This window comes from Ammodytes marinus (assembly GCF_949987685.1).
Source record: "Ammodytes marinus genome assembly, chromosome: 18".
NCBI lineage: Eukaryota > Metazoa > Chordata > Actinopteri > Uranoscopiformes > Ammodytidae > Ammodytes > Ammodytes marinus.
This window is the reverse complement of record NC_137222.1, coordinates 15,391,637-15,445,946: the sequence shown is the minus strand read 5'-3', so window position 1 is coordinate 15,445,946 and position 54,310 is coordinate 15,391,637. Positions and strand designations below refer to the sequence as shown.

Here is a 54,310-nt window from a genome sequence, read left to right as displayed (position 1 = left end):
CAGACAAAAGTGGACAGTGCCCCGCAGAAACCTTCAGGTTAGAGATCTGGTTCTGCTCAGTGACAAGCAGGCCGCTCGCAACAACTGGCCTATGGCCAGAGTCAATGCCACGTTCCCTGGGAAAGATGGGCATGTATGGAAGGTCGAAGTGAAAACAACTGACCAAGGCAATTTTAAAACCTTTCTCCGGCCAACTGCAGAGATTGTTCTGCTCCTTCCTAAAGACTGATCTAAAGATAATGTACAAGTTCTAAGTGACCTCACATAGGTCAGACGGGGAGTGTGTTGTCTTTCCAGGCATTCATTTAATTTTCTTGCATTTATTTCTGAAATAATTGTATGTAAAACGGGATGTGGATAATTACTTTACAGTTGAAATTAGCTAAGGTATAAATTCATATTATTTTGACGGTTTAGGTTTGTGATGATGTCACTTCCGGTTTAGTCACTTCCTGTGATGTCATTTCCTGTTAAAATCTTACCTGTGTAGAAGGAATGGCAGACATGTGCATCGTCTGAATGTAATCTGCTAGCATCCACTTGAAAGCATCAAAGAGGCAATGCCGTAAGTTTGTTTACTCAATAGAGGACATGTTTAAGATAATATATCACAGTGGATTTAGTTAAAAATGATGTTTGATGTGTTGTTTTAGAACGTTTTTGGATAGCAATTGTGTACTAGCTAAAAACAATGCAATTGTCAATCAGAATGTCTACATACAGTGTAAGACAGTTTATATTATTATTTACAACTATGTACAACATGCTGTTTAGTCAAAATGTACACTCAGTATTTTTGTATCCTTTTATTTACAGTTTTCACCGTCTGTTAATGAGGAATTGTGACAGTAAATGGTCAACTTTACTACGACTCTGTCTTCATTGGCTACGGTTTAACTCGGTGTTAAGTCAGAGTTACAACACACTGCACGAGAACACTACACTCCTTATTGAGGGGCACACTTCTTTTTTGGAGCCGCTTTTGCACAGTTGTCTCATTATGATCAAACATACCAAATTGATAAAGGAATGAATACGTAGATCCACAGCATATATATACAGGCAAACATTCGACCCAGTGTAGGCAAGGCAAGGCAAGGCAAGTTTATTTATATAGCACAATTCAGACACAAGGCCACTCAAAGTGCTTTACAGGGGCAAGATTAGAATACATAAAACACATTATAAAACATTTAAAAGCGATTAAAAGAAGCAAATAAAAAATAAAAAAAATAAAAACATGAAAACTGGATTTAATAAAAGAAGCAAATAGAATGAAAATTGCAGGTTAAAATGGAAACAAAAAAGTCTTCAGACTCGATTTAAAAGAACTGAGAGTTGCAGCACACCTCAAGTTCTCTGGGAGTTTGTTCCAGATTGTTGGTGCAGTGTACCAGAATTGAAATTGCACATGTACATGTCATTGAACATACTGTAGGACACCAACATCTACAGTACACACAATGCCACAGTATTGCATCTGAACCTGTGAATTAACATCTCACCATCAGGTAACCCCCCACACACCCCAATCTCTTCTGACAACACCCCCTGGCCAGTTTAGACCACACCCTTTCTGTGATGACCAATCAAGGTCATGACTCAGTCTTTTCAGGGCTTTTTTTTACTTCAGTGTTAGAACACCTTAAAGCAGCACTTTGGTCTCAAACCTTCTGCATTGGCAGTCATAACAGAAGCAACATGCGACACTTCTCTGGTAAGTTACATCTCAAACTATGCTGTATGAGCATGCATGTGCAATGTGACACAGAACGTGTTAGTGTTAAAAGAGGGAGACATGAGACTGTAATGATTTGTTCATTTTGTACTGTAGGAAGATTATCGCTAATATAAGGACAGGAAGTAGTAAAGAGTTGTTTAATTTTTTTAATTTCTTTCCGACTCACATTTCCTACAGCGCATGAGGAATTGTGCGGTTAAATTGTCATTTAATATTTATATCCGGATGTGCAAAACTATCCTGACCTTTTTTATGTATGCATGCTTTATGACAATATATATTTTTCCTGATTTTAATACTCAAATCAATTGCACACTGCAATAAACCAGTCAAAAGTTGCATTAATAGGTCTGACTTAGCAGAACTTTTAATATGTGTCTTTGTACTTTCTCCACAGACCCTAAATCCAATCTGGCCATGCCCCTGTCCACTCCATCTGCTGACTCATACCAGCAGGGCTGCATCAGGATGACCCTGGAGAATGCTGATCTCTGGAAGTCCTTCCACGGCATTGGGACGGAGATGATAATAACAAAGCAGGGAAGGTAACAATATGCACACCATATGGGACTAAACTTAAATGGAAGTTTCTATATGCTATGGTTCCAGAGCAGGGACTTTGGCTTCACATCACAGGGTCCTGAATCCACCATGATGCAAAAACACATTTGAACCATTCACTGACTTATGACTGTGTTTATTCCATCTAGGAGAATGTTTCCACACTGCAGCATCAGCCTATCTGGGCTCCAGCCTTTTGCCAATTATGTCATCATGGTCGATATGGTTCCTGTGGAAAGCTTCAAATACAAGGTAAATGCATATGCAACCCACACACACAATCCTCTGGCTTCAGACACAACAAATGTTATCATTTTCCGTTTTTTCGATTTCCGTTGTTTTCCAAATTTTTGTAGTGTTTGCTTACAAAATGTGGGGGATTAAAAAAGCAACCGACTGCAGTATTTAAAAGGCAGCAGTCTGCAGCCAGACACTTTGGCCTGCCCACTCTGGGCCGTTCGCCCCCTGCATATCAAAGCCTTTCATTGCTTCCTGTTTGTGCACTCTCGGCTGGAGGCCCAATCAATCAGCATTCATTCAGGCAGCCAGCCATACAGTCAACAGCATTTACATCAACTGCTGCTGTGGCCCATTTGGTCACAGATATCGCTTTTTAGCACACACTTGAAAAACAATGCAATTCTTGATAAAAGGGGAAAGTACTGCAGTACAGCATGGGGAGGGTTTAGGGTGGTGTGGTGGGGGAGAACTTCCAATGATTTTCTTTTTTTTTTGCTAAAGTTACAAGCTTAATTTGACCAAAAATATACAAAATGACATAAAATGAAAGTCAGCACTGCAACAAATCCTGTCATAAAAGGTGTTTTGATGCACTAAAGCTATCTTACATTGCATCAGTAATTATAAATTACAAGTTCACACAAGTACATGTCCTAACTCTCACTTGGTAACATTGCATTTCTCTGTAGTGGAAAAAGGAGCAGTGGGAGGTGGCGGGTAAGGCAGAGCCCCAGCCCCCACGCCGGACATTCATGCACCCAGACTCCCCTGCCCCAGGAAGTCACTGGATGAAGCAGTCGTTGACGTTTCTCAAGATGAAGCTCACCAACAACACCTTGGACCAGCACGGCCATGTAAGGACACTTATCTGCTTAGCAATGCTTCAACTGTAAACCGTTACTTGTGTTTGTGTTTTGCTCACTTTTTCTTTTTTCACCCATCAGATCATCCTACACTCCATGCATCGTTACTATCCCAGGTTTCACGTCACCCAGGCAGACAGTCCTTACACAGTCCGCTGGGGCCCATTTCAGACTTTCTCCTTCCCAGAGACCACCTTCACTGCAGTGACAGCTTACCAAAACCCACAGGTATAACATTGTGTACAGCAGTTTAACACAACATTAACCCAATGCAGAAGTGATGATACATGTCATCATCCTCTTTACTTGCCTTCTCAAAGATCACCAAATTGAAGATTGACCACAACCCATTCGCCAAGGGATTTAGGGAAGGAGGCACCCACTCACACAGTAAAAGGTAGGAGTTACATGTTTAACAGGGATAGAATCGGCTGTAGGGAAGCTAAAGTTAATATGAATGAAAGTAATATATTCAAGTTTTCATATTACTTATATACTCTATGTTGTTGTTAAACTGCATCTTAAAGTTGTATATGGATGTATGTTTTCATAGATGTCGTCCAAGTAAACGCCCTCCTGCAAAAAGAGCCACACTGGACAGAAGTGCTCTTTGCGACAGTCCTCCAGGTAATAATTAGTGTTTATTCATACAGTTTGAATAACACTATTTCATGCCAACTACAAAAATCCTGGTGGTATGAAAGAGTGTCCCTTTAAATCAGTGTGCCAGTGCTTTACCAATTCAATGAGATCATAATAAACATTGTATTTCCCTCTCAGGCCTGCAGAGGATGCCCTCCACCTCAGAAAGCAACCAGGCCTCCACACAGCAGTCAGTGAAGGAGGGAGGTGGTGACCTTTCGGGCTGGGCTCTGGAGCAGGACCAATCTGACAGTCTACACGCTGAGCCCCTGGAGCTGCAAGAGTACGACTACAGCTGTGAAGAACAGATGGTGCCTGCGTCCGTGCCAAACCAGACCTACAGGTACGGTTTTAAGATACACAGGATGAGATATCACATCCAGTGAGAAAGGACATACACATTTAAACATTTACGTTAAAGGTGAACTATGCAGTTTCAAGGGAAGGAGATGTGTTTACCATTTCCAGAGCCTGCAGTTAATGTACAAAACATATTTACTGTAAAATATATTCTTAGTATTGATTAATTATTTTGAGGCACCTGGAACCAAACGTAATACTGGAACGTGTTTGTAAACAAAACTGTGGGCCCTGCTGTTGTGAACAACAGCGAAAATGTAATTTTCAGGTAGCTTTCTAACTTTAAACAATGTTCCAGGGATCCAATTTCCCTGTGCAGAAAGCTTGTTTATTCAGTTATGAGAATATAACCTAGAAAAATGTCTCTTCTCTGACTCACACCAATGTCACATAGTGCACCTTTACCATCAATATTATGCTGCACGAAAAATAAACCCCAGGACGTCTCTTTCCTTTCTCCAGATCTGTGGAGTACGGCAGATATCCGTTGCCTTCTAGTGACAGAGAGGCAGTGCAGGCCCCCGCTCACCCTGCACCCCATGCACCCGCCACAGCTGAACACAACAACGTCCAACAACACGGCTACTACCACCATCCTCCCCACCACAGCCATGCAGCAGACTGGAGCCAGTACCCGCTCTTCTCCTACTCCTGCTGGTGAACTTTGACCCTTTGCAATGCTGATATCATTGAGAAGACAACGGATACATCCATTTAAACCTTCTAAACTGCCTTTTCCGGTAGTTTGTGTTTAAAGTTTATAATTGTGTATAAAGGCTTGACTATATTCAAAAGCCGGAATTAATTGATTTTGACAGTTTTTCTGGACAAATATTGCATTCATCTGAAGTGGAGATTCATGTTTCCCTGTCAATTATATTCCCAATCACACACTGGTTGCTAGTTCAGTTTGAGCTTGCATGCTGTGTTAAAGTAGAAACAGTGTATATACAGTGTATAGATATAAAGATTGTGCTGCATTCAGTCAGCTGGGAAATAAGTGTGAAATTGAGTCTGCTACCGCATATTTGCCCTAACAGACCTTTAATAAGACTGTAAAGGAATCATATTGGGGTATCAAAGGTTTTAGGAAAAGTCTCTGCTTTTGATTGTATGCTCATATATGAGAAAATGACAAGAGAATTTGATGCTTAACAAAATGTACTTTTGTTCAATGGCAAACTGTGAAAAGTCCATACCTGATATTTAGATGTTAAGGAATGTTTTAACACAATACATTTTATTCATTTTGATCATAATAAAAGCTATAGTGTGTACATTTTTAATTTCATTTTTAATTTTCATTTAACTTTTATTTATCCTCGAGAGACCAATTGAGGGGTGACCCTCATTTTCAATGGTGTCGAGTTCAAACAAACTCCAAGGAAAAACAACAATGCATACACAACATTCAATGCAAATACATCAAACACACAACAACAGGTGAAGAGAAGAAAAAAAAACAAAAAAAAAAACAATTGAAACATTTACATAGTGGTGAAGAGTGGCAGCAATTAAAATGAAATTAAATGGGTGAAAGTACAATATAGCCTAATTAAAACAGTTACAGGTAGAGTTTGGCAGATTTAAGATAGTTTGTTTAAATTGATTAAAGGATATGAAGGTATTTAGTTTAATTTGTTGCTGTAAGTTGTTCCAGGAGTCGGGGGCACTGAAGCTAAAAGCTGTCTTTCCCAGCTCAGACCGGGCTTGTGGGACATAAAGCATGAGCATGTCAGTGGAGCGGGTCTGATAAAGCCCATCTGAAATTTGCAACATTTCTGTTAAATAACGAGGAAGCTTCCCGGTCAAGGCTTTGTAAATAAAAATATGCCAATGTGCATCACGTCTCTCTTTAAGGGAGTACCACCCAACCTTTTCATATAAAAGACAATGGTGTGTGTCATAAGCATCTCCTGTGATGAACCTTAAAGCAGAGTGAAAAACAGAGTCTAGGAGTTTAAGACATGAATGAGATGCATGCCGGTAAACCACATCACCGTAATCAAGGACAGACATATCCGTCATAATCATATTTATATATTCATATAAATGAATGTCGGTTATCTTCAAGCCATTGCCAAATGAGTTGACACAAAGCTGATTAAGCCTATCAGCTCCACAAAACTCTCTGTATTAGTCAGCATGGCATCGTTTACAAACTGGTCTCACCTCCCCCTCCCCCTCTCTCTAGCTAACATACTAGTGTTAAGCAGGGGCAATGTTAACCATGTGCAGACAGCATAACGACCAATTAACAGAGTTCGGGTACGGGGGAGGTACAGAATGTTATTCTTTTTAAATAATGATTATTAACGAAAATATGGACAGATAATGGGGATACATAACAAGCTATATGATCACCAGAGTTATAACCCATCCGAATGGGAACATTTGAGTGCAACATTTCATTCTAAACCAATATTTAGCCTATTAAGATTTTGAAAACACTGTCATCTCAATTTCAGAAAAAAAAGTTAGTAAGGTTTTCTTCTACCTCTACCTGGTGGAGGTAGAAGAAAACTCAAGGGATCCCCAAAGCTCTCAGGATTCATCCTCTTGGGATAATGAATGTCTGTGAAAAATGTAATGTCAATCGCTCAACTGGTTGTTGTGATATTTCAGTCCGGACCAAAGTAGTGGACTAACCGATCAATTGGACATTGGCAGACGGGCTGCTAGTGTGGCTAAACAAAATGGATAATCAGTTCATATTGACCTACCAAGGTTCAATCATAGTACAAGTTATAACAACACATAAACATACAGGTCTTTACTGTCCAACACATATGAATCCCAACTAAGTTAAACAAACTGTTCAGTGAACACTCCGAGGGATCACAACTTGTCTGCTCTAGTTGTACACGTTTCTGTACTAGGCTTCATCTAACAGAGTTGATCCATTTGACATACAAGAACACTGGGCATGTCTTCATCAGCTGTATTTTAATCTCTTGAGCACAAGCATCACACAACAACAGCATCTTAAGAGCCAGAACGAAGGCGCAATGAGAGACCATCCTAGAGCTTTGATTCCTGACCTGATAAAGGGATGACAGACAGCTCGTGTGGAATTACCATCATGGTCTGGCATAGTTTCCCCGAGCAGAAGGCAGGAAAGTCTGTGCTGTAAATGTTTTACGAGAGAGAGAGAGAGAGCGAGAGAGAGAGAGAGAGAGAGAGGGGGAACCTACTGTATATCTGGGACATGTATGAAGCTTCATAGAGCACATACTGCAAGGGAATTTTATAGATTAACTGATGGACAAAATACAGAAGCACATACATGGTACCTAGCCTGGAGCAGATATCCAGCTTCAGTCACAGTCATTCCGAAGGACACTTCATTACCATCAGACGTGTTGTCTTTACGGGAGTTTCAAAGTGTGACATTCTGAATACAGGACGCTCCTGGAGCCTTTGGGGTCGTCCTAAGGTAGCCTGGGTCACCCATATAGCTCATCCTGGATTCCTCTCACCTCGCCATAAAATTAATTATGGGCCGCAGATGGGGTCAATTAGTGTGCTCGAGTTATAATTCCAGCACAGAAAAAAAGGGCGTTTGAGCATGATAATGGCTTTTACCAGCGTAAACCATAATGTTCCTGAATTCTGTAGACAAAAAGTATTTAAGACAGAGGTCATTTTGAAAGTATTACAGTTTTTTTCGATCGCTAAACCACAGTGGGCACAACTATAGCTCAATGTGCAAAACTCTAACTACAGTCTGCACTACCAACAGTCATTGGAGCTGAACAGTTCACTTCACCTGCAAAACAGGTTCAGTGCAGCAAACACTATGAACCAGCCTCATTGAGATAACACACACTGTCACTCAGAACCTGCTCAGAGTATAAACACTAGCATCAAACCCCAATACACAAATTACAAACTTTTAATCTTTACAGTTTGAATAATATGAGTTATTTCACACAAATTACATAATATTTTCTTTGATGAAAGGGCAAAATTCTTTCACATGAAATTGTTTATTTTATAACATACCATTTTTTTTAGGAAAACAAAAAGAAATGAAAATCAGAAGTTTGCTTCAATAGATACACATTTTGTATACTTTATTGAAAACATTTCCAAATGTAGTATTTATTTGTGTTAATATTCTATAATTGTAATACAGAAATCAATTCCTGTAATGTTGTCATTTACTGTAAGGATGCAACTCTAAGCTGTTTGTTTGCTGGAAAATTTGTATTACAGATGCAACTTTAGATTTTTGCAGATTGGGTTGCACTCTCAACCCTGCCTCTCTCAATGAGAGACCATGATTCACAACAGGGTCTATCAGTGTTGCCCTTACTGTATTTCATCAGACATTACAGCTCTATGTCTTCTAGGTCTTCCTCCACACATCCACACTCTCACTGCCACTCTTCTACCTCCAACAACCTGTCTTCCTGGGTCCATTTCCAAAAAAATATTTTTTTTTGAGCTTTCCCTTTATACTGTGTATATGTTCACTAACTAGTCTAAACAAGACATCTTAGTTTTTCAGTTGAAATTGCAATCCGCAATGTTTGAAAGGGATTCATTCTGTTTGGAATGTGTGGTTTATAGTTGTGGCAGCAGTGTGTTAGCATTTGAAAAAAGTGCTGGAAATCCACAGTGTTGTGCAGGCTGTGGTTAAGCCATGAGATAGGTGTGTAGAGTTTTGAAAGTTGTGTATAAGCAATGAAAAACGAGCTAAAACGAGCTACAGTTTGGTCCGAATGAACCGCTGCTCTGCATACTGTTGTTAGAGTTTTGCACTTGTCGTTCCAGTTGTGCCCACTGTGGTTTAGCAATCGTAAAAAACTGTAAGAAGAAAATGCTGGTTTAAGTTGAAAATGACTTTGAATTGATCAAATTGTGTTTTAAATTTAAATTTCGGACTAGTTGTTGGAACGATCTGTTGGGCAAGGTTAGCATCAATGGGAACAAAAGGCTTATAAAATGACAGACTGACATGACTGACTGGCAGTTCCTGGCCTAAGGTAAGGGGATGCCATGCTATTCCAAGCCTGACAGTACCAATTACCATCATGACTACACCGGAAGCTGTAAAACACATTTACATACATTGGTTAAAAGACCAAATGATTAAAACATGGAGATGTTTTGGCGTTATAGTCACCGAAAGCACAATATATATATATATATATATATATATATATATATATATGAGAACTTATGTATATACTTTTTTTTACTTTTATCTTCATCGTTTTAAGCAATAGAGATTTGACTTTGCATTCTCCTCTATGGGTCAAAAACCAGCTGCCATCACAGCTAGTTTAAGGGCGATAATGGAGTATATAGGAAGGGCTTCATCGACCACGCCCCACATCCTTTTACACACACACAAACTGCCCTCAGGAGAGGTCAGTCACATCTAAGTTTGATTCATTATGGTCATTCTCACTGCAGCTACAGCCTATAACAGTCAAGAGGAATACATTGATTGGCTCTAATGGCAGTTTAACATGGTACTACACACACACACAGCCGTAGAGTGGACTAAATACACAGTGTTCCTCGTCATTTACTAGTTGTAAAAAGCATTTTAGAATAGCCACATACTGAAATTAAGGAACCAAAATCATCATCATGAGTTAGCTATCTGAATCTTTTCACTTTTAGTTGGACCTTTTACTGGAATCCTCTGCTACATAATGATCATTTTCTCAATCCCTTTTTTTTATGTTGTAAGTATTATTACAGCCTAAACTCATTCATCAGCATTATTAGCAAGGCACCGTGAGCATTAGCTGGGATTTAAACATGTTTAACACGTCTATTGCTTTGACTTCCCATTCCATTACCAGTCATTTATTAATTCCTTGACAATCATAAAACTTTTTGCATGAATATGTTGGCAGTCTAAAGTTGTTATAAATGTATTATAGATGCATGTATGCCCATGGCTACTACACATGGGAATAGTTGCATTATCTAGCATATGCATATCATTCTATACGCTGTAGTAGAGGGTCACTGTAATGATTGGAATCCTCTTATGCAAAGCTAATGCCCTAATACCAATAAGCACCCAAGTATACTATAATATTAGCTTTGCACGATAAGCATCTGATATGCATTGTAGTATGGTTATACTTGCGTTATTTGTACTTGGTATGAAAAGTGCTGAACAAACGTTCCCATAACATGCGCATCTGAAACATTGCCCTTGAAAAGTTTTCCATAATTTATCTCTGGGTCAAGCTGGCTTTCTTTTATTAGCGCTTCATTAAAATTCATTAATTGCTTCCTTTCTCCAGGGCACAGCCAGAATCAAAACTGGAACCGTCAAATTAGAGCGAGAGCTGCCGTCCTGTGCTCTAGATACACAACCTGTGACGCCACATCCACACCATCTGTTTGTGTTTTAAAAAAACAACACTCATACAAAACAAGCGACTTAAAGAAGTAGACGTAATTTTATTTACTTGTTCTGTACATAAAGGGTCAATACCAGCACAGGTGTTAACCATGGGAAATATTAACACATGTAGATGGTATAAGAAAAATAAAAGGCACAATTTTCAATCCTTAAGTAAAAGACGGGCTTTCCTAGAATATGAGAAGAGAGCACAGTAATACTGTTAATGCCATTACAAAACTCAGAAGCATGAAAAAGCAAGTTCACCTCAAGAAAGGAAAGAATCAGGGTATATTGCTTAAATTAGTAGATGTCATTAATTCTGATGAGGAAAAACCCACGCTGGCTTGTTTGCACAGACCAGGAGGAATTCAAAGAGAAACCATTATTTAATTTAAGGACATAAATGACATTAAGCAGCATTTGGCCGGGTAGAACCACCAACCCAGCCACGAGGTCATGCACGGAGGCAACCAGCAGGCATGTTTCCCTTTTGTAAATGTCACTGTGGGTACTCTTGGATGCTTGATTTAATAGCACACAACAAATAATATAATAATAAATTTGCCAAAAACAAAATTGGGATACAACTATAAGCTGCACTGTATTAATCTGAGCAAACAGCTGAGTAAAGATTTGAACAGAAAGCAGGAGGAGAGACGGGGGGGGATAGTTCATTTTTACAGCATACAACTAGGGGTTGGTACTGTTTGCACAACGATTAAATTCGCAACTGCTACTGGTCCAATAGCATCGGTTGCAGCACAATATGAACAAAGACACTTGCCAATACTCCGATAGAGTCGGTTTGCATAAAAAGAGGCATACATTGAGCGCAGACCAATAAAGCTGGTTGAAATCCTAATGACAGGAGAAACATCACATTAAAAACATAAGGGTTATCAAGGGGACTCCATGCGCTAAAGATGCACTTATCTTACCCTCTTAAAAAAAAGGCATTGATGGGATCTCATTGGCTTGTCGAGACATTTCCAGCTACAGACCCATGCCCAGGATGTTCTCCACTAGAGGAGAACCTTCAGTCGTCATGCCCACACAGCCTTTTAACTAGCGTTGTAGTCAGATGCTTGGGGGAAGTGCTGGCCAGGGCCACAGCAGTTTCTATTTGACATGTGAAACCTGTTAAAAGCTTTGCACTCCTATGCAGAAAATTGAATTTAGTTTTTCAGGTGCTTGGTGCAGTTCGCACTAAAAACCTGCTGATCTCTAAGCAATATCCTTTTAATTCAAAATAATGCGAAGGACAGTCAAGAGGGGTACCAAGTGGTCATGCAGTTCACCCCTCTTCCACATATTTTCTCTCCATGTCATAAATGAAAAGACAAAACAAAAAAAGCGATCGTTGATCATGTGGCACAAATAAAGAGAAAGATGAATCACATACGGCCGTTGTCAACAAAAGATAAATAAGTCTTTTCAGCCCGACTTGTGTCAGGTTAAGGAATGAATGGGATGTATGTAACATTACAAGGTAGATTCTCCACCTACCCATCTTTTCTGCTTCCTCACACATCACATTAGGGGTGGGAATCTCTTGGCACCTCACGATTCGATTCCGAGGTCAACGATTCGATTCAAAATCGATTCTCAATGCATCTCGATGCAATTTTCTTTTACGTACATACCTATGTGTGATTTTCAAAAATATATTTATATACACATCTGAGTTTGCTACTCAGAGTTTGCTAATCACTTCCTACTTTTGTGATGATCATTAAATACAATCAACAGATGAATTACCTTCTCTAATATTGTATTAGAGAAAAAGCTTTTCCTGTCACACAAATAAAAATAAAAATTATAAATCGATTATTAACTTTTATGAATCGATTCGGAATCGTTCGAGAGAGAATCGCGATTAATCGGAAAATCGATTATTTTTCCCACCCCTACATCACATGCACATCAAGAACCTGTCAACCTGAAAAACTCATGGCCAATAGGGATGTGTACATGTGTGATGGTTAAGGTACAACAGTGACTTGATTGTTTGGAGAAATAACTCATTTGACTGGCTGGTTAGCTCCTCATTGCCTCAGTGCTCTCCCAACTCCATAGGGATATTGCTTTTCCCTACTTCGAACAAATATCCTCACATCAAAAAAACAAACACACATACCAACATGTTCTAAAGTCCCAAAGACTTCAAACATAACAAATATTCAAATAATAAAAAATACTTTTTTTTCTGATGTATTGTGGTAAATATCTATTGCGAACACACACACACACTTATACATACACACACACACACACACAATCTGATGCCCAGTGATCTGGAAATGAAAAGGACACTAATGCAAAAAAACAACAAAAAAAAAAACACTGCTCAGCCTAAAACCAAGACACGGGAAAGGGGTCTGGGAGAGGTGGGGTCAGGTTTTTAGTTCGGATCCAATGTCCAAAGCTGTAAACAGTCAGAAAGCCTTGCAACGGTTGGCAACAACAAGAGGGATCGCTATCATTGTACAGCCCCAAGCAGGCAAGCACGTAACCGTGGTGACGCTGGTGGGAAAGATGGAGACAGCCAGCAGCACATTCAGGTACAGGTGGATACTGGCGAGAGGGACCAGTCCAACTCTAAGGTCAGTCGCTCTCATCTGGGTTGAGCGGGTCTATGATTTTAACGTGGGTGAATGGGAAGAGACCCCTCCGCCCGTTCACCTCTCCCTCCCACTGGCCGCTGATGTTCATCCGCGTAACCTTGACGATGTCACCAACCTGTGTACAGAAGAACGGGAGGCTGAGTTATAGTTTGCAGTAAGCAGTGCACACACTGCAGATACAAGGCTTTAGGCTTTAAGTAGGAAGATCAGTGTGACCCGCTTTTTAATTAAGCATAAAAAACAGTTTCACTTCAGTCATGTAGTAACAATATATTCTGCAAAAAAAGAAAAAAAGGCATAATTTATTTTCAGATTAATCTTTTGGCCACACTAGGGGGCCATCTTGAACTGAATTGCCTTTAGGTTTATTAAGTGCATGCATACACTTTTTGTTTGAGTGACCATGAAGTGAATGCAACTTAACCAGCCCGGGTTTCAAAGTTTAACCTTTGTAACAACTCACTCAAATCCTGGAATGGATGTTTTGCGTGGATTAGAAAGCAATAACTAAACAAGTCAGTTCCACATTTTTCCATCAGTCAAGTATCATAATTTCTACCTAAAGATTTAACGCTGAGCTCCTGTGTGCGGTTGCATGCACTAAACCATTTGCTATGACATAATGAATATTAGAACAATCATAATATACCAGTTTGTATTCATTTTCACACAATGCACCTGGAGATATAATAAAAAAAAAGTGTAAGGGGTTAATTCATTGGAATATTAATTTTAACTGCTGCATCAGGCTGTTTTGTAACGATACACACACACACACACACTGAGCCCAGAAAAATATAGCAGCTTAGTGTCAACTTTTTTTCATAGCCTAAGGGAAAACAAAACATATTTGGCACAAGCCAATGTTTATTTTAAAACCTGCTTCAAACTACACTAGTCATGTGCATGTGAGATTAGATAATTGATTTATAATAAACTACGTAAAAGAAAAATCCAATTGTGGGCTCGCAGTATTTGCATAGCACTGTGGTTTAACCAGACGACAGAGGAGCACAGAGCTGTGATGGGTTTGTGACAGTGAATGTGACCCTAATCTTTTAAAGCGATATGTTCTTTATCAGGATTAGAAGGGAAAAGCGTTCATCAAAACAGTGATTGAAACGGGAATGTGAGGGCAGGGCACACTATTCACAGCTTTAACTTCAGAATGAGGCTTCAAGGACATCTAGTCCTGGACATTATCTGCAGCAATAATCCTTTACGCCGCCCCGGAATGACAAGAATGTTACTTAGTCATGAAGAACTGCCACGGAACACGTGTGTGAAAGAACAGTAAGAAACTGGGATCCACTTAGATTGTTATCACAGTCAATTAGAAGGTCACAAAAGGTGAGAAGAATAATACCTACCCCTCACACGTTTTGACTTTTACATAAAGTATTCAATATTTAACTTTTGAACTCTAGCAAATTCTCTCTAAGGGTTAACAGGCATGGTTATGAATGCAGACTTCCATTAGACTCCATATCTACATGTATGTTGAATATTTCCAAGTATTTCTAAGTATTTTCTCACTACAAAAACAAACAAAAACATTTGTGCAACATGGGGGAGGGGGTCGTCTGACAGCCACTTAAAAGTCAACTTTTAAGAGAGCAGTATAGAACAAACAGACGAGCCTAAATATCAATAACCTCATTCTGCGCGTTGTCGTCTGCCTGCCTGTCTCGGAAGTGAATAAATAATGACTCATAGCTTCTGCTTCTTGAACCCCAGAGGCCTTGAAATAGCCACAGAACAAAACAAATGGGTATTTTTGCTGTAAGCCAAGGTCTATGCTGAGCCAAAGACTGAGACAAATAGAAGAGACATGATGAGACGAGGTAAGGTATGTGTTTTCACTGCAAGCCAAGTTTGAGAGTCCAAAAGACCACAGGAAACACCAGGGTTTCAGCTACTTTCTTTCTAGGTACTGGCTTCTAGGGTTTATAGTAGTTGCCTTCTTAGCTCATAGTAGTTATGACATTGACTAATTCATATTTCCCCATGCTTAGACACTATGTATTCAGGCCCAGTTTATCGCTCCCTTTAACAGGAGCACACACACATACTTCTCCAATAATCAAACACTTCAATTTCATTATTACGGCCAGCTTTGCTTCTGCTTGAAAGGACTGCCAAAAAAAACCTAACCTGCCATAGGCTTGTGTAGAGAGACAACGCCTCTCTAACTATTGTAACTTTTTAGTTGGGCCCAGTGAAAACTAAGTCACACTTGAACTGTGTAAGGTTCATGCTTGCCTCTGCCACAACATACTGTAATACCTGTCATGAAATAAAAACAGATAGCTCAAACTAATGAAACCACAATGTGATGCTCTGCTTTCACTTGTTCTTGTTTTGTGCCAGTTGATGGACAAGTATCAGTCTGAAAGAGTAGCACAAAATGAAACAGTCCACTCCAGTTTTCACATAAACGCTTTGCCTGGCCATTTGTGCACACAGCCTCTTTCTCTTAGGCCCTCTCTCTGCTTCCCTTTGTGGAGCTGGTGAAATGAACATTTAGTTTAATAGAAGTTTCCAGCTCTAGTCAGTGCAGCTGTTGACAAAAGATGGGCAGCGGAGGAGGCCGACACATAAGCTAGTGTCAGTGTCACTGAATGAGGTATTGGCCATTTATTCCCTATAAGTTGATTGTTCAGTTGTCAATCGCATATTGAGAGAGCAAAGACGACAGGACAAATGTTGTTAGAGGGAGCTGTCTGATCTGCAAACCGTTGGCTAATTGACTACATGTACAACATCATTTCTATTTTATAGGGAACTATGTTTGTCACTGTACCCCGCTGAAGTGGCTTGATTTACTCCCTATATCCACTGATGCACACTGTCACTCATGGTAGACTAGCACAGATAGGCAAAGCTACCTATCATATCCATCTCTATCCTGGGAGCGTGAACACAGCTCCGTCTACTATAAGAGTGGAGCATTCTAAAGCGCCGGTATATAAGTGGTTCACATGCATTACATCACATGTTTCAACATGAAAAGCAGATTTGTATCAGCCAGCGTGCACTGCTTAGAAATGCAACCTTGCTGCTGACAGAGCTGCTGTCTCTTTAACAGGTAGATGGCTAGCAGGAGGATTGATCCAGAGCTACAGAGAACTGGTAGAAACTGTGGCTCCAATCGCACACTGGTAGAAATTAAGTCACAATACCGAAGTAAGACTCACCACAGAGTTCACATCCACTTTCAGTCAATGGCATCTTGCATTTCATTCATCACTCCCAAGATAAAACAAACAAACTTTGGTGTCTGTTTTACAAACAACATCGATCTTCAAGAGCTGTTACCTCGCCCCAACATGGCTTCTTGTGCAATCAGAAGCCAGAGAATCATCATCTAAGGGTGTAATAGCAACAATAAATGTGGCTATCATTCATTCCTTTGTTTTCAATGAATAATTGCAAATGCTAACATATATAGACCACACAGCCAGAGCATAGTCTTATGTTGGTGAAGAGTCACACACGTATCATTACAACTCTTTGACAGTTTCACACATTAAAAATAGCTAAACTGATGCGCTGACTCCGCCGGCAACACTGGTGTTTCCCCAATTCTCATTACTAGCTACTAACTTCTGCAATTTCAAAGCACAAAACTGTCAATAACAAGATAAGGTACATTGCTAGAAATAAACAGCTTACGTGTGAAAAGGACAATTTATACAACTGTATACATTGATTTTGAAACATTCTTTCCAAGTTTGAGACATTCAAAAGAAAATTATTTTTATGAGGAAATAAAAATTAAATTATGTTTCGCTGTGATCACTTGTGGTTGGTCATCTGTCTCCATGCAAAAGCATATCGCTCATACTGTGAACATATGTTCAATCTTAAAGCTTCCCCTAGAAGAGATCCCAGTCAGGAAGCTATGATTGAAAGAGCAAAAAAAGCTAAATCCTCTGAATTGTCATTTACAGTACATGACGTTCCTGTCTAAATGAAGTATAATTACACAGCATAATTCTAAAAAGTGTTTCACTTCTAAATCTTAATAATTATTAGGTATCAAAGTATACATAATTCATTTGAGACAAATGCAGTTTGAAACAGTTTTAGTACTGTGATAGAAATGTTGATTCAATAACTTTATCTAGGCAGTGTAGCATTAAAGAGCAGCTTAACTTCCCCAGATAATATAGTTGTCACAGGGGTTTTTCCAAGACTCTGTGGCATCACTGTTGGGTGTGAGCACAGAGGTGAAAGAGGTGAAAGAGGCTTGAAACGTAAACCAGAGAGGGCAGCAAAACACTGCTTTTCAGCCTGGTGCCAAGACACTCTTCAAGCTGAAAAAGGCAAGTACAAGTTGTTCCCCTGGCACTTACTTGGCAGGGAGACTTACAGCATGATGTTGCATTACAAATCAAAGGTAACGATGTGACAGACAAGAAGCTAGATTCTTCACATGATCTGTATTCTGAAAATGTTTTACGTTTTTGGTTCGTAATGTTAACTAACTTAATTTGAACCTCAAGTAATTTACTACAAATGCCTACATTTCCACCCAATTTATGAGGACCAAATACTTAATATGCGCCAAATTCAAGAAAGCATCCTTTGAAAAACAGCAGGTGAGGTCAATGGGTTTCTCTACTGTAGAAAAACAGGGAGGAAATGGGGAATATAAAGAACAAAATACATGTATAGATGAAATTATGGGAGATCAGGTCAAATCTAATTTTACAATACCTCAAGAGCGAGAGCGGTTTTATCATAGGCGCATGGCACTCGTTTCTGGATGGCCTTTGCCATGACGGGGCCGTTCTGCATGGACGGAAGAGGGGTGATGACAGCGCCGGTCGTTCCCGGGGGCAACGACGGAGGCGTCTGGGGCTGGGCATAGGGCTCGGGGATGCCATAGCTGTTGGAGTTGCGGGAGCCATGCGTAGGCTGGCCAGGGTGAGGTGAAGGCCGTACCAGTTTCTCTACATAGGGCACGGGGATCATACCGACACGTCCATCTTTGCTCTTGGCGCTCCACCACTGCTCCTCTGGCTTCTCCAGGATGATGAGGATCTCCCCCTTCTTGAAGGGAAGGTCCTCTGCATCACTGCCGGTGAAGTCGTACAGAGTCCGCACATACTCCAGGTTCTCGTCCGAGCCGACCATGGGCTGGATGGGACCACCCACTGTGCTGGGGTACCTTGAGATGTAAAAGGAAGGAGACACAAAATGGTTAATACCAAGAAAAGGAGACAAACATCAAGCTGATAATGGACACTCAGAATTGCCTGGATTAATGAAGCGGGCAGCATATAGGCTAAATAAAGCCTGATGTAAGGTAGAAGGGCCAATTTTACAGTTACAAAATTGGGATTTACATGTGCATCTCCGAGGAACACGTGCACAGCAATATTTACTAATGTTGAGTAGCCTACACAAGAAGTTGGAAGAAAAGCTTAAAAAAAATCTTCTTAATTTTCAGCAGTAAATCATTTAAAGTTGGTTATGAATATAAAAATATATAAATAAATAAAAAACATAAACATCAGGACATTATACAGGCTTACTAAGAACAGGAAACGGTTTGCTTCATGGCATATCTGCAGGGTAAAGCAGTCTGACTGAAAGTGGGTTAGTTTTGATAAAAATAGACAACCTAGTTAACCCAGATACGCCAGTTCCAACTTGACATAGACCCATGGTATTTTTGTACAGCCTATATAATCGCAGTAGTTAGAATGGGAGAGGGTAATGGGTGACCTTCCTACCTAGGGGCTGGCTCTATCAGCGTGGTCGTATCCAGGTAGTGGATTTTGTAGAATTCCAGGAGAGCAGGGAGATGGTCAAATTCTTGGTCGCCTATCTTAAACCTCTTGGTGGGCAACGAGTTGATGATATAGTGAGACACTTTGGAGTTTTCAGATACTGACAGCACGTAGTCGCCGGGGCAGGTCGACGAGTCTCGAACGAGAAACATGCCATGTCTCTGTCCTTGTAACCTATTCTGTGCCTCTTGTCGTGACACGGGTCCAGTATACCACACGGACCGATCGGCTGAATCAAAGCGAGCATTTGACATTGCTGTTCAAAAATAAGTTAGTTTCAGTCTACAAATAAAAAATTACAGAGCAGGAGAGACAATAAGTTAAAACGTGTAGGCTATGTGTGGTTGGAATTGGCCAACCACAGCAAATTGGGGGATTTAGAAGATGCAGGGCAGGGCATCCGTCGCCCGGTAAGGTTTTCCGAGTGATTTCTACACAAACGCTGTAAACTCCGGATTTAAAAGGGGGGAAAACAACCTGACGTTTTCAGTCAGGCTGCAACTGGCTCGATCCAACTTTGGAGCATAATGTGGATCCTGTGTTCAGCAGTGAATGGCCGAGACGTTGTTTGAGCGGCCAAAATAGAAATAAATAAAAATAAAAACTTGCGACAAACACAGACAGAGACCGAAGCAACTGATCAATGAAGCTTCTCCTTTTTTGTTCCGCCTTTCGAGAACAGCATACACCAGGCTTCTTCACTTCAAATAATGTATCTCCTCCAGTCAGTGAAGAGAACGGAAAAGGTGGCCTCAGTTTTTGCGTCTGTTAAATCCTCATGCTAAAGGGTTGCCAGCAGCCGCAGGTCGGAAACAAAATGATTAGTTTGTATCTTCTCGATCTTACGATAAGGCACACGTCATGGAAATGCGTTTTTGAATCCTCACTCTGGAGTCGGAGCAGACTTTTGAGGCAGCACAGCTGAAAAATGGCGGCCTGCAACACGTCTTCAGACAAAAAAATATTTCACAGCAGCGGCTTGTATCTGGCGCGTGCATCTCAGGAAGCTGGTACGTTGGACTGGGCCTCTCGCGTGCATTACCCGACCGTCCACGAGGGAACCCGGCTCAACGAATCTTTAGTTTATACTTTCCCTTATTTCTGCTCGTCCCCCCCTCACCCGAGCCACCAGAAGTGCGAGTACGAGCCCGAAAAATGGCGACGGGAGGGCAGGTCCCGCTTTCAAACCGCACGTCACTGACGCCTGGAGGGGGAGGTGGGTGGAGGAACGGGGTGGGCGGGTGACGAGCCACGGACAGCCCTCCTCCCCCTATAGTAGAGAGCGAGGTGTCAATCATGTTTCCATGACACAGCTGCAGAACATTTGTGTGACAAACGATACAGCACAACAGTGATGTCGTCACCACAGGACAAACAACAAGCAAACTATGCCTAAATTACAGGCCCTTTTAGAACATACCCATTGATAGGCCTAAGTGTTTATCATAATGCTGAATATATTTTCATTGTAAATGCTGTGCAAAAGTCCAAACTATGCTGTCAACTAAATATAGTGGAGTACAACAATTGCATTTCAAATACAGGATAGTATATAGCCCTAGTAGTAGGCTATACTTCTGTATAACTAGTATCCAATATAAGTATGCCAAAACTGTAGGCCTACTTCAGTACAACTTTTCCATCACAGTACAAAATAAAGGCCATTTGAAAAGTTTTGTTCATAAATCCAAGATACCTGGGGCCACAGACCTCAAGAGTTGTTCCTTTCAGAATAAAAAGAGTTTAATTTCACTAGTATTGCTGTATAATGATCGGATACATTGATTTTATTTTCATAAATTATGACAGTCATATCTGACAACTCAAATGGATTCCCTGAGGACGCAGGCTGTCCTATTTAAACAAGTACATGTTCCAATGTGCATCTGCTGTATTTATGACAGAATGTAGGCTACTATGTAGCCTAATTGTCTGTAGAGCTTACTGTGGCTTCAAGAGTATCTCATATGTTTGAACTGTCAAGTACAGTAGGCCTTAATTTATTCAGTCACCAGTTATTTCATGCCAGATGATGCCACCATTGAAATGTTTTACATATTTCCCTATTTTCGTTTCCTGTCATTCTCCAACTTCCCCCTCCATTCAACCTAGTATCTGGCACGGAACTGTGACACATCAATTAGGAGCTTTCCAACCTACCCAACCCACGACACATACTGAAAGGGAGAAAGTGAATTTAAATGCATGGGGCAGTGTCTCAAAGTGAGCCTAAATAAAGAGTCATACAAACTAAAGAATGTTATAAAACGCTGACTGCGCATGACAAGCCGTCTTATGTGGCGGGACAACGTCTGCTCATAGATGAAAGTAAATATGTATATAAAGATGTAGCTTTGTTTCTTTGGTCAGTGAGGTTTCATTGGCGGTGCCTCATGAGGCTGCAGCTGGCACAGAGCAGCTCTCATCACTGCAGCACTGTCTGAATGTTAATAGATTTGCACCCACTGGGTCTTAATGGTGAATGCCTGCCAATTCCCACATTTCTACGAATATGCAGAGACGCGAATACAATTGGAAACAGGACATCTTCCTCCATAGACATAACAAATGCTTTTAACATATACTATTGAACTTCATTTTCCCAAAACGTTTTTATAATTAGCTTAAACTCTGTTTAAGCCATATACTTTATTTGGATTGCTTTATCTTAAGGTAATTCCAGCAAATCAGTGAGGGATTTTTTTGGAGATCATAATTTAGACAAAACTAATTCATAATTTATAGTTTGTCACTATATCCTAAATACACAAATTCAAGGTTGAAATCAAGTTAAAAAATAAAACAACATTCCATTTGCACGTCATTTTTGTATGATTTTGGAAGTGAGGCTAAGATAAGTTATTTCATACCTGTGACTAACCTGCTTGTCTAAACATTTAGCTTTGATTGCATGGAAGCTCATTGAATAGTTTCTTCAAGAACACCACCATCTAGTGGGTGCATGCAAGAGACAAGCCTGATTTCTATTTATCCATACCAACAAACATTATACACTGTTTAGTGGAACAGTTTCCAGCTCAACTGTAGCCTTGAGCAAATCTCTCTGAGCATGAATGCATCTTCACATGTCTATGCTGTGGGACCATCGATAGTAAATAATAGTGTGGGACATATCTTGTTCACTCCTCGTCCTCTGATTCAGACACTTATGAGGGCAAATTCAGTGCCACTCAGACACAGGATTGAATTGCTAACCATCAGCCCACCATGCTATTACTGCTGTATCAATATCATGCCTAATGGGCTGGACTATGGTTAGATGGTTAGATGTGGTAGAAAGCACATGATTGCTCAGGAATTTCACTGACACATTTTTCTGCATATAACCATTCTCTTGGTTGCAATGCTACGGTTTTGGTGTACTTTATGTACAATGAATCTAGCTACGAATTAAGCCAAAGACGAATATTAGAAAATGTGAGGAAGTTGAGTTCTGAACTTAGTTGCTGAGTTGTCATTTATGCTTGCTGGGTCAGCCATCCTGGTAATCTATTGGTAAGACTAATAAACTCAGAGTTATTGCATGAGATGTTGCTGACAAAGTGTTGATGTCATTTCAGAGTTTGCTCTGTGTAGAGATGAATATAGGAGAGCTGGTTAATTCAGAAACTTCCGAATCTCAGTCATTCCATTTGCCTCTGGTAAATGGACATGAGTGAAGTTGTATGCTAACAACAATTAACCCTATTACAATATAATAATTTAATTATGAATGGACATTTCTGAGAGGTGGCGTTTCAGGTTAATTCAGGGAATTGTCTGCCACGCCTGTCTGCATGCAGTTCTTAACCTGCCCTACATTGTTGCACAACTAGAGGTTTTGATTTATGTTATGAAATCATTACCTATAATAACATGTTACAAATCATTGAATGCTAATGGGACTGTATATATACAGTATAGTATATACACAGTGTATATACATATATTTATATACATACATGATATACACACAAACATACACACACACACACACACACAGTGAATTTGACAATGTGACAGATATTATTCAGACACTTTTTGTGTTGTGAATGTAAATTTAAACTGATACAATTGCGATGTTTGTCCATCATTCAAAACTGAAATCTCTCAAGACTGTAAGTATTCAGAAAATTATTTACTTTGTCGCCCCTTTGGCAGCAATTAATGTTCTGAGTCTTCACAAGCTTTTCACACCTGGATTTAGAATGTTCCATTATTCCTGGGAGATCCTAAAGCATTGTCAGATTAGATGAACTGCTATCTTGAGGTCTGTCCAAATATTTTCCATGTGGTTTAAGTGTTTCGGGTTTGTCTGGGCCAGTCAGAGACTTGTCCCAAGAGCCATTCACTCGAGTGTGATCTTGGCTGAATGCTCTGGGATGTTGTTGTGCTGAAAGGTGAAATTTCTCCCCAGTCTGAGGTCACGTGCACTCTGGAGCTGGATTTCTTCAAGGACCTCTTTGTATTTGACTGCATTCATTCTACCCACAATTCTGACCAGTTTCCCTGTCCCTACCACAGAGAATTATCCCCAAAGCATGATGTTGCCACCACCATGCACCAGAGATAGGTGTTTGGTAGAAATGCTTGGAGTTCATGCCATTAAAGTCCTATAAATGCCATCTGGCAAACTTGGGCTCTCATATACCTTTTGCTCAACAGTGGCTTTCATCTGGCCACTCTAAAGGCCTGATTGACGGAGTGCTGTTGAGATGGTCCATCACTGCAGAAGACTTTCGAAGCTCTTTGAATGACCGCTGGGTCAATTCATCCATTTCACAGTTATTGAGGCCACTGTCCTCTTCGGAACACTCAGAGCTTCAAAAATAGTGGTATACCCTTGCCCTGGCCTGATCTATGCCTTGCCAACATTTTATCACAGAGTACTACAGAGAGCTTCATGGCTAAGTATTTGATGGACTCGATTGAGTTCTAGACCTGACATATGGTGAAATATTGTACATTATTAACTAATTCAAACTCATTACTTGTATTGGTGTATCCACATGAAACCAGTACCTACCAACATAATTATTTCAGGCAGGGTAACCTTTTTTGATTGTTTGTGTCCTTATCATACACTAAACAGAAAAGTGTGAAAATGTTTGGCTTGCCAGAAGTAACAATATTCTGTGAGAAGAACCATTATGGGAGGAAGAAAACATGAGGACAGGCCTCTTTTGTGTTAAGATAATTTAATAAACGTTTGTATTATTGTGCTTAGTTATACTGTATTGTAGGTGTGTGCCTGCTTACACTTAGCCAGTTATAGCATGGCAATGTTCCATACAATTAAACACAAGCCAATAGAAAAAGTGTCTGAGAAATAAGCCTATAGTAGTGTGTTCTGTCTCATTAAATGCATGTGTTTTATAGCGGTTTAACTTTGGTTGTTTGCACTGAGATTTGAATACGTAGCTGTTTTAACAATGAAAGGTATTTGTTATATATACTTATATCATATAAAACAATTCTGCCATCATTTTGGCAGAATTGCAAGACATGTTCAGTGAATACTAAACTTAAACTCACAAAACTAACTAATTAGTCCAAATGCCCGACAATGCACTGTATGGTAAAAGATAAATACATATATTTACCACTCCCTGTACAAAGCTAGATTTAACACAATCTTTAGGTGTGCAAAATTAAAAGCTTTTAAGTCTCTAGACCGTCACATTGTTTTATTTTCTTTCACATTCCCAACCCTTCATGGGTACATTAATGAACCCATTATAGTCATTGAATATGACTTTCCAGATCAGCTGTGAAAGGCCAGAGTCCTGATATGGATGGAACTGACACTGTGGTAGTTTGTTCGTTTCACTGCAGTGTTCTTTTGAGGCGGTCTCTCTGCACAGCGCGGCTCCTCTTCTGTCTCTCTGCAATAGTGGTGCTAAGGCTTTGTTTGAGGGCTGGGAGGGTTATCCCTGCCTGAGAGGGTCCAGACCTGAGCAAGAAAGCATATTTAGATTTAACTAAATATAAGTACATTAAGTAGCATTGTGAAAAGCCTCTGTATTGCTTACAAGAAGTAGTAAATGCAGTATTGTGGAAGTCCGAGATACATGTTGAATAGTGGGGGGGGGGGGGGGAAGGAAAAGACGGATTTACTTACGATATTTCCGGGAATGTTTGATTACCAAGTTTTGGAAATATATTTTCTTCTGAAGATTTGCTGAGAAATACAAAAAAAAGAGAACCATGTATAACAACTGTGCTAGTTTTCCAAGGAATGCTGTTTCTTGCTGTTAATAAGATAACAAATATAAAATTTCCAAACACTTTACCGGGTACCATCTTCAAGGTAGATCTTTATCAGAGTGTAGTTTTCCGGGGTGATTTTCTTGCTCAAAACAATATCTCTCAGCAATGCCTTCCCGCGTATAATCTAAAATCAAACAGAGTTGTCATTAAGTCATGAAATATTTCTACAAACATATTAATGAAGAAATTGTTTTTTAACACAATGTATTCAGACTAATACTGTCTGGTGGACACTTACTTCCTGAGACTGTAGACTGTTAGCATTGTAGAGCTGGCGAATGATGACCTCACACTCCTGTAGTGTGGGAGCGCGCGGTGGATGGGAGGGACTGCTGTGAATTCGGAGAGGCTGTAATGAGGTGATGAGGCCCCCCGTCACCTCTTGGTCATGGTCCTCCTGCACAGCAGATCCCAGAAATTCGCTGTCCTCTCCAATGCTTCTCACCACAGGTAAATGAAATAATATCATATTTAAAAGTAACATATATACTGAAAAGCTATTTTGGTTTAACACTTAGTAGCTGAACCTAGGAAATCATTGGAATTAATTGGCCTCTTTTGTTAGACAAGATCAGCTGTACAATATGTCTACTCTTTATGGACCCTGTTTAGTTTATGGACCTTCAATGTAATCCTGATCAACCGACAAAAAGAGTTTCACTAAAGGGCCACTTGTCGATTGTGTCTAAATGTGTGGCATAAATCGCAGTACAAAACATCAGGGTTTTTCCTGCATAGAGAAAGTTTTGGCGCGCGCCAAAGCGGATTTATCCAGCACCAAAGGAAAATCAGGAGCGCCAAAATGATAAAGATTGAGAATAAATATAGCTATTTAAAACCTCTCCAAATTCAGCCCAATTTAAGTCATCCTTCTTGAGGGGCTGGGCAATAACTTGAATTTCATTTTCGATTACTATTACGGCTTCCCTCAATCATGAAAACAAAATAATGCATGCAGGCTTTTGAATGCAGCGAACCCTTTCAGCCGTGAGCCCTGCTCGGCCCCTCCCTCACCTGATAGTGTAGCTATCGGCTGGTCCAGAGAGTAGATGGGAGATGCCGGGTGTTTTGAAAAACTTGTAGATGACGAGAATAAAGGTAAAACTAATTGTGTTGTCTGAAAACACTTCAGACTCACAACAAACTAAAATAATGTGCAAGATATGTCACGCGCGGACACGCGAGTCACGTGACATACGCGACCGCGAGAGAGAGAGAGACCATATGTCCATGAGAGAGACAGAGAGAGAGAGAAAAAAAGGCATATACGACCTGATCTGCACCTCTAAACATCCCGACCAATTAGTTTATTCACTTTAAGTCGAATCATAGTGGTCTATGACCATGCAATCAATGAATAAAAACACAGGAAGTTTTAAGCTCCTTGACTCCTGCCACCACAACTGTCAACACTACAATGCAACTGCCTGTCAATCCACCCTGCTCCTTGACATAAATAAATCATGCCCTTACATTTAATGCTATCAAAAGACGTGCCCTATCAACAACATTTACAACTGGTTATTTTTATTTTGACATATTTAATTTATTGAATTATTAAAAATATGTTTAACTTATTTAGCCTATTTATTCTCCCTGTTTTCAGTTCAATTAGGCCTTTGTTTAAAGTCCAAAGTCATGGTATTATTAGAAAAAAACCTTGTTAAAAGTAAAATAAACGCATAATGTTCTTAAATCAATGATTAACTGTCTTTAATAATCGTGATAACACAATGTGATTACTCAAAATAATCATGATTATGATTTTTTCATAATCGAGCAGCCCTACCTTCTTGCAATTACCATGGTTTAGATCAATTAGAAACAATTAAAGTATTAAATAGGTAGGCCTAGTCATTATTAGTATTTTGACTTCATATCTACAAGTTGTTTATTGTGATTTCATAAGGATCAGTGAGCTCCATGGTAACGCAGTGATTGACAGGCTGACTGAAATGCTCTTTATCTGGACAGAAACTGCCCTCTCCCAACCCCACACCCTCTTAAAATACCCAAACCGTTTGCTTTTACTGTTGCACAGTTGCGACCCCAAAAAAAGTTGGTCGCGTACTGACCCCCCAAAGTCCCATTCTGAGCCAGGAAAAACCCTGAACATAATGTATACTTTGCAGTTGGAGGAGTCAGCAATTCTGGATAATTTTTGTTATCAAAATTACTTTTCAAAATGAATGATCATCTCCTCATGATCCGCTAGCTGTCCTTACTGTGTGTGCTGAATAAAATCCAGTGTTAACACACAGCCTAGGCTATGTAAGTAAACTGGTATGAAATCAAAGGGTGTGTAAACAAACTGGGGCAACCATAGCTAGCAAAATACTGGTTTTATGAGCCTAGGCTGTGTATTGACACTGGATTTTTTTCAGTGCACACACACAGTACGAACAGGTACTATGAGATATCCACTGATTTCGACAAAAAGTGATTTCTACATCAATCGTTCTCTAGAATCGCTGACTCGACCTTTAAACAAGACCGCAACTTTTAAATTTCACATTCTTAATAGTAATCCATATTACGGCTATTTTTTTTTTAGGTAAGCATATATATGTGAAAATAATTCTGCTGGCCCCCTCTGCAAACGGTACAACGCTTACTTCCGTTACGGTGACGTCTCTCCGAAACACCTTAAAGTGACTGTGCTGATCTCCATCTCCATAATGTAACTCACTCACTATAGATAAGTATCTCATACAACTCCACTTCAAAATAAGTGAAATATCCCTTTAATGGCGGAATTGCAGTTGAGTGACAAAAATGTCTGAGCTTATCTGACTGTCCAAGCTGCGCACATATGAACAATGTCGCTACCTCCTTAATAAGAATCACACTACACAGCACTTAGTTGGACAGGTAAAGTACTGAAAAAGAACTAGATGCATTTCAACGCAAATTCACCTTAGTTCTTGGTCCTGTGAAGGCCGTGTGTCCTGCAGTTGCTCCTCCAGGTAAAGTCCCATAGAGGCTTCACTTCCCTGAGTGGGTGGTCTAATGCCTCGTCGACTCTGTGTCAGTGCTTGAAGAGAAGATGAACCAAGACAATAGACGAAGATAGTTAGATATTGTTTACTGCTGAGCCCTAAATATTGTTGTAACACACATGTTGCCAGCTGCAGCACAACAACCAATGTAGCTTCCATTTAATAACTGGTTGTTGTTGTGTGTGTATATAATTATTTATACATCAGAGAATATCAATAAACAATACAGAATAACATACCGTAATATAAGATTCTATTCACTTTTGCCACTACTTTAAACTATCATAACACTGCCATAATATTGGCTGTCCTGAGCAAAACAAATACAACAGAAAAATCTCAATTACGTCTTACCTTTTTTACTTGACTTGGGAGGCTCCATTATTTTTCTTGACTTGGGAATGGGATGCTCCATTATCAGCTTATACTGCAAATCTGCAACATCCATATTAAGAGAAGTTTAGTGTGTGACATACTTTAGGGAGGCACATGAGCGGAACAATCTTGTAACACGGTCCCTGGCTGACTGCTGTGGCGGCACGAAGACAGATGTCTGGGGAGTCTCCTGGTGGGTGGTGAGACGCAGTAACATGGAACACCATGTGGCCTGTTCACTAGAGAGAGACACCAGATCTCCCTCCACCTCCCACTGAGCAGAGAACGTCAAAACCCTGGAGTTGCTATGCGACCACCTTGTCTAGATTGAATGACTGTTTTCAGCACCTTATCAGGAGACAGTCAGGTCTTTGTCATTGCCTTAAAGGAAAGGACATTTACATAAAGGAAAGGGTTATGGACACCATGACAAGTTATTGAGTTCACCCCTTTGGAAATGGAAAATAGCAATATATGGATTCGATGGGTCAACCCTTCTGGGCCATGGTGGGTCACTTGTACATAGGCCTACAGCAGACAATTCCCTTATGAAGGCCATTGCAATTTCCTATTGTGGACAATAAAGTGCTCTTTCTTTTCTAGCAACAAGTGAAACTGAATATTGATCATCATAAAGCATTGTTTGCTGTTTTGCTTCTCAACTCCCTGCAAAGAAGATAAGCTAAAATCAGAACACATTATTGAAACACGTAAATAACTCACTTAATTAATTTGGCTTTTTGTTGCTCTCGTGACTTATATGTTGTGTTCTCATTGATTATACATATTTTATGTGTATTGCTTTTCTTCACCTGTCTTTGTAAGCAGGTTTTCACTACATCTTTGAAAAGTGCTATATAGGCCTACGAATCGCTTACTCTTCCGTTATGGTATAGCCTAATTTCACTTCACCAGATATTAAATCATTGATGATTAACCACAATTATTAGGTTGCTTATTATTCTCGTTAACTCCTAAAAAGATAGTTTAAATATTCTAGGGAGAAAGAATATTAATTTGTTCAACATTTTTCCACCTCACACCGGTTTTCTTCACCTTTATTCTCGCGCCTGAGATACTCTATCTCTGCATGGAGCCTCTCAAGGGTGTCCTTTTGTTGGCTCTGAAGGAATAGGATATTCCTCTGCATTGAGGCGAGGCGGATGTCCGTGTCTCTGTGACAGGACACCTCTGGCGCTCTCTCCGCTCCCCCTGCCACTGATGGGGCCACAGGCAGCGGCGGCAGTTGGTTGTTTTGACCCGGTGGTAGACGCCGTGGAGGGCCAGGCTTCCCGAGGCGCCCAACTCGGCTCCACTGCGGTAAATGTCGCACCGGTGGAAGGTTATTACTCGACATGTCTCTGGTTCTTTCGGATAATGTTAACGAACCATGACAGCCCTGTTTGCTAGCAAAACAGCAACGACTTGTTTACGTGCGAACTAGATTAGCTAAAACCAGTACCTGAAGGTGCTTTCTCTTACCATTATATCCCAATGTAGACAAGTACACTACATTGTTATCCGACAACAGTAAACTAACAAGTTTGCTAAAGTCTGTTGCTTGAAAACGGCTTAAGTGGCCTGAATTTTGGTTAATTGTGCACTCATTTGACACGCTCTCCTCATACACAAGGTTACCGTGACAACAGGTTGCTCTCCTAATTTTTCCCAGAGTGAAAGCTCTCAGGCTGGTCCCTCCTCTCTGATGTTCATTGGCCGTAGTAGGTGTTAAAAATGAACCATCTGATTTGTCGAGCTTGTTGGGGGCGGTACCTAGTCTTAGAACTCGTGCCTGGCAGGCTAAACTCAAGGCACAATGATTGGCATTGATTGGGATGCCTGCAATGTAGAATGTGGCTTTACTAAATAACTAAAAACATTTATAATTCAGTCAAAAAGGACCAGGTGGGAATTTAGGAAACTAGTGCCTCTATGGAATGTGAGGAAAGTAAAAAAAAATCTAAAACACACCCTCATGTTTCGGAAAAGGACCAGCTGTTATATGTTGTATGTTAAAGGTGCAGTGTGTAATATGACATCATCAAGTAAGTTCTAGAAAATTCTAGAAAGTTCTAGAATGCAACGCTCCCTAGGTAACCCCACCCCTTTCAAATAATAACAGAAGCTACAGTGGCCTTCAAGGACAATAACAATTCAAAATTTTAAACAATGCACCTGATGACATTCCAACTATGACACTTCCAAAATGGCGGTGACAAGGCCTTGGTCCAAAGTATGGAGAAATATGGACATATATGAGACCCTTTCTAAGGAAAATAATAATAATTAAAAAAAAATAATTCAGCTATTATGCCCTAAATTAAACGTACTTATGGATATTATAATTATTTTCTACAAAATCTAGGAAATAAGGAAATAAAACCCAAAATTCTACACACTGCAGGTTTGAGCAGCCTATGTGAGTGACCTGTGATTAATTGACTTAACCATGCCACACACTGCTATGTTTATTTAAATAGACTTAAGGTTAAGTTCCTGATATCCAGTTTAATTGGTCTTAGCAGCAGGTGCAATGTAATCAGGACAGACAGTGGCTCTACCAGTGGCTTGGCAACTCCCCTATACAATATTCAAAATCCAAACATTGTTCGGTGTAAAGCCCTAAAGGAGCTCTCTAAAATAATTTTCTGATCAAATAAAAGTTTTTCTAAATGCCCAGATGAAGTGACAGCAAGGGAAACTCATATCACCGTCAGACAAATTGCCTTTCCTTTCACTTTATTCATGTTGCAACTCTCAAAACAGTAAAGGTTACAGCACACAATGGGACACTGAGATAGTGTGTCTGTCATAGAGATGACAACATTAAAATGCATTTGCAACAATAAAAGACAATGTGGAACATCAGCAGAAGGCCTTTTCTTTGGAAATGTATAGGTGGTATTGTTCTCTCTCTACACCTGCAGCTTAATATTCACAATAACAATAACTTAATTTACAATATTTACAGGTTATACAGAATAAGTGAGAGGAGAAAACAAAATGGAAACATTCAGATATGCTTTGCAAAACAAATAAAAGGAATAATACAAATTATTGACAGATGTATGATAGTGCACCCCGCAGAATCCTTATTTAATCTTTCTTAAATTTGACCTGGAGATGGTAGTGAGTCAGTATCTCTCTAAAGGACAGACAGAGTGGATACATGCTCTGTCCCCGCACTTCCTACACCATACTCTCATCTATTTCAACTGCTGCATCACTGATCTTTATGGAGCTTTTGACTCTAACCCAAGATAATCATAAAGATGGCCAATAGCAACAGTCGTAGGGAACAATAATAAGTGGCACATGCAACAGATTTTAAAACCTATATCCTGTGAGTTAACGCCACTACATGCTGACCGAACAGAGCAGCACATGTAAGAGGCCAAGAGCATGTGGACGAGTTGATATTAGAATGTACACTCAGAAACATCACAAGCAGAATGCTCTCGGCAGAGCAGATTCTTCCAAAGAAGGTTTTTTTGACAAAATACAAAAGGCCACACAGCAAATACACATCATGTATATTTAGACAAATATTCACTTAAAAAAAAACTTCCTCCGTTCTTCTGTTCTGCTGACATGCTACTACATTGGCTTCAAAATCTCATCTTAAAATCAACTTCAGCCCTGCCATACATATCCAACCATTCGTCCACACCTTATTATAAAATGTGCACTTAGTCACCGTCTTTATTGACTTAAAAAAGGCATAGGAAAATACCCCAAGGGGAAAGTAGTACTGGGCCTGGCAGAGGGTAACACCGGTTGAACCCTTGGTTAAAGTGGATTTTTCAGCTTAAATTTGTTAAAGTGGGATCCTACCCAGAGTCAACTACATCCATGCAAGTCAACTGAAGTCCAAATAAAATCAATTACTTCTAGTCACAGAGCATTGTCATTATCTCTGTATGGTGCGAATCCCACCCTCAATTAATACATCAAACACCATTAATTCACACATACATGCATGCACACAAGCTTCTTGAATTAAACCTCTCCCATCGTCCTACAATTTAGAGCAGTCAAGGTTTTCAGTTGGGATGTATGGCTAAGGTCAATATAAACAATACAAATCATTTTCAGGTAAACACACATTTTCAACCAGAACTCCAAATCAACAGCACACTTTTCAAAATCAAACACAATCAGCACACACTGAGAACACAACACAATCGATGCAAATCAATTTTTCAGTGTAAAGTGATTTTACTTTTTTCCGTTTTTAAAGAAATCCTCCTAAGGTTTCGTAGCTTATACCATCTCTTTGTCAACATTCTCACATCTAACATATATTAACTTTTGACAGTAATTATTATACAACTAAAACTGCAATAAAAGTGTAGAAGTAGAAATCTCTAATTGACCAAATCTGTGTAGGTATCAACAAAAACTGGTTATGTTCCACTCAAGATCGTTCTATACAGTACTTCAACAGTGCAAAAACTTTCTGACGTTAGCCCCAGGAAAATTCAAATTTGTGTTATAGCACATGACTAATATTTACGCTGTTTCTCGCCTGTCAGCCCTACATTAAAATCTGATTATACTTGCTTAACTCTTACATGACTGATTGAGAACATATAAGCAGACAGAATATCACATTGAATGAAGACATTACCAGAAACAATAGCATCTAAGCTTCTGTACACATGTAGAAGACATCCCAGTTTATCGCAGCATCTTTAATATGATTGTGAACAGGGATGCTAACAGACCAATTTCAGTCCATCTTGAATTAAAAGCTATATTTTGCATGTAGTAGCGGGCGGGTAAGTGTTGTTTTCTGGACCCCTTTCCTCTTTTATATTATCCGATACCAATTAAAAAAAAAAAAATCCATCCAACATCATTGTTTCAATGATGAAGCATGGTCTTTGTTTGATGTGTCAAACACAGGAATTTTAAAACCAGCAAAGTTACATACAGTAATTATAGAATAAAACCTAACACAAAAACAAAATATCTTTTTTCTAAAGTATTTTTGGCAACACTTTTGTAATATAGTGTTTGACCGCACTTCTGGCCACGTGCTGTAGCGGTGCCATTTGTACTTCCCTTCAGCAAGTGAGTAACAATAAGATATTTAAAAAAAATAGGAAAGCAAACAAGAGGTATAAGACAAACACACATTGGATGAGAATGATACTTGGCCATTCTTGGTCTTCATCAGCACACGTCCTTGGGTGTAAAGCAGATGCTGCACTCTACCTCCAGCTACTGATCTAAGTGAAAGATAAGTTGTAGCATGAATATTTGTCCATCTTAAAAAGCGATCTGTTTATGTTCAGATAAGTACTATATGCGCGTATGTGAGTACTTGGCAATAATTGCTCCTGCATGTGTTACGCCTAGTGAGAGAAATCTTCTTCATGGCAAAACAACACCAATGTCCTCTCACACCGATGAGAGCGCAGACATTCTTTCATAGCACAAGTACTTCATGTCCAACACTGTTACATGTTCAGTGTCGGGGAAGTCACTGCCAATGTGCAAAACTTGAGATGAATGGTGTGTCATTTAGAGAGCACAGACCCCACAGGTTCAGTTAAAACTGACGCCAATGTGGTTCTCTTGTGAAAACGAAAGCATTTCTAAGTGATGTGGTTGCAGATTTGGTTCATTGGTAATGTGCATGGTGCAAATGACTGACATCACATCCAGCCTCTGAGGATCAGCGCATGACTCTCAAACACAGAGTCCCGACTGCAAAGCTGTGAGGCGGCGTTCAATGCATTCTCTACCTGCAGACACAAAGAGAAGAGTAAATAAATGTCATAAACATTCATCAAACATACCTGTATAGATGGAACATTATTAATGAGGTGGAGTCCACGATTCTGGAGAATGCTTTGTCAAAATCAGTGAATACCTCCTCACGATCTGCTTTTTAAAAAAAATCCAGTGTTAATACACAGCTTAGGCTTTGTAAACAGGCATGTTGCTATCAATCGGGGGCCCCCTTTGCTTACATATCAGTTTACAGGGCCTAGGATGTGTATGAACACTGGCATTTATTTAAGCGCACACAAAGTACGTACAGGAAGCGGAACATGAGGAGATATTCACTCATTTTGACAAAAGTGTTTTTGACAACAAGTATTCTCAAAAATCGCCGACTCTTCCTTTAAGGAGGATTTTTAGCTGCACAACACAATATGGTGGGTGCTGGCGCTTAGTCTTTTGTGAGTTGAGCTCACAGACATACTTACATTTGCTAACACTGAGAAGGTCGTCCTGTTCAGTGAGCAGCAGAGACAGGCCCTCCATCAGCAGGAGAGCTTTGTTGTAGCGCAGGACTGATGCTTCCCCTTGGTGGAACATCTCGTCCAGTGCAGCAGCCTGAACCTGACGTGACACGTTTGTTTTTTAGCCCTGATTCACATGTCAAAATAATGCAGCTGGGACAATCGATAAAGCCTCAGTTCATTGAAAAAGTAACACTGTCATCTACCACCTTCCCTGTCTTATTTTTCCTCTGGCTTACCATCTGCACGGTGTGGCTGAACAGCAGACGCTCAGCTGTGATGGAAGAGATTTGGTCCATTAGACGATGCTTCCTGGAGAAGAAGCGCTCCAGACGGGAGCTGAGTGAGCGACAGGATGCCACACTGGATTTGTACAGCTCGTTCAGCCTCCTCACTACTGTATATGGACAGAATAAAAATAAATAAAATGAAAATGCCACCAAGACAAATCATTGTAAATTCTTGTACAATCAAAATTATTTTGGAATTTAATTGTTTATAAAATATTAGACATCTTCATATGACCATCCACATTACAAACTGTAATGGTCCATACCTTGTTTGACTGTAGTGGATGGGTAGAGTTTGCCCTGTTTAACTTGCTCCATGGCTGTGTGTAAGGCAGTGGACAAGAGTTCTGCAGTCTTAAGGTAGAGAACCAGCTGTTCTGCATGACTGAAGAGAGAAACACACACACACACACACCATTTGTATACAATATGTATATGCATCCTCAGTTGGCTTTCCAAAACACCACAGCCAAGAAGGCCCAGCTTATCATCCTTATTTTTCTTAACAACCCGCTACTCCCTGAGTCATTGACAGCTCACAGCCCTAGTTGATAAGGCCTTACCTCCACTCTCGGCTCAGTGAGCTTATCTGATCCGCTACCAGGCTCGTCTGCTGATGGAGGGAGGGATCACAAAGTTCTGCCTGCTCCTCCATCGCCGCCGCCCCGCGGGCTCCAGCCACCTCCACCAGGCAGCGGGCAAAATCCAACGTGAAACGAAGGCTTTGCACTGTGTCCGTGTGCTCCTGCTGCACTCAGACAGATGACAGTAAATAAATACATTATTGAGTTAGGAATATTAAACAGAGGGCACAGGAATGATTGCTGTAATTGCAATGTAAACTTTGTAATTGCTGTACACAATAAAATACATAAGATCTACGGGATGAACACTTTTCACTACTTTCCATGGCTGTGCATTACATCTGCGTCTTACCTCCATCAGTGTTTCCTCCGGTAGTTCAGGAGCCTCGAAGGTGACCAGACCGCCCATAGGATCAGTGAAACTGTAGCGAGGGTTCGAGGGAGCATCAAAGCCGTCCAGATAGGTGCCTGTCTGGGGGAAGCGGCAGAAAGAGCCTGCAGGGCTGACTGAAGTGAAGGAGCCTGTAGGGGTAAAAAAGAGAAAGCAAAACTTTTATTTAACACATTGTATGTATTCAATATGTAATATAAATTAACATTTTAATACAAACATTAACTTTCATCGAATGCCATTTACTTTTATGCATACTTACCTAAATGACATTTATTTAAGTTCCAACATCATGGAAAATGAAAGTAATGATGAATGTGATACCAATGCTGTTGTGGACGTGGATTTAGCTGTGTGAGCATGTGTGTGTGCTGCTACCTGAGTATTTTCTCTGTCTGGAGGTGTGAGGCGGCGTGCTGCCACTGGGAGGAGAGCCAACGGTGAACACAACCTGTGCTGGGCTGATGGAGCCAGGTGCAAGGCCTCCCCCTCCACCGGGGGGCACTAGAGGGAAAACAATAGCAAATTACAGAATTAAAAAGATTGAATTTTAATAGCAATACATCACATTCTATTGCCGTGAATTACCGACAAATCAATAGCTGGAATTAAAGTTATTGAAAATCCTGAGGAAAGCCTGTCATATTTTAGAAAGAGATATGTAAAACTTAATGGCAGTTGACAAATGTGCCTACCTGTTATGTCTATGGCTTTTTCAGAGGCCAGGTTCTCTGCGCTTCCTCTGTCACCCACAATTCCGGCTGGTCCAAATGCAGCCATCAGCAGCATGTCAGACAGACGCCCCGCACTGTGAGACCTGCACCAAAGAGACAGGAAACAGAGACACAGGGCAGGGGACATGGAAGGAAAAACATATGAATTAGGCAAATGCATTTTTACTAGCTGCCTATTTCCTTCACTTATTTACTTGTGGTTTCCCTGCAAGCTGTATTTAACCCTTGTGTCCATTAGGGTTTATCAGATCAGTCTTAACCTTTTTCTTCATACATACAATTAATAAATTAAAGGGGTTGTCCAAATACTGCACAAGTCCAGTTTCTACAGTGTGCTGTATTTTATTTATTGTATCACAAGCTTCATGTAAAAAAATAAACATGTTATGTGTGATACAAGGTGCAAAGAATAAAATAAATAAACAATTGAAACAAGCACTGTGAAGGAAGAATATGGGGACATAGTTTGCAATTCCTCCTGAATATACAGCATTAGCATAATTATATAAATGTATCAAAAAATAAAACAATAGCAAAAACAATGATCTAACCTTCCAAAGGTGGTGGTGTCTTCATTCAGTCTGTGCATGCAGTGGACAGGCTGTGTAGGTGCTTGCTGTGATAGGTCTCTGAGCTCTGTGGGGGCAGTCCTGCTGCCAGGGGAGCCAATGACCAGACCCTGCTGTGTCAAGAAGGTCATCAGGTTGGGAGAGCTGGGAGGCTTTGGGAATTCAAATGGAGGAATGGCCTGAGAGAGGAGAGAGGCAACAGGGCTTATTGTTTGAACTGCTTGGTAGTCTTTTCTTGTTCTGTGTAGCTCAAGTGCTTTGAAAACACACACACACACACACACAGCAGAACTCACTCTGGAAGGGGAGCCCAGGATGGTGGGGAGGGGGCTACGCTGCATCAGCTCACTGAGTCTGGGTGAAGAGTGCAGGGGGCGGACAGCCATCAGGCCTGCCGAGGGCGCCGCCACCGGGTCTGAGTGCTGCTTCCTGATCTTTTGCCTGGCACCACCAGCCACGCACTCGGACAGACAGGGGGCGCTGTGGAGCCGCGTGCCCAGCCCTGTCCTCTGTGGTGGGGGTTGTTGCTGGGAAGTGGGCCGGGGTTCAATGTGCTGAGGAGCTGTGGAACAGAAGACGGTCGGAATATTTCTGCTTTTAGACAGCAGGTCGCATTGCAAAAAATGTAATGTCAGACAGGACAATAATACAAAGATTTCCACATAGAGAGAGAGACAGAGAGAGAGAGAGAGAGAGAGAGGAGAGATAGGCAAGTCCTTTCACACTCCCCCGCAGCCCTGCTGGCATGGCCAGACAGTTTTAGACTGTGCCAGCATGAGTCAGAGAAAGGAAAGGAGAGTGCTTGGATATGATGGACGTTGGTACATTTTCTCAACCAGTAACTTTCTAAACTACTGACCAAGATGACTCCACAACTGTATTTCCCTCTAAGTCTACAGTTGAATTTTCAGGCATATGGTCATAAGATAAATCTGAGGGGTCACTTTTTGGAAATTTCAGCTTTTTTCCTTGAACACTGAATACTTTGAGCTCATCAATCATCTAAAAATCCATTGAATTGAAATATCTTAGATAGAAATATCCCCCTTTGGTTGAAGTGTTCACGACTTATGTCAACTGTTACACCTTCCCCAGAGTTGCACTACAATAAAGCCAACAACCAGTTAGCTCTAAATGGTCACTGATCATGCTACAGTAGAGATAAAGTGTGGATGTACATCTGTGAAAGTGGTTTAGACAGTGAAAGACTAGCCTCTCAGCTACCTTGAGGGGAATGCTGGAACGGTCTGTTGACTCCCAGGGAAAGCCTGCGATTGGTGGTTACCACTCCCGGCCCGTAGGGTGGTGAAGGTCCGGCCCGAGCAGCAAAGCCCAGAGAGCTTCCACTGCTGCAACGACGCACTGGTGTCGACAGCCTAATGACATAAAGTTCATGAGTCAATGCAGTCATTCAAAGAAATCTAAATACAGATTTGCATTTGCAACATTACAATTCATGTATGCTTGTCTGTCATTGTGTGGTATGTCCGATACTGACCGTGGTGAGCCATCCTGTTTGGGAGAATGGAGGTTCTGCTCCATGCGCTGATAGTTCTGCAGCTGAGTGGGGACTGGGATAGGCAATGACTGATTTCCATAGTTACCACCATAGTTACAACCCGGGATCTCAGTAGGCCTGCCAACGACAGTGAGAGGAACAGACAGTGCATAGGGAAACTGTTAAGACCAAAGAGGAGGGAGCTGGAGCGTGTTTGGAAACAGAAAAGTTTAACACTTTTAAGAGGAATAACAAATGTCTTTCAGAATAGATATTCTGTTGACAATCTAACAAAATATTGTTAACTTGATTGTGTGCAAGGATAACAGGAAATGATCTGGGATCAAATAAAGACTATGTTTAATCATTTTTCTATCTTACTTGATACTAAGTTTTCTGCCAAAAATATAATATTTCTAATACGTAGCTGCAGCTGAAACACTAGAGATCTACTCTTAATTGAACATTGGGACTAGTATTCAAATAACTCAAAACTCTGTGTCTTTAAGTTACACTGCTTTAGTCAATTCTAGAGCATGACATTAACATATTTACCAGATAGCAGGGAATTCAATCTACTTGGTCATTGCTGCTTCTTCGTCTACATTAACCATTTCAATATCTTACAGTTCCTTCCCTCTTGAGCTCCAGAGCCCAACATGTGTTCATCATGATCAAACACTGAGCTGTGTGCTGTTACCTGACAGGACTTGGAGTGCCACTGTAGACAGGCGAGAGCGGTGGTGATTTGGCTTGGCTATACAGACCAGCAGAAGCCAGGAGAGAGCTGAAGAAAGAGGAATTGGGAGACAGCAGACATGTCAGCACGACTTTATTAAGGTGCCACTTTCACTGTAAATCTATCAGGGATAGTCATCAGCCGTATCCTGTCAAGGCTGTTTCACACGGGAGGCGTTTGTCGCCCCTGGTAATGAATTCTCAATGGAGAGGCGAGCGGGCAGAGAGAAGGCGCAGCGTTCTGTCAGGCGGCACGACAAGCGGGCGCACTCCCGTGGAACTGTCGCTTCTGTGCTCGTCGAACGTAATCGTGCGCTCGTAGGAGCCGTTGGAATAGTTGAGAACGGTTTATCCTTTTGACACAGCGGTTGAAAAATCTGAAATCGCGCTCTTCTGCCCGTCACTTCACACGGGGAGCGCAACATGATGCCGCAGGGCCATGCGTCAACGCGAGCGGAATGTCGCCTACCATGTGAAACAGCCATTACAATGTCACACAACTACATTAAATCAGTGGAATGCAGAGGATGATGATCTAAGTATTTGATTCTTACCCGCTGTTCATCAGGCTGTCCTGCAGCACTTTACTTTCACTTGTCAGCTCACCCGCTGGAAAACCGGGAAAAATCAAAACAGAGTGAACATGGCACTACCCAAAGTATAGTACATTCTGTTACATGAATAATAAACAGAGACAGACATGAAAAACATATCAAAGATGTCTAGATAGAGTGACTCTTGGGAAATGTACTATGAAAAAACTTTGAATACTTCAGCTGGTTTTTGACATCTAGCTAGGGATCCCATGAAACAACAAACGTTTTCTTACTGGTGAAGTGAGCGGGCACCATGACAAAGTCGTCCGTGTCACAGGAGGAGGAGTTCTTGCTGCTGCCGGCCCCTCCAGACGAGTCCTTGAGTTGAAACCCAGCGGCCTCCTGGGTAGGGGAGGCCAGAGCTTTGGCACGCAGATGTTGAACCTCAGCGAGAGACTGCTGCAGAGGGGACAGGGAGACAAGGGAAAGTAGTAAGATAAACAAAGAAAGATGTTATAACGGGAGCAAACGGTGAGGGAAAGCCATAATAGGCGTTTGTTGACTGTTGTGACTGCACATACACATAAACAAACAGAGAAACCAGGAGGCAGAACAGGAAGAATAAAAAACCAACCGGTGGTGAGGCGAGGTGAGAGGTGGAAGAGCTGCTACACGAGCTGGCTGACGCAGAGCTGGGGAAGCAGGTCATGGACGCGGTAGGAGTTGCTGTAGAAAAATGTTAAAGCATTTGTTAGACAACCCTGGAATATAACACAAAGCAGTTTTGTGAGAAACTCTCTTTGTTAACAAGAAAAGTCATGTCATAACTCTATGGTGTTTTGCTGAGAAAAAAAAAACATGCTTCTTTTTATCAGGTCCACATGACTCTGTGGCTGACTCTAGTAGTCCTATGATACAATACAACTATTATTTGGATACAATTTTAGCCTTGACATTATGCCAATCACACATTAAGAATATACCACAAGACAGATAATACTCCTGAATTTTTGTATTACTGTAAATTATCCAAGAGTGTTATTATATAAGTAAAGTGCATTGTGTGTTCTTACTCACTCTTTTTCATTGACGAGCTAGCCTCCAGGAAAGGATGAGAAAAAAACTCAACTACAGGCGACAAAAAAAAAGAATTAGTAGGAGGCAGTGAAGCAGAATCTATGCAACAGATACAAATATGACAAACTACACAATCAGTACTACAGTAATAGACACAGTCAGACACACATAGTATTTTTCTCCACGGGTCGCATTCCTTTATGTAACACTAGTATGTCAAAATGAATTCACAGGAATATGAATTACACATGTCTCTGGGTAGTGTGACAACACAATGATTTATCAAATGTCATCGGTGTTGGTCTGCATCAACATTTCTTCTGATGTGTTTTAATTTTCACTCACCAAAGTCCATGCGGTCCTTGTGATTGCGCAGCAGCAGACCCAGCAGCAGGTGCCTCAAATGGCTTGAAGTCTCTCTGGGGATGCTGCAACACATAATACCACCATTAGTATGTGCTTCTGTGCAGGAAAAAACGTCCTTAAAAAGGGCAACTAATACAACATAAGGCTGTAACTACAGATAGAGCAACACATGGTTTACCCCTTGTGTTTTTGCTAGAACCGAGAAAACAAACTTATAAGTGAGCTATCATAAGGGATACACTCAAATGTTAAGCCTTCACAAACATTGTATTGTAAAAGACTAAGTTATTGGGTATTTGTTTGGTGGCTTGTTGTCATATCTAGCAATGTTGGAAACTAACTGCTGTTCAGCTGTTAGAACGACTCAGCTGGCACGCCTACAATTGACAGGATCTGTCTTTTTGTGACTGATCTCAATATCAGGTTTTAGCAGCACTGTGACAACACACGCAATTTCAAAGAGGAAAGGTTATTTCTGAAGAGTTGAGGTCAGAGCTTCACTTTTCATTAGTTATTCTATTCTGAAGATTCTTGCAGCAAAATGTTCTCATTTATTATAAAATAAATTAGAATCTATGAAAAAGAGATGAACTCCACTGAGTTTTTCCAAACTTTTAGCAAATCATCTATTAATCACATACAAATTCAGCCATCTCAGTGTAACTCCTTACTTGGGGCTGAGAGTCTTGTTTTTTTCATAGAAAAGCCGGAGGTCCTGGGGACTGCTTGCCTACAGATGACAAAACGGTCGCATAGATAGGTGAGAACATGTAAATGCAAATGTATGTTTTTGTGTTTGTGTTTTTGTGTGTAAACATAATACATCATACATCTTTATGGCACAGTATGCTGCCACTGAACAAATTGAACCCCTAAGCCAGGCAATGTTAATAACATGCTCCAATAACTTGTGGAATGACACGAGATCACATGTGTTAACATGCATGGCAATGAAGGAAATGGTGGAACTACAGTACTCTGGTCGATTTCTAGAAATGCTGCTGGACCAGTTAAGATGAGGTACTTTGGAAATAACAGTTATGTATTCAACCTTTAACAGGATCATTAAAATCAGCCCGCCAAGGCTAATTGCTGGGTTACTGGGTCCATGCTCATCTTTCACATGATTTGGGAAGAAAAGACAGCCTGTTTGAATACTTTACACAAACAGACTGAGCCACTGTGGTTTCTTGACCAGGATGAAAACATGTTATAAGAACATTCAGCACGGTTTTGTGTTCACACGCATTTCATTTTGTTCAGCATTTTAAAAGACTGCAGAATGCATTTTCAATCTATTTTATCCAATTCAAATACAAAGTGACAAACAGATATAAACAGATATCCTCTAAAGACTATTAAAATCAATCTTGAAAAGTAAAAAGTACTTGAATTATAATGTCACAGCTATAACCACAACAAAACGGAATATTTAAAAAGCTGTCATTTGCAGAAGCGATGGCTTAAGTTACATTCTGACGCCTATCTGAAATCACAGTTACACAAAATTGGTCGTTTGGTGTAAGAATCGTATGTGGAGTGGGTTTACCTGAAATGGAGCCTTTCCAGTCAAACACTGAAACAGTATGGTTCCTATGCTCCACAGGTCAGCCTTGGCATCATAGTTCTGGGACATAATGACCTCAGGAGCCTAGTGAGGAAACATTAGTGACATTGTCAAAGTATTATGGACTGTGTCCTGCCATTATTCTGCTGACACTGTACAATTAAAATGGCCACCTCTGAGCAGAGAAGTCATCAAATCAAAATGTTATTAGGTTTGCAAACCAGAGAAACATTTGAGAATGCTTGCATGCACATGTCTACAAGAAACTACAAAAAGTGCTCACCATGTACATAGGGGAGCCACATAGTGTGGCAGCCATCATGTTGTTCTGAAGGTACCTGGCAAAGCCAAAGTCCGCTGTAGAGAGACAAATAAGGTTGGGGGCACAAACAACAAGAGATACCAACAAAGGATGAGTTTGGTGTTGGAAGCGAATTCAGTTCATTTATTAATATCTAGAAAGTGTGATGATCCGGAGGAAAAACAATCATAACTGAGAAATAATAAAAGAAAAATAGACTAATTCTATGACACTTTAAACAATAAACTACTCAACAGTTACCCAATGTGTCCTTGACCACAAAGCCTATTTAAAAATAAAAATAAACAATTTTCGAGTACCTCCTTTGCCCTTTTGGATGTGCTTTTGAGTCAGTACCTGCGTCAGTGTGTGTGTGTGTGTGTGTGTGTGTAATTGTGTGTGTGTTGATCGGTCTGTTTATTAGTGTGACTGAGCAGGTTTTCCCAGGGTGGTGCGGATAATAACATTCCTGCGGGGACTGTGACTGACACAAGCCTCAGACTTCACACCCACAGGGCGATCAATTCTTTCCAGAGGAACAAGAATTAATAGGCTTAGGGATTAGAGGTTTTCCAAACAGCTGAAAAACACATTCTGCGCTCTCTGTACTTGGTTTTGACACATTTATTTTCTTATGGAGATTACTTGTCGTTCCACCAACCTCACATTTTGGGTCGAATCATTCAAAACATGAAAACTGAAGAAGACTCATACGCCATGTGTTTGTAAATAGGTTTTCTCTTTCTTGGTATCCTTTTCAAACAGTGTTTTCATTAGACTACCAACACTGCTGAGGGAAAACATGAAATTCGATATAAAATCGAATCAACTTCCTCTAACGAGTTTAGTCTTTCACCCATAGCGTAATCAGTTACCTTGGGGAAATCATTATTAAGTCCTGATGTGCTAAAACTGTCTGTAATAACCTAGATTATGGTGTAGGGAATTCCATTATGCAGCTTCATGATATTTATGTGTGTGTTTATGTGAATCATCAAGCTGATGTTCAATGTGTTTGCAATTCCTAAATTTCTATTATTGAAATATATATATTGTTTTTTGCATATTAATCAATCGATATTACAAGGTTAGATCAAGCAATGCTACATTTTATATCAACAAATATATCAACAACTGTTTTTGAAACACATTGAATACATTCAATGTTTGATTTTTTTAACAATTTCAAACCATTATTTTTATTATTGATGTGATGCTTTTGTACAAAGTCAACAACAGAAAACTGATGAGGAAACATGCAAATACTATCGCTTCATGTGGAGACGCTCACAGACCCACACCATCACACCTACCGATCTTGATGCAGGTGTTGTTGGAGTGTGACTTGCGTCCTGGTGGGTAGGAGAGCAGTATGTTCTGGGGTTTGAGGTCCCTGTGTATTATGCCTTTGGCCTTTAGGACCTTCATAGCCCCTGCAATCTGCTGCAGAAAAACCCTTATAGTGTCCTCACTCAGCGTGCCTTTGGCTGTGGGGGACAAGAGGAACATAAATAAAAAGGTTAATTAACTACATGTTAACCACGGTAAAAAAAGGGTGTACAGAGGGATTATTTGAAGTTACAGTGCATGTGAAATGAATTCTTAACATCAGGGACTGGATAACCCTCCTTCTCAGATTCTCCAGTCTATGTGAATCATACTAGTTTGCTGACACATCCTAGAGTCAGACCATGTTACGCATTCATCTCTAAAAATATCTGAAAAGGTGTTGTTTTTCTCCCATCACCCCACTGCCACCTCCTGCTTCCTGTCCCTTCCTTCCCTCCAATCATCTCACCCGTCCCACAGTGGTACACTATGGTTCTATGCGAGAGTCCCACCCTTGTCTTGAATTTCTCTCTGGCTCCACCTTCCCTTACAACAGATGTTTAAGAGCCAGGTTCTGGCTTGACTTAAGCCAGGGGAAAAAAATATTTGTTCATTGACCACAGTGGGCAGTGGATCCAAAAACACTTTGGACACTTTTTTAAATAAAGCAGACAGAGACCATTATTGGTTGGAAAACGTCCTCTATTTGGACTCTGGGTACCTGCAGCCACAGCTATAATTATTGGTTCTAGCTATTCAGAGCCCTGCAGTTTATGCGGTGTGGCAAACATGACCAGAAGTGTCAACTCTGATTTTATTTTAATGATTCTCCCAGTCATTGTTAGCATAGTCTTGACTCTGAAGCATATGTGATGCATGTCTCACATACTGTATGTGTGAAGGACACAAGAACACAACAGTGACTCTTCTCTACATGTCAAAGTCTATTTTGAGCCTTAGGACCTCCAAAGATACTGAACTGTTACTGAAGCACCAAACCTGTCTCCCTGTTCAGAAAGATAAAGACAGAAATACAGAAGTCTTACTCTTCTGCTACTGTACGCCTTAACTAGCATTTTCAATCCAAAGATCATTATTCAAGGACCCCAAGAATATTTGTTACAGTTGTGAGGGTTGGTTTTGCGACTTACAGTGTAGGTAGTCAGCAAGGTCACCCCCATTGCAGTACTTGGATAAAAAAAACAGATAGTAAGGGAGAGACACAGAATAAAGGAAAGGGAGAGAGAGATGAAAAGGAATAACATTAGTAAACATGGGTAACATGGACAGTCTGATGCGTAACTATAGTGACTAAGTGTCTTACATCATCTCGTCTCTGAAGGGGGTAGAAAGCAATACAGATCAGAGCAGTGATTTGCTGAGGGGGAGTGATGTGTGTTTACAGAGGTATACCCTCTCATCAATATGAATGAACCCAGGAAAAAAGGACGGGGGGGGGGGGTGCTATGAAAGGTGAGGCTCCAAAGCCACTTTCCTTTCCTATGATGCAGAGATAAGCATGAAAACGACATGATTAGAATAAAGGAACAGGGAAGATAACTGTATGTACCCTCACTCTGAAGCTACTTTACATAGTATGTGTTCTGCCGTTAACCATAAACAACCATTTGTATATCTATTGGATTGGCAAATACATGAATTTTAGAGCATTTTGAAACTCTTTGAAGAAAAATACTCAACAACCTGAGCATTGTTGTCGAGAGTTTCATCATTATTGTGGGAATTATGTAGAACGGTGAATGTTTGAACTACATAGCCCAAGAGTACCAACCACTGGGAGCTATGTTTTTCAGTGTGTTGGTTCATTATAAAAGAAGAAAAATTAAGAATACAAATGTAACACCAAAGTACAGTAACATAAATGTTGTATACAATTGTCATTTTCAAGTCCCTTATCTAATATATCAGGTGTTTATTGAAAATAAAATGCAATTTAAGAAAGAACCAATCTTGTTGAACATAACTGATTAAATCTGAGTTATGTGTTGGTCCCTGGTACCAGGATGGAGCTGAAAGAATACAAATAAAGGGCCAAAAGGGCCAAAGTATTTAGTTAAATAGTTTCAAATAGTGTCAAGCCACAAACAAAAACCTAGCAACATTTGGATGTAGACTGGCAGCCATTTTACGCCTGAGGACACAGCTAATTTAGCCCAGGCCCTGTCTCTGTCAAAGCTGCTGGCAAAAGCTGAGACAATACAGCGCTGAGTAAACAAAGGCCTAACATCACAGCGAGCTTACCTCCATTACCAGGTACACTGAGCTGGCAGTTTCCTATAGAGAGAGATGAGATAAGAGTAAACAAACAGATGTCAGTGACAGACACAGGAAGGAACAGGTGGTGCTTGTGCCCACTGATCATGTTCAGACAAATGTAAACTGGTGATTAGCGAGAAACAAACAACAGCCTAAATGGTTGCACGACAATTAAGGACATACTGATAAAGAAACACACAGAAAGGAATAGGAGAGAAGGGAATATGCCAAAGCTTTGTTAAGTAACAGTCATAATAAACACATAAAAATAGGAATTTTGTTTGACTGGATCTATCCCGCTTGACTTTTAAAAGAAATGTGGCCATGTTTGAATGACAGCACATTACAACATCATCAACAATCTGCTGTGCTACATTTAATACTGAGCCAACAACAATTAGGGAATCAAATGAGTGGCTCTGCTGTCAACAGCACGATCCAAACGCTGGGTAAATCACAAGCAATTGAGAGAGACAGGGAGAGAGCTAGTCAGCTGTGTAAAACTCATAAACTCCCTGAACAGCACCAGCAAACAATACATATTAGTTTAGCAAAAACTTGGACACGTTTTGCTGTTGCACATTATTCAGAGTTCCGGCAACTCTTTTAGCATCTGCCATCTACTTTCCTATCCAATCCTCTCTCTCACGCAACCTGTGGTTTGAAAAAGAAAAACATAGTGTGGCCTGCTGGTAAAAGCCCTCTTATCACTTGGCAACAGATGACTGTGGCCTTTGGCTCTGACTTCTTCTCAGTATCTTGTTGAATCCAGCACTATAGTTCAGCAGAGTCAGCCATTTGGAAACTGGTTGTCTTTGGCTGTATTGAAGATGACCAGCAACCAAAGAACCAACCAGCTGTACAGTCAGTTTTCAGACAGCCAACCATCTGGTTTTCTTCTCTATTGTATTTGTCTAACAGTATTATTTGCAGCACAATTATGTCCCTCACCTCTCTGCTTCCTGTCAAACTCCACTATACTATCTATCTAATAAAGCATGAAAAATGCCAAGAAAAAAACCACGTATAATGCTATTGCTCACTTTCAAATACTGAGAAAACCAGGTCACTTTTGTGGTGGCGACTAGTTCCTGTTTAAGAAGGTGGAGTGTCAGCAGCTCTGTTCCTCTACGAGTGAGAATGTGCATCTAAATAAAACATAACATCAGGCATCAACTAAAATGTGTCCTTTGGGAAAAGACAACCAGGTATAATGTGAAAATCAAGGTGAATGCATCTCCCTGGTGTTGAGCGTTTGGTTTGACTTTCCTCCTGACCTAATTAGATAGCTGGATGCTAGGATCCCATGCTAAGAGCATCTACACTGTCTGCTGCTGTGCAACAACAAACCTGTAATCTAAGAGCCCAGCTCGGACTATCTTAGAGAGGTGCCACTATGCGTCGCTATAAGATAAGAGAGTGGAATGTCTTTTTAGTTCTGCATGTACAGAAGGATCGCATTACACCCACAAACACTTTATAATGAAGAGCTCTCGGGCAAAAGGAGGTAAAGCCCGGTTTGCCCTCAATACAACAAGGTGACTGATGCTGAGGTGGTTGAGCAGATCAGCACTCAGAATGTATGAATCATTTTTGTGACCTTATTTGCATGATGACTAAGCCCTCTGTAAAAATAGATATGGGTAGAGGATGAAAGGTCAACTATAATCAATAAAAATAAATCTCCGGGTATGCTTATAAATCCTACAGCATCTACTCCCATCCAGTCTTTATGCACAGTGAAATCAAAAGCACTTTTGTCAATCTATGAGACCATGACCAGAAACAGTAATGCAACAGAATGTATGTACACAACATTCTTGCATCTTGTTTCACAACAATTATGTCATAAAATTATAAACCTTGAACAGATAGCGAGCCCTTTTCAGATGTTACATTTAGCATTATATCCGCATTGGATGTGTTTTAACCAGGTGGCAGCATGTCAGCCATGGACCAAAAAGACAAAAGATGAATGGTGAATTATGATGCACATTTGTGTCGGGCAGTCTAATCTCTCTTGCAGGTGTAGCCACAGTGGGTTTCGGACTGGTTACTAGGCTACAGGCAAGAACATCACGGATTCTCTATTCATCACCTTACAATGCAACACCTGTCTACTGTGGCACTGAGCTAGGAGGTTCATACAGGTATTTACATCTGCAATTACCCAGGCTGTTAGGTAGCATAACACCTCCTCTACACCTTAGGCAGAAGGCCTAAGCCTGGAAAAGATGGCAACATGCATCTTGAGCAAAAAATACTTTGGGAGGGATATAAAAAGTTAAGACACTACATTTCCCAGAAAGCCTCAATACAAGAGACCAGCAGCATCAGCAGCTGTAGAAAGTCAACAAAGGAGATGATGACAGAGCTCAACATGATTCAAAGGCAGAGGTATTTCCTGAAACGCCATAAGGGTTTGCCATACATGGAAGAGCAGAGGAAAACAAATGGAAAGAGTTTGGAGAGCAAACAGACGCAGCAGAGCCTCTTTAACAGGCAAGTACAGGAAACAAGGCTGCATGAAACAGAAGTGGGTTATGTGGAGCAGACACATTCAACAACCCATCTGCTCTACATTGTGTGAACTGTGCACTCACTGTTGGGGAGAGGCGGTATGAAAATGATGTACGTAAACAGAAGCCTTGTGGCCTCTTCCTGATTTGATCTACATACCATGTGTGCCTGTAGTACATTTACATACCTGAAAGTCCAGTAATGCAACAATGTTCTCATGTTTGAGCTCCTGCAGAAACAACAGAGAAAAATATGTTATTTGGATGGTATGTTCTGAATGTTTTACACTTTTAACTTTAATTGACTTGTACAGTCTACTTTAGCTCCCGTCGCCTGCAGTAAAACTTAAAAAAACATTGACTTTCTATATGACAGGCTCAATGACATGATCATGTATCAAACGGCATTATATTGTGCATTTGTCAAACACATGCTGATTTACATCAATTAATATGCATGTGTTTCTTATGATAATGGCGAAAGTACATTATAGTAACATTTCAACAGCAAACCAGCCAGTTGGTAGAGGAGAGCACTTACTGAGACATCCGGACTTACCTTGAGTATTTTGATCTCTTTCCCCAACAGTGTTTGTGATTTGGCAAGGTTCTTCTTGTTTATGCACTTCACTGCCACCTCCCAGTCGTGTTTCTACAAAGAAACATTGCATGCAAAGCAATGTTAGGAGTGGATAAAATAAATGGAATGCAGTCTGTCAAAAATACAAGTATTAAAAAGTGTCAGAGTAGTATAAAGCAAATACTTATGGACTAGAGTTGACTGATGGGCTGTACCCTACCCTCTTTCATGCCATTGGAAGCATAGACATAATAAAGGATAATAATCCTTTATTATGTCTATGATTGGAAGGGTTTCCTTGTGGAATTTGGTGCTGATTGTACTTATTAGCTGCTGAGAATGTGACTAGGAGGTCTGGTAACTAAGGTACTAAAATAGTTTTAATGAGCATACATTGACCCTTAACTTCACTCCAAGGCACTGTTATTGTCAGAGAATTTTCGGACCTTACAGCATAACTATCTGAATGCAAGGTATGATGTATGTCTTGCAATTGATGCCATATTCCAACATTGTGGAATGGAATGTACTGTGTGCCAATGTACTACTGAATAATAGATGTGATACATTGCATTGTCAGAGTGTAATCAAATTACCTTGTAAGACCTTTTAATTTATTCTGTTTTATTCCAGGTATAGGGCATGTTTCAACATGTTATTGTTGGCCTCATAATGCAGCTGTCTAATGGAAACAATTACGCCTGCTTCTCCACATTTAAATGTTCCACAATTATGGACGTGCATCATCTGCATTTTAAACCGCATAACTACAAACCCTCACAAGGTGTCAATATTTGCACCGAGACACGGTGTTGAAGGTCTCTTTAAAAAAGTATTTGATCCTTTCCCGTGCATTAGCCCAACTGTCTGTTATTTCAAGGCACATCCTGTCCGTGCGCCCAGGCCTCTTAAGGCCGTACAATGAAAACAAATACATCAGATAGCAAATAAGACGCGACTCACGCCATACTACACAACCAAACCATTCAAGCGACCATGCATTCGTTAATATTTGTAATAGTGTATTAATTAAGTTATAATCAGTGAACAGGGGCAAATACCTCTCGGTTTCTGCCTTTGAAGACGACAGCAAATGCGCCATGTCCTATCAGGTCCTTACGACTGAACTCAAATTTCCCCACCGTCTCCATGTTGGGCCAAAGTATGATTTTACACTACTCAGACGAGGACAAATGCCCAGGGGGTCTCAGGTCACCGTTCTCGATAGCAAGAGCTCCTGTCTCCTCCGTCGAGTAGGGGCAGCAGCAGGGATGTTCACCCCCTCTTTCACTTGCCATGGGCTGCCTTTCTGATGAAAAACTGTCCTCTTCTTCTCTCATGTTCGCAAGCAAAGGTTTCGGAGTTAAACTCCTAACAAAGCCGTATAAAGACTTCCATCGCTGACAGCGCGACCGAAACGAAGTTAGCTAACTTAACAAACGGTTATGGACGAGTCCCGATGCAGCTGTCTTTGACGTGCCACCTTAAATGGCAGCTCGCTGCGTTTTGTTTATATACAGTGTCCTCACTTCTGTCGTCTGAAGCGTCCGCACGACGGAACAAGCGCTGCCTGTGAATTTAAACGGAGATTAAAAGGTATAATAACCAGGAGAGACTGTGAATATTTCCAGTAATATGTTTAAATTAGCAGTTGACTCGCCGAAAGCCGCAGCATCGACGGTACCAACAAAGCAGACGGCGTCTAGGTTTTTACCTCACAGCGCATGCGCACAGCAGTTACAGCTGTACATGTGACGTCAGACGACCAGGGGTCCTGTCCTGGGTCATAAAATAAAAATAACACTGTAGGGCACTGTTTATTTGTTTAGGCTCGATTATACCAGACTCAGACTTCAAATTTATAAATGTTCTCTGATTATTAACAGTGTGGAAAAACAACATACAGGCATGCATGCTGTGTGGCCTGAATAATGAGAGATGGATAAATAATATAAGATAAATGTGGGAGAATTATGAAAAATATGCAAAGATGAAAATTGCACTAGTATGCAGTACTAAAAAATATAATAGGGAATGAAAGAGAAAACGAAATGGTGGTGCCAAGACGTATAGCTTGTGACTTAATAATAGCATTCATTTTGTTCAACATCTTAGGCCACAACAATAGATGATCAAAGGGTCTTACAACTTGTAATGCCTGACCTACTAAATTAGAATGTCTTTATTATATTTTATACAATACTGGTGTCATAAAATGGGTATAATATGTCATTCAGATTCAAGATGAATATAACCAAAATGCCACAAAACATGACAAAAAATAAATCAATTTAATCCATTTACTGTGTTTCAGATGGTCTTGACATGTTTAACTACCTATTGCTTCATATGAGTTTTTGTACTGAGGCAACTGGAATATTAAAGAAAATGGGTTCTATTTATTTTCAGTATGAATAATTTGTCCAACAATTTAACCAGGATAGAATAATACCATAATCCATTGGTTTGCCTTTTAATTGTTGTCCTCACAATGTGTTTTAAAACTCACCACTAGGTGGAAAGAGGACTGCCATAATTATCATTTGTGATTATAGTCCCGATTATCATTATAATCAACATGGGGAAGGAAGGGGAAGATCCCAACACCAGCTGAGAAACAATTATAGCCTATTTGTAGTATGTTAGTAGTATCGTCAACTTTGAATACTTGTGCAATTGTATACAGTTTTAAAACAGCAGAATAATACAGAACTTGACAGGGGGTAAAGGTGAAAGGAAACACATAATTTCATAGCATCTTGAAACTTAAAGCAGTTGACAGACAGACAGAAAGCCACATGTCCAATGGGACAAAAAGAAAAATGAAAGAAGGCAGCAGGAAGAATGCAGAATTATGTCAAGTGATGATGGAAAACAAAGAAAAAAATAAAGAGACATTTTTAAAAAGAGAAAAATGAGAGGTAAGGGGAGGGATACAGCTGCCTTGAAAGGTTGAGGTGCTGCGGGAAAATAGGAAGACAAAAGAAGGTGGCATAAGAGACATTGTGTAAGCTGTGCAGAGACCATTTAATTACATTGTAATTCATCCGAGCAGGCAACTTTGTAAGGGCTGTGTTAAAGCTTAAAAATAGATATTTTCTCTTATTCCATGCCAGGGTGGAAAAAGTTGTATTTTGAATAGCATTTCTAGTTTAATCGCCTCCCGAAAACATTAAGATGTCTGTTTTGCATACATGTTTCAATGATATCAGTAACTCAGCTTAATTGCCCTTCAATCCAGTTGTATGCAAACCTCTCCATTGATTGTGTGGGTTTCTCAATAAGTAAATGTGAATAATGTAATGGGGGGCTAATTCAAACATAGGGTCTAGTTGTGTCTATTTGAGAGCATGAGTTGATGAATTGCTGACAAATACAGATTACTTAATTAGCAGATATTGTCCTTGAGAGGACAGTCTTTCCACAGCGGAGCCAAGGTGTAGATGAAAAATGTGGAGATAATTTACAGAAATAACAAAAAGACTGTGATATGAATTCATAAAGTAAAATCCCAGCATAGTCACATACAGATTAACCGATGGTTTTATTGTTCAGCGTATGTATGGTAGAAACAAGGGCATTTCTGCTGTGCATAACACATTTTTTTTGTATTAACATCTTGTCATTTTCTAAACTTAAATTGACAGATTCCTTTAACACACACTAGTAAAACAGGCAGTTCATCTCTGTAGGAAATAGACAAGCATTTAGTGTAAACACTTTCTGTTTATTGAAGTGCCAGAGGGGGGCGGTAGAAGACTGCAAAAGAGTGCACACGCCTACAGTTAGGCTATGGTACTGTGATCAAGATCAAGATGGTTTATTTGTCATATGTGCAACAG

At 40.3% G+C, this 54,310-nt stretch overlaps 4 protein-coding genes across 4 annotated transcripts; 1 reads left to right on the top strand and 3 right to left on the bottom strand.

Moving 5' to 3' along the window:
• Nucleotides 1–2,158: 2,158 nt before the first annotated feature.
• On the top strand, nucleotides 2,159–5,068 carry LOC307265461 (T-box-containing protein TBX6L-like; the record flags this gene model as incomplete). Its single annotated transcript, XM_080047205.1, has 8 exons — nucleotides 2,159–2,286; nucleotides 2,452–2,554; nucleotides 3,232–3,396; nucleotides 3,487–3,633; nucleotides 3,726–3,802; nucleotides 3,959–4,032; nucleotides 4,186–4,390; nucleotides 4,870–5,068. 8 exons carry the CDS (start codon nucleotides 2,159–2,161, stop codon nucleotides 5,066–5,068), a joined length of 1,098 nt encoding a protein of 365 aa, XP_079903331.1.
• Nucleotides 5,069–10,822: 5,754 nt separating this feature from the next.
• Nucleotides 10,823–20,346, bottom strand: crkl (v-crk avian sarcoma virus CT10 oncogene homolog-like). The gene is made up of 3 exons (XM_080046972.1): nucleotides 19,155–20,346; nucleotides 18,133–18,586; nucleotides 10,823–13,525 (listed from the first exon to the last, which is right to left on the bottom strand). Exons 1-3 carry the CDS (start codon nucleotides 19,463–19,465, stop codon nucleotides 13,391–13,393), a joined length of 900 nt encoding a protein of 299 aa, XP_079903098.1. The 5' UTR covers nucleotides 19,466–20,346; the 3' UTR covers nucleotides 10,823–13,390.
• A 4,691-nt stretch (nucleotides 20,347–25,037) lies between these two features.
• ccdc74b (coiled-coil domain containing 74B) lies at nucleotides 25,038–30,212 on the bottom strand (the record flags this gene model as incomplete). The annotated part of the gene is made up of 7 exons (XM_080046630.1): nucleotides 25,038–25,164; nucleotides 25,333–25,392; nucleotides 25,505–25,605; nucleotides 25,720–25,918; nucleotides 28,398–28,515; nucleotides 28,835–28,915; nucleotides 29,912–30,212. The coding sequence occupies 7 exons, from the start codon at nucleotides 30,210–30,212 to the stop codon at nucleotides 25,038–25,040; spliced, it is 987 nt and encodes a 328-aa protein (XP_079902756.1).
• Nucleotides 30,213–31,631: 1,419 nt separating this feature from the next.
• On the bottom strand, nucleotides 31,632–52,138 carry ulk1b (unc-51 like autophagy activating kinase 1). The gene is made up of 27 exons (XM_080047322.1): nucleotides 51,530–52,138; nucleotides 50,448–50,540; nucleotides 50,077–50,118; nucleotides 47,355–47,387; nucleotides 46,244–46,280; nucleotides 45,077–45,250; nucleotides 43,746–43,819; nucleotides 43,445–43,546; nucleotides 42,567–42,625; nucleotides 41,875–41,957; nucleotides 41,530–41,580; nucleotides 41,087–41,178; nucleotides 40,746–40,911; nucleotides 40,471–40,525; nucleotides 39,879–39,965; nucleotides 39,179–39,316; nucleotides 38,905–39,056; nucleotides 37,977–38,242; nucleotides 37,663–37,859; nucleotides 37,073–37,194; nucleotides 36,756–36,881; nucleotides 36,339–36,508; nucleotides 35,966–36,150; nucleotides 35,669–35,787; nucleotides 35,352–35,509; nucleotides 35,077–35,212; nucleotides 31,632–34,608 (listed from the first exon to the last, which is right to left on the bottom strand). Exons 1-27 carry the CDS (start codon nucleotides 51,617–51,619, stop codon nucleotides 34,553–34,555), a joined length of 3,063 nt encoding a protein of 1,020 aa, XP_079903448.1. The 5' UTR covers nucleotides 51,620–52,138; the 3' UTR covers nucleotides 31,632–34,552.
• Between the last annotated feature and the right edge of the window lie 2,172 nt (nucleotides 52,139–54,310).

Coding starts and splice junctions, on each gene's coding strand:
- crkl (XM_080046972.1), bottom strand. CDS start 19,465: ATGTCAAATGCTCGCTTTGATTCAGCCGATCGGTCCGTGTGGTATACT. Junction 18,587..19,154: donor CTGATAGAGCCAGCCCCTAG/GTAGGAAGGTCA, acceptor TTACATCTCAAG/GTACCCCAGCACAGTGGGTG. Junction 13,526..18,132: donor AAACCGCTCTCGCTCTTGAG/GTATTGTAAAAT, acceptor TTCTGTACACAG/GTTGGTGACATCGTCAAGGT.
- ulk1b (XM_080047322.1), bottom strand. CDS start 51,619: ATGGAGACGGTGGGGAAATTTGAGTTCAGTCGTAAGGACCTGATAGGA. Junction 43,547..43,745: donor GTGGCTCCCCTATGTACATG/GTGAGCACTTTT, acceptor TTTCCTCACTAG/GCTCCTGAGGTCATTATGTC. Junction 42,626..43,444: donor CTGGAAAGGCTCCATTTCAG/GTAAACCCACTC, acceptor TGTCATCTGTAG/GCAAGCAGTCCCCAGGACCT.